The sequence below is a fragment of the Panicum virgatum genome, chromosome 6K (genome assembly GCF_016808335.1).
Source record: "Panicum virgatum strain AP13 chromosome 6K, P.virgatum_v5, whole genome shotgun sequence".
Taxonomy (NCBI): domain Eukaryota; kingdom Viridiplantae; phylum Streptophyta; class Magnoliopsida; order Poales; family Poaceae; genus Panicum; species Panicum virgatum.
In genome coordinates this window covers 15,943,725-16,014,083 of record NC_053141.1, presented here as the reverse complement: position 1 = coordinate 16,014,083, position 70,359 = coordinate 15,943,725, and the positions used below count along the sequence as shown (strand labels likewise).

General features: G+C 46.3%; 4 protein-coding genes across 9 annotated transcripts; 2 read left to right on the top strand and 2 right to left on the bottom strand.

Annotated features, from left to right (window-relative positions):
* Window positions 1-36,160: 36,160 nt before the first annotated feature.
* LOC120711885 (afadin- and alpha-actinin-binding protein-like) lies at window positions 36,161-42,808 on the top strand. 4 transcript variants are annotated; one of them, XM_039997556.1, is made up of 15 exons: window positions 36,161-36,323; window positions 36,413-36,459; window positions 36,570-36,684; window positions 37,179-37,276; window positions 39,987-40,083; window positions 40,156-40,245; window positions 40,391-40,453; window positions 40,538-40,552; window positions 40,709-40,774; window positions 40,845-40,922; window positions 41,533-41,640; window positions 41,831-41,908; window positions 42,014-42,133; window positions 42,320-42,363; window positions 42,444-42,808. In XM_039997556.1, the coding sequence occupies exons 1-15, from the start codon at window positions 36,294-36,296 to the stop codon at window positions 42,496-42,498; spliced, it is 1,104 nt and encodes a 367-aa protein (XP_039853490.1). In that variant the 5' UTR covers window positions 36,161-36,293; the 3' UTR covers window positions 42,499-42,808. The 4 variants fall into 4 exon arrangements, with proteins under 4 accessions (XP_039853490.1, XP_039853487.1, XP_039853489.1 ...); XM_039997553.1 differs by having other exon boundaries at window positions 40,538-40,615; XM_039997555.1 differs by having other exon boundaries at window positions 40,538-40,615; window positions 42,450-42,805.
* Window positions 42,809-45,422: 2,614 nt separating this feature from the next.
* Window positions 45,423-49,544, top strand: LOC120711886 (ACT domain-containing protein DS12, chloroplastic-like). Of its 3 annotated transcripts, none has more exons than XM_039997559.1 (10): window positions 45,423-45,815; window positions 47,162-47,216; window positions 47,288-47,407; window positions 47,526-47,620; window positions 47,794-47,878; window positions 47,976-48,035; window positions 48,427-48,482; window positions 48,715-48,820; window positions 48,892-48,960; window positions 49,068-49,544. In XM_039997559.1, exons 1-10 carry the CDS (start codon window positions 45,685-45,687, stop codon window positions 49,128-49,130), a joined length of 840 nt encoding a protein of 279 aa, XP_039853493.1. In that variant the 5' UTR covers window positions 45,423-45,684; the 3' UTR covers window positions 49,131-49,544. The 3 variants fall into 3 exon arrangements, with proteins under 3 accessions (XP_039853493.1, XP_039853494.1, XP_039853492.1); XM_039997560.1 differs by having other exon boundaries at window positions 45,455-45,815; window positions 47,285-47,407; window positions 48,715-48,787; XM_039997558.1 differs by having other exon boundaries at window positions 45,458-45,815; window positions 47,285-47,407.
* A 140-nt stretch (window positions 49,545-49,684) lies between these two features.
* Window positions 49,685-54,157, bottom strand: LOC120711884 (plasma membrane ATPase-like). Its single transcript, XM_039997552.1, has 9 exons — window positions 54,049-54,157; window positions 52,029-53,523; window positions 51,782-51,946; window positions 51,457-51,695; window positions 51,334-51,366; window positions 51,143-51,224; window positions 50,880-51,040; window positions 50,575-50,748; window positions 49,685-50,482 (listed from the first exon to the last, which is right to left on the bottom strand). Exons 1-9 carry the CDS (start codon window positions 54,088-54,090, stop codon window positions 50,024-50,026), a joined length of 2,850 nt encoding a protein of 949 aa, XP_039853486.1. The 5' UTR covers window positions 54,091-54,157; the 3' UTR covers window positions 49,685-50,023.
* Window positions 54,158-67,742: 13,585 nt separating this feature from the next.
* On the bottom strand, window positions 67,743-68,821 carry LOC120713301 (WUSCHEL-related homeobox 10-like). Its single transcript, XM_039999290.1, has 2 exons — window positions 68,123-68,821; window positions 67,743-67,975 (listed from the first exon to the last, which is right to left on the bottom strand). Exons 1-2 carry the CDS (start codon window positions 68,691-68,693, stop codon window positions 67,743-67,745), a joined length of 804 nt encoding a protein of 267 aa, XP_039855224.1. The 5' UTR covers window positions 68,694-68,821.
* Between the last annotated feature and the right edge of the window lie 1,538 nt (window positions 68,822-70,359).

Below are 70,359 nucleotides of genomic sequence, written 5' to 3'. Positions count from 1 at the left end.
GGACGTGGACGCAGCACATTTAGTTCTTGGTGCTGAATCTTCGCAAGGAAGGACCAGTGACCCGAGTCTATTGCAGGAGTAACCCCGGCCATACCTACCACGTAAGATCAAAACAATACAATACAATCACACACGTCTAAATATTTCTAATAGTTCCTTATATTTCCTAAATAATTTCTAAGATTTTCTAACAATTTATAATAATTTCTAATATTTTCTAACATTTTATAAATTTTCTAATATTATCTTATAATTTTTAAGACTTTCTAATACTTCTCTAACAATTTTCTAGTACTTTCTAATATTTAATCTAGCAATAATCACTACTAACATTAATTAATTAAATTGCTAATGTACTATATCAACGCTAATCACTACAAGTAACTACACCTAAATGTAACACTAATCAGTCCTAATAATAATTAAACTGATTGTTAATCTACTGTTTCAACAAAATAGTTTCTACAATTTTCTAACATTTTCTACAATTTTCTAATATTATCTTGCAATTTTTTTGATTTTCTAATACTTCTCTATCAATTTTCTAGTATTTTCTAATACTAAATCTAACACTAAATGCAGTGTATCAACGCTAATCACTATAAGTAACTACACCTAAATGTACCACTAATCACTCCTAACAATAATTGAACTAATTGCTAATCTATTGTTTCAAAAAAATAATTACAACATAATCTATTTATAAAATATAGAAAATTTTAGTTACCTACGGTCACCGGCTTGAAAATCCGGCAGGGCTTCGCCGCTTTGCCTCTCCCTCACCTCTCCTCTCCCTCCCTCCCTCTCTTTCTTTTTTTCTAGATTTTTAGTGAGGCAAATGAGGGGGTGAGTGGCAGCCAACACCTTATATAGGGTTGGGGGGACCGGTCACGCTGCAGGCGGGCGGCCAGGGCCCGCCGCCCCGCTGCCGGGCGGCCGGTCCTCCAGGGACCTCGGCGCAATTTTTTGTCGATTTTTTTGCAGATAAGCCTCTGCCGCCCGGCTGCCTGCCGGCCGGCCGGCCGCCCGGCAGCGGGGCGGCCGGGGTATATTCATGTAAATTTCGAACACGAAAATATATTTTTGTAAAAAATGAAATAAAAAAATAAAAAAAAATAAAAAAACGGCTTCAAGCCGAGCCTGCACTCGAGCTCGAGCTTGGCTCGCGTGGGCTGGACCTGCTTCAACTATGCGGCCGCCGTCCGTGGAGAAGAAGGGCCGGGTGCCCGGCGGGGGACGAAGCTAGCTAACTAGAGGCACTTAGAGGCGACTGGTGTTTAACTTTTTTTTTTCATTCCTATCTTTTTCTCTTTTTTTCTTGTTTCTTTTACTACTAGCGGGAAATGCACGTTTTAAAAAACAAACAAATAAGATATTTACGTTATATAAAAGACACACCAGATAAACTAACTGTTATTTTTTTTTCTAAAAAAGCATATGGTGATCTAAAATAATTTATTGATACATCAACAATCCACCATTATTAAATCGGCGCCGCTAGCGTCCGGACATTGGATGGAAAACTTTTTCATCGGATGCTCCGTTGCAGCATTGAGATTTCGCTAAGATAATATCGGACATCACCTCTTGCAACTTTTATTTTCCTATTTATTATTTATTTATTTTGAATAATTTACGTTGTCTTATGTTCTTGTCCTATCTTTTTTCTTTTTTTCCATTTGTTTGTCTATAACAATAATTTATTCGTATTCCAGAAGCATAGGATCTCCATATAAAATAATATTTTATTTATTTTCTAAAATAATTTGTTCATGATGTCAAATTATTTATTTGATTTGTAGACTAAATTATTTTGTGGTCTGAGCTGATTATTCATGATATTTAGTTTTCAAATGAAATGTACATTTTTTATCATTTGTTAAAATTTTTTGTTTGTATAACACAATCAGTTGTTCAACTGAGCGCGGTGCTGGACTACTGGAGGCGGTGCGGTGAAGACCCTGCTGCTGCGCTTGCCTGTCACTCGAAGCCCGTGGCTCCTGTTCGTTCGGTAGATCGAGGACAACGTTGACAATGATGCGAGCACCCTGCGTTAGGGATGGTACATGTACAAGTAGGGCTGGATAAGGAGCCAGCTCGGCTCAGCATGCACTCGTTAAGATAGCTAAGCTGGCTCGACCCAGCTCTTAATGAGCAGAAAAGCTTGCTCGGCCCTGCTCGCTCCAGCTCGCAAGCGAGGGCAGCTTGCGAGCCATTGCCGGTTCCATCGCTTGAGGGCGTGCCGATGCAGCAGGGTGTCAAGCTCGAGGTCACGGTGGCGCGCTGACGCAACAGGGGTCGGGGATGAGGTCACGGCGGTGCCCTGGCGTAGCAAGGTCGTCCTCCATGGTGGGCGGGCGGTGGGGCCTGGCTTCACCTCCTGTGGCGGGAACTCAAAACTCAAAATTCCAAAGATTAAACCACTAAGAACCAACAGCTAATCCAAACAATGCAACTGAAAACTATACAAGCAAACAACTAAGCAGAACAACAAAAGGCTCAAACTTGTTGGGGTTTTCAGATCTAGCCTATTTTTGTGGATTTTTCTTGAATGTAGGTAAAGGAACAGGTATAGTCTCTCACCGAAATACATTGCTCTGATTACCAAATGATAGAACCCGCTGGGGTTTGTTCCCGATCTTTCGATGAGAGTGAGGGATAACTCGATTTGAGGAGAATCGACGTTGTGCTACCTGACTACAACACCACAAGAGTTGCGTCTTAGCGATAGTTACACCGTCTCTGTTTGTGTTGTTCTTGCTGTGCCAAGAACAACCTTGAACCTGCAAACAAATCGAAGAAAAAGTAAGAACAAGTGGACAAGCAAATAACACAGAGACTTTGCCCAAAGGATGAATCCAATACACACAAGTTTGGGGTTCTGAATCAAGCAAATAGGTGGTCTAATCGACACACACACGCTCACCAAAAAGTAGCAGAACCTAAACTTACAACAAAACAAAACCCAAATATTTTTCGGTGGCTGATGCTAGTTTATATAGGTGGGAGAGCAGTCATGAGGGTGCTGAGATCAAAACCCTAACTTAAAATGGGCCCTAGTGGGCTGGACGAGGTACAGATGACTCAACCTATGTTTGGAAGACCGAACATCATTTTGGTGATTATTCTTAGCTCCAGAAGAATCTGATGATGAGGTTGGATTCTGAAAGTAGACTTCAAGATATTTTCAACGAGTACTCATGGGCCTCAAGCATCTTCCGGAGTGAATATTTATGCCCATCCCAATCTGGCGCTTCCTGCAGGTCTGAACGTGTGGTTCGAGGGAATGGTTCGAACTGGTTGTTGTCTGATCTTCCTCCAGGTCCGAACTTGATGCTTGAACCCTTACACTTGGCTGCTTCATTACCCATGCTCCTAAATATAAATAAACCATCATCATGATTTAGCTGCATCCAATTCTGAAAACAATATGTAGCTAGAAATGAATTTACCTGAAAATTAAGCATGTAAGCTTGATATCTAGTCATGTAAGCTTGTTGTCCTATAGGCGTGGTTGTATAAATTTACAGAATATCCACATCAATGGTACCCAAAATACAATAATTATAACCTAGCGAACTCGAACCATTCTCAAATTTTATGTCTCATTGTATTGTGACTTTATGAAGTATGTAGACTGATAATGAGATTGTGTTAACTAACGGATGTGAAAGTGACATCGATATTTTGCTTATTGTTTGTAGTGAACTGTATGCATTATTGTTGTATTTTTTCGATGAAATACATAGCTAGAATTGAATGCATTTACTTATATACAACTACACAATAAATGCTCAAGATAAGAAAAAATAGTGCAGGATGAATATTTTAGTTCTCTATTTTACTAATGCTTTGCATTCGCTTTTATGAGCGGTAAATTCAAAATGTGCTAGTCCATACGGCCGAATGATATGCTATTTATGCTATCATTAATAGGCCCTATGGGTATCCGAAACTCGATCCATGTCTAGTGGGTACAGGTACGGGTATAAAATTCTACCACTAGACTTCGTAGGTATGGGTATACCTTACGTTTAGTGTTGTTTAAACGGTAAACAGAAGTCATACGTGCCGTTTAGACTCTAAATGGTGAATTAAATAGTTGGACCGTTTAGACCTATATAAACTGTTTAAACCGTCTAAATCATCTAAACATAGTAGAGTTAAATGTTATTAAACGAGCTAAATGACCATCTAATTTATAATTTATTCAATAAGAGGATTACAGCTACCACCGTCAATGCCTAACTGATTAGCATCATAAGTATACGAAGTGTTGTGGGATTTAGATTTCTTCCAAAAAGATTATATGGTAGAATACTTACTTTTTTACATATGCAAATATGTAGACTTTTTAGCATATTTGACATTTACGTTCATAAATATGTATATTTTAGTCTTGCTATGCCAAACCATTTACGCCATTTAACTCCGTTTAAACACCATTTAAATGTTCTTAAAGGCTAAACAAAGGGTGACAAATTGTTTGTCATTTAGCATTTAGGATAACCTGATTTCAGGTATTATTTACTCTACCCGCACCTTATTCGACCTGTTGCCATTCCTAATCCTTGTAGGCTTGTTGCACTACCGCATGCCTTTTTAGATAGGCAAAGCTTACTTGAAGTTGCTAATGAGGGACGAGCAGAGCTACGTGAAAAAAAAAGTTTGATGTAATGTTTACAAGGACGCATCACTTAACGTGGTAAGGTATGGCATGGTAAACTCACGATGTAGAAGAAGAGGTGGCTATATATGATGCAAGCCAACCAACCAAACAAAAAATTTGCAAGCATAAAGCTACGCGAAGCTTTGAACGGCAACCAAACAGAGAGGTCTAGTACTACTGGAGCCAGGCCAAGGATGGCCATGTCTAACTCCTATCCATAGGTTTGAACTCAGCCAGTAATCAATCACCACCTTAGTTAATCTTAAAGTCTATCTAGGATCTATGCAGCCAACTATACAATCACAGTTGATCTTAAAATCAAGAGTTCGTTGACCTTATAATTTTACTGTTCTTAAAATGCACCATTACTTCTCGAAACTATTTCACTGTCATTATAATTGTTACCAAAGCTGAAATATGCCATTATATACGCTTGCAGCATCTTCGGGCCCATGTGCAGTTGTATGGGCAACCTTTTATTTTCGTATGGACCTAAAAGCCCCCTCCCACTCTATCTCACTTATAGATGGGCCCAATGTGTCATCACCTTCCTCTGTCCTCTCCCATTCCCTAGTCCTTCGTGAACACAACACGAGCATAACCTTTGTCGATTCGGCCGGTGTAGGCTATGCCGGCAACGATGAGCTAGCCCATGACCTTCCATGCCTCTACACTCATCTCCCCTGCGCGCGCTGGCGTTGGTGCGAAAACCCTCGTGTGACCGGATGACATGGAGGACCCACGAACAGCAATCCATGGCTGGCGGGTCGCCTCCTCCTCCATCGACGACATTCTAGCCTCCTCCATCCACAGTGGCGTCCTTGTCTCCTCCATCCACGGTAGAACTGTGCCCCTGGGTGTTGACGGTCCTTAAGTGTCATATCTGACCGCCAACTCTAGCAAAGAACAGTGCCAAAACAAACAGCAAATTAGAGATAGGAGTTTAATACTTATCATTTCCACAAGTTTTGGTGAATCATTGTTTTCAAGAGACCGTGTCTGCATACGGAGGAAAACCATGCTCAAATGAAGTCAAAAGTACATTTTAGAGCATGCTACAGAAGCATGAGAATTAGAGGGCCCACACCCAGAAGCAAATCAGCTCAAGCCCAAAAGAAAACACACTTCCGACAAAAACCAGAAGCAGACACAAGGATCCAAGGGCCAAATGACAAGCTTAACCCACATAACTTTCGGGGAACACCCATAAGCCAACACAAAGAGCCCACAGGGAGTCCACAGGCCAAAGATGGGGCTAGACGGCCGCAGAAAGGGGTCGGCCGAACCCCTGGGTCGCCTGACCCCCTTACTCGGCCCGATCAGGCCCATCTTTCTCCTGCAAACTCCCACCGCATTCCCTATGTCGGCTCCGGATGGTACCACCCCGAAAGCTGATGCGAAGATCCACCCTTAAAGGGCTATGTAAAGAGGAGGAGAGCCCCCAATTCAACACACCACCATCATGTAGAACTTTTGCACCATTGCAAAGGCGAGGTGCTGCCTCGACTAGTGCTTAGAGTAGCAAGAGGGTGAGGAGTAGTTCGGGAAAGCGCCGGGCCTGTCGGCTATCTTCTCCGGTCTTGTACCTCTACGGATGTTGGCTTCCTCTAGTATGGGTAAGTTAGTATTTATGATTCCTATCTTGCATAGTACTTTTGTGTGAGTGAGATTAGTTCTCTTACTCGTGGGTTCGTCGCTCCGTATTTATACGGAGTGCTATAGTTTGCTACGAGATATCAGACATTGTTAGACTGCAGTAGTAATCAGTAGCATAGATGTGGTGTCTAGGCTAAAGGTTACCTTCGTTTGCCTTATATCCCACGGTCTGTGAGGTAGGCCGCAGGTAGTGGCAGCCCTTTTGGTCCTTAGTAGCCCTTCACGTTCGGATATAGCATAGAGCCATTGGCCGGAGTCTCCTGACCATTTCAGGGGTAAGCCGGTGCCCGAGTCTTACCCGAGAGATCGACCTTTAACTCATCTTTAGTGCTACCGCAGGAATCCTCTCCAGCCTTGTGTAACATCCTGAAAATTCACCCAAATAAATTATTCGCTTAAAATGTTTTTCAAAATCTTTTCGTCGCTGAGCTCAAATCTTTTCCGGCGATTCGCTGTCCTGACACCAAAACCCAATTTCCAACATCACAAGTCAAATCTCCGTCCCGACATCGAAATCAATCATTGTCTAATCTTTCTGTTCTCCTCGTTTGGCATGCGCTCGGCTTCTCATCGACGCCACGCCCGGCTCGCGACCGGCGCCGTGAATCCCGCTGGCGCCCTCCCTCTTTTTCTTTCTTTCCTCCTCACCTTTTCTCTTTTTCTTTTTCCTTTCTCCTCCCTTCTCTTTTCATCCTCCTGGCTCCCTGTTCACCCACGCAAAGCACGCGGGCACACGCACACCGGATGCTCACCGCGCCGCCCGTCGTCCGGCACAGCACCACCGCCGGCCACTTGCGCTGCCCAACCCCTGTGCAGCCGTACCCCCTTGCCACCTCGACGCTTGCGCTCACTGCGAACGGAGCTCGCATGGTCACTGCGCGGCACCTCGCCATTGGCCGCCGCACCTCCCTGGGTGCTGCCTCCCCCGCTACGCGCCACCGACCACCCAAACCCGCCCCCACGCCATTGAAGGCGAGCTGCAAAGCCTGCCGGCCGGCCACCACCGCGCCCCGCCCTCCCCTTGCCTTGCGGGCCTATAAATAGCCCCTCTGTGCGGCCCTCCATCACCACGACCACCTTCCCCACCGCACGCCCCCTCCCGAGACTTGCTGCGCTGCTGCCAGAGCCGCCTTCGCCGGCCTTCGTGGCCAGGCCGCCTCGGTCCATCCTAGCCCGAGGTGAGGACGGGAATCGATTCCCCTCGACTCCCTCTCCGTTTTCCCCTCCTCTTCGGCCGCCGCGGTGCCCAGGAGCACCGGCGCCCAAGGCGCCAACGCTGCCCCCACTCCCCCTCTCCGTCCCCTGTTTCTGTCGAGGGGAGGAAGAAGAAGGGCAATTTTTCCCATAGCCCCCTCCCTTTTTTTCCTTTTCCTTAAAGAACCCCCCCCCCTCTCTAGCCCTTTTTGCCAAAGAAGCCCCCTCCTTGGTTATTTTTCGAAACCAACCCTTCCACTATATGAAAATAATTATGAATAGATCCCTGCCCTTTTCTAGAGTGACCCCAATATTTCCAACAATTATAATCAAGCCCTTGCCATCTCCAACATAATTACAAAGAAGCCCCTATATCCGTATTTAGGCCCTAAACACCTCGTTAGCCTAAATTTCATGCGCCAAAAATCCTTCAATTATCCCGAAACTCGACCATGCCATTTCTAAAATACTTTCATCCGTGCCATTAGAAAATCTCCCAAAAATATTCTTCCTATCTTCATATCTAAATTTCTCCTGATTCGAGCTCAACGGTAAAACCTTTATGTCTTTTTATTTATTGTGTGTTTGTTTGTGTGCGCCTTAGATACCAGTGTGGATGAGGGAGAACCCGTCGAGGAGTTTGCCAAGCAGTACCGCGAGCCGGAGCCAGAAGACTCGTACCACGGGCAGGAGCACCCAGAAGGCTTTGAAGATGGTAAGTTCAATCTCATCGTTTGATTGCATATTTAACCCGGTTTTATAAACACAACCTATTGGCCTGTTTTACAAAACTGCATATGCTTTGACTGCTGAAAACATGGTTGGATAGCCACTCCTTGATTTGTTATAACCATTCATTGACCACCTAAATTAATGTCTAAATATGATTTATTCTATTTGGATATTAATCGCTGCTAGAATGCTTATGACCTTGTGCTTAAATTACAACACATCAAATATGGTGCAACTTGTTTTATAAAAGAAAAATGTGTGAGTGTGTGGGAAGGGAAAATGTGGAATTTTTGAGAAATTAAAGAAAAGAATGTTAAGATGGGATGTATGGATGGCATTTCTGTGTGAATTGTCATATTGGAGGCTCGTACCTTTGTGGTTGAGCAAGAAAGTTGGGAGATATCCATCTTGTCACAATTAAGGACTGAGTTGATGTGTCATCTTATCTAACTCAACTACCGTGCAAACCACTTGACCATTGTGTGTGGCAACGGCTTAGCATAAACCCCATTATTTAGTCTGATAGCCAGCAGGAGAGCTGAGAGCAACGGGTGATCAAGGAGAAGGGATAAGGTTGTGGTGACTTATGCCCCGGTTAAACCTCAGTGCTAGGTCAATGGCCCCTTGGTGGAGTCCGTGTTGGCTAGTCAGGTCTACCTAAGGTGGGTAATGGCTTTGTTGGGATCTGCACTGACACTAAGGTGATCATGCTGTGGTACCCCACTTGTGGGTAAAGTTGTACACCTCTGTAGAGTGTAAAACCTATTCGAGTAGCCATGCTCACGGTATTGAGCGAGTTACGGTTTGGTCACATAACTAGCTTCTGGGATGGATGGTTTCATGGTGTGAGTTATTTTTGGGAAGGTGTCCGGTAGTTGTGCCGTGAGCTACTGCGGATGAGGAGTCCAGTAGCATTAAAACTTGGTACCCTTGTGTAGGATCAACCCCACTCATTATTCGGTTAGTAAAGAATTGTTTTGAGAAAACCCTTTTCAAAAATAAACTCTTGCATGTGTAAAACCTAGCTTTACTGCAAATAAACCTCAGCCTTATCCTTGATCTATCATGTGCATATCTGTGTTATCCCCCCTCTCCGTGGATGGGGTTGGACTTGTTGAGTTCTTTTGTACTCACCCGATATATATTTGTGGTTTTGCTTTAGAGGAATATCCGGACTTCGTTGTTGAAGACGTTGAGTAGAAGTTGCGTCCGCACCCAACTTTGCCTATGGTGTTGACCCTTTGCAAGATGCTTCTGCTAGCGCGTTACTCTGAGCCCGAGCTGAAAACCGTCTAGGTCGTGCTTTGGTGTATCACCGTAGTTGTTTTACTTCTTATCATCGTTTGTATCGAGTGTCCGCCTCCTCGGAGGTTTGTACGGTGACTGAACTACCTGTTGAATAAATGTGTTGTCAGCCTCCTGGGGCTGATATTTGTACCACATTTAATCTCTGCTTATGTGGGACGCTTCAGGTGGTATCAGAGCCGTTGGTTGGCCGTAGGACGTGACCCTTAGGACCGAGGACCTTCTCTAAGCCTTTTTTTCCACTAGATCTTTTCCTGCTTAGCCCATCTTCCCACACAACGCTTACCTTTGGCCTTTGTCTAGTTCCAGATGGCTGACGACGGATGGAGTGGCTTAATCTGCCCCGCAGAGCCTGGCCTCCCTAAGTTATTGCTACTCAGCCTGGAACGCGTCGGAGTTGTGGATCCACCGGAGTACACCTAGCGGGAGTACGACTCCAGGGGCACCCTTCGGTGCGACATGATGATCTTCGTAGGAAAAAGCACCCGCTATCCTGACATGGAACCCTAGTTCATCTCCACCACTGGCTTTTGCTTCCTAGACACCTACCGAAAGGCCGCCCGAAAAGCCCTGCGATGTCTGCGTGTGGTTTACAAACATCATCTTCACCGGACTCCTATAGGATTCTTCCCACCTACTAAAGGAAGAGGACGCTCATGGATTGCCCGGATGAGAGGACTTGGGAAGGAAGAAGAAGAACTAGAAGATACGATCTCCCACCTATCCATCTACCTCACCAGCTTGGACCAACTCTACCGCGAACAGGCGGCACAACTGAAACACCAAATCCGCAGGGCAGAAAAGGCAATCCAAGAAATGGAGTTACAACGACAAAAAGCCATACAAGCTGAGAACTCCCTAGCCGCTCTCCAAACCCAAAGGCAAAACTATGAGACGCTCAGGACATAAGCTGGGTTGTTAGAAGAAGAACCCGAAGAAACCCATTGGGATAAGGGTACTCAGACCGAAGATGAGGTGTTGGAGCAGTGTCTTCCACCAAAGAGGCGCCCTATCTAGATCGAGGAAGAGTCCCCATGATAGGAGAGTAGCACACCTAAGCTAGAGCCTCTATCCTAATAATCGTGTACCCATGGAAAATGTACCCCACCCTGTTGTAATAATAAGGATCGTCTATCCCCTTTGTACCCAAGTTTTTGTGCAAAGCTTGTTCACCCTATCTTTGTTTTCAGATGGCTGAGGAAGGATGGACCCAGTGCATTTGCCAAGCTGCACCTGGCTTCCCCAGCCTTTTGATCAATGCCCTGGAGAGTCTTGGCATTACGGAACGCCCAAGGTACTACAACAGGGAGTACGAGCACCATGGTACCCTCCGCTGCAGGGTGATCCTGGTCATCGGCAAAAGTGACCGCTACCCCGACAACCAGCCATGGCGAGTGATCGCCACGGGGTTTAGGTACCAAGACACCTATCCCTTGGTCGTCAGAAAGGCACTCTGTTATCTGTGCCGAATTTTTGAAGGACACCTCGCCCCGACACCAATGAGGTTCTTTCCTCCGGCCGTCAGAACCCCAGTTTGGGAGGCTCGCATGAGAAGTCTGAATCGACACCACCACGAAGAGGACCCCTGTACCAAGTGGCTACTTACCTACCCTCCTTGGATCAGCTCTTTGATGAACAAGCCAGCATCCTAAGGGAGCAGACCCACCGGGCCGAGCAAGTAGAGCTCGCGGTGAGGATGCATCAGATCCGGGTGGCTCATGCCGAGGCAAGAGCTGCAGCCGCGGTCAGTAGTGAAGCAGTTGCCCAGGAGAGCCTCAGGCAGGCCCAGGACCGGCGTATGTAAGAATGGACCAGAAGTGGAATGCCAGTCCCGGCGATTGGGGAAACCCATATCCTACTTCGGATGCCCATCACAGGATGGGGACCAATTTTGGAACCCCCACAAGCCCCACCCGAGAACCCTGAAGGGCTTACTGCCACCATTGAAGGAAAGGCTGCTGAGCGACCCTTGGAAAACGGAAACCTAGAGGATGGCGAGCAAGGACTGCTCATTCCCCTGGAGGCACACTCCGTCCCAGAAGAAGGCTCGCCCCACGAGTAGCATGCCCCGAAGCCACCCTAGAAAAAAGCCCTCCCAGCCCCTTTGGCTTAAGTTGTACCCTTATTTGTGACCTTTGTACCCGGTCGTATAGTACGCGTTTTGGCCTTGCTCCAGTGTTGTACCCCCTTGCAGTAATGAAGTTGCTTGTGCTTGTTGCTTGCTAGTCTGTGTGCTTGTTGTTAGTCTGTATGCTTATCGTCAGGAGGTGGATTCTGCCTTTTCAAAATACGAACTAAATAACTTAAACATCACTTAACCCCCAATCCAAGTCTCACAAAGACTCTATCCAATCTACAGATGTCTTCCCGACGCGATTCAAGAGCCTCCCACAGTCGGACCCCTGCAGCCCTTAGCGCAGGAGGACCGCAAAATGTGCACGGACAAGAACAGGAAGTGAGCCAGAACAATGGAGGAAACCAAGGAGAAACGCCACTGCCACCGCCTCCACCTTTCGGGGACCTAGCACAAGCGATAAACAATCAGACCCTCATATTGGAAGCCCTGGCCAATGCCCTCGTCAATAAACGGCCACGAGAGCAGACCATGAATGACAAGCTGACAGCTTTCTTGAGGTCCAAGCCACCCACCTTTGCCGGATCCAGCAACCCCTTGGAGGCAGATAACTGGCTGCGTGTGATCCAGAGGAAGCTCGAGCCGTTCGAATGCCAAGATCAAGACAAGGTTCTTCTGGCAGCCCACCAACTCACCGGAACTGCCCTAGCGTGGTGGGAGAATTTCTGTGCCGCTGCCGAAGATGCCTCCACCATCACTTGGAATGAATTTGTGAAGGAGTTTTGCCGCTATCATATCCTCATGGCCACCATAAAGTGCAAGGCGGATGAGTTCCACGTACTGCAGCAGGGGAACAAGTCAGTGGAAGAGTACACCTACCAGTTCATGGAGCTTGCCCGCTATGCACCAGAGGAAGTGGATAAGGATGAAAAGAAGTAGGACATGTTCAAGAAGGGATTGAGCCCAGAACTCCAGACCTTGCTTACCCCTCAGATATACCCAGACTTCAATACACTGATGAACATGGCCATTTTCACAGAAAGGGCCAAAGCTGAAGAAAGAAAGGAAAACAAGCGCAAGTTCCTGGAAAGCAAGGCCCGCCAGCAGGACCGCTTCCAGAAACCAAGAAGCTCCAGCTATACTGCACCAAGATCTCAGGCCCCAAATGCAGTATAAGACCCAGTCCCAAGTGACAGGCCCCCAGGCCCCTAACACACAGTTCAGGAGCCAGAACACCATGAAGGCCCCGTAGAGCAATGCCAGCCAAGTCACCACCACCACCAACAATGCTAGGGCCTGTTTCAACTGCCGTGAGACAGGGCATTACATTGCCAACTGCCTATATGCCAAAGACAAGCCTGCTGCATCGGCCTTCTCCAACACGGTGAATGGGCCTAGGCCACCTGTATCCGGAGCCAACCATGTCCCCGTCGGCAGCAACAACAAGGGCAACAACAACAACAACCAGTAGCCTTACGGACGAGCCCGCGTCAACCACGTCAATGCGCAGGAGGCTCAGGGTACACAAGGAGTGGTACTTAGTGAGTTCCTAGTCAGCTCAACTCTGGCAATAGTATTATTTAATTCTGGAGCATCACACTCATTCATATCGTCAAGCTTTGTGAATAAGCATAAAATACCCATGATACTACTAAAAACGCCCCTATTAACCCGAACGCCTGGAGGTGACATCAAGTGTCAACTGGGTTGTTCCCGGGTAAGGATCAGTTTAAGTGGGGTAGAATTTCTAGCAGATCTAGTAGAACTTAAGTCTAAAGGAATAGATGTGATCCTAAGAATGGACTGGTTAAGCCTACACAATGGTCTCATAGGTTGTGCTAACAAGGTAGTACACCTAACCAACTCAGATGGGATGCAAGTGACCTGCCATACTCGGGGAAGTGGACCAGACCCAATGGTTTTCAGTATGGATGTGAAATCCTTAGAAGGAGTTCCAGTTGTGAATGAATACCCTGATGTTTTCCCCGACGAACTCCCTGGAATGCCACCAGACCGGGACATAGAGTTCTCCATTGACCTTGTCCCAGGGACCTCTCCCATAGCCAAGAGACCCTATAGGATGGCAGCTTCAGAACTAACAGAGCTGAAGAAACAACTAGAAGAGTTACAACAAAGTGGTTTTATCAGACTTAGTTCATCCCCATGGGGAGCCCCAATCCTATTTTTCAAGAATAAGGATGGGAGTATGAGGATGTGTGTAGATTATCGTGCACTAAATGAGGTTACCATCAAAAATAAGTACACTCTCCCTAGAATTGATGATCTCTTCGATCAGCTAAAAGGAGCCAAGTACTTCTGCAAGATTGATCTGAGATCAGGATATCACCAGCTCAAGATTAAGGAAAGTGACATCCCAAAGACAGTTTTTGTCACCCGTTATGGGCAGTTTGAGTTTACTGTGATGTCTTTTGGACTCACTAATGCACTTGCTTATTTTATGAATCTCATGAACAATGTGTTTATGGATGAGTTAGATAAGTTTGTCGTAGTCTTTATCGACGACATACTTATTTACTCCAAGAGTGTCCAGGAACACGAGCAACACCTGCAGGTAGTATTGGAAAAGTTGAGAGCGCACAAACTCTATGCTAAATTCAGCAAATGTGAATTTTGGCTAGAGAAAGTGGCTTTCCTTGGTTATATTTTGACCGCAGAAGGAGTAGCAGTCGACCCTGAGAAAGTTGAAGCAGTTTTTAATTGGCAGCAATCAACTAATGTTAGTGAAATCAGAAGCTTTCTTGGATTAGCTGGGTATTATCGAAGATTTATTGAAGGATTCTACAAGATAGCTAGACCCATGACAGAGCTACTTAGGAAGGATAATAAATTCACTTGGACAGAGTCATGTGAAAGAAGTTTCCAAGAATTGAAGAGAAGATTGACAACCGCCCCAGTACTAACCCTACCGGATATTCACCGAGACTTTGTCATCTATTGTGATGCATCCCGACAATGATTAGGGTGTGTACTTATACAGGATGGGAAAGTAGTTGCATATGCTTCCCGTCAGCTTAAGCCTCATGAGCAGATTTATCCAACCCACGATTTGGAGTTTGCAGCCGTAGTGCATGCCCTTAAGATCTGGAGACATTACTTGATCGGAAACAAGTGTGAGATATACACGGATCATAAGAGGCTGAAGTATATCTTCACCCAACCAGATCTAAACCTCAGACAGAGAAGATGGTTAGAACTGGTTAAGGATTATAATGTGGAAATTCATTACCACCCTGGTAAAGCTAATGTGGTAGCAGATGCATTAATCTGGAAACCTTATGGACCTAAGGATGCCCATCTGCAAGAGGAAATGGCACGATTGAATGTGCACATTATCCCTCGAGGCTCCAGCCACAAGCTGAGTGTCCAACCTACCCTGGAGGACAGAATCAGAAAGGCCCAAGGTTCGGACAAGGATTTAATAAAAATCCGCAAACATACCGGAGAGAACAAAGCACCGGATTTTCATGGGGACGACAATGGAACCTTGTGGTATAAAGATAGGATTTGCGTGCCCAAAGATGGGGACTTCCGGCAAATGATCATGGACGAGGCTCATAACTCGGCATATTCCATCCACCCAGGGTCCACCAAAATATATTTGGATTTAAAACAAAAGTATTGGTGGAATGGAATGAAGTCAGACATTGCCCAGTTCGTTGTCCATTGCGACACATGTCAAAAGATCAAGGCTGAGTATCAGAAGCCAGCAGGATTACTACAACCCCTACCTATCCCAGTTTGAAAATGGGATGAGATAGGAATGTATTTTATGGTAGGATTGCCCAAGACCTAGAAAGGTTATGATTCCATTTGGGTAATAATGGACTGGCTCACCAAAGTCGCTCACTTCCTACCCGTACGGACCAACTATGGAGGAGAAAAGCTAGCCCAGCTCTATGTGGATAATATAGTAAAACTGCATGTTGTGCCTAGTAGAATCATTTCAGATCGAGGGACCCAGTTCACCTCCAAGTTTTGAAAAAGTCTGCATAAGGTCATGGTGGCCAAATTAGATTTTAGTTCGGCCTATCACCCGCAGACTGATGGATAGACTGAGAGGGTAAGACAAATTATGGAGGATATGTTAAGGGCATGTGTCCTTACCTATGGTAATGAAATGACCCGGGTTTTCGAACGAAGAACCCGAATCCCTGTATCATCGTGATAGTCTCTGGATCAGTAGCTATCACATACAGAACTCATCTCAGACAGTAAATCAGTTCATACTCACTTAAAGAGGTTCAAACATGGGTTTAATTATTACAGAATCTAAAGGATTTGTAGTATGAATTTATTACAAGCCCATTGGGCTAAACTGGAACAAACAGAAAATGATAGCGGTAGCTGGTCTTCAGGCCTTCCTTCATCTCGAACTTCGCTTCCACAGGCAGCACTTGAGCATAGCACGGGCTTCTAAGTCCTCAATCGTACCATCCGTTGTTGTTGGTGTCGAACTTCTGATCGTATCTTGCATCTTGCCAAACTATCCCCAAGGACGGGATAGGTTCACGTCACCATCTGTATGCAAGTTTTAAGTGGATGCAAAGGTATAAAAAGTAGCCAAGGATAGGCTGAGGTTTCCTATGCAAGCACAAATAAATATATACAAGTCAACTGTCACTCTCCGACACGGGCCATACCGGCACCGGTCAACTACAAACCCCAGGTCGGTGCAGGAACTCCCTCTCCCTGCACCTCAGCTGACTCCACAGGGAGAAGTGGACTAGAGGGAGGTAGAAAGCTGGATTTACTACCCTAGATGATGTAACAGAAGAGTAGGAATGTACATGACCGAGTACGCGGCTATACGTATAGTTTTCACCCTGCAGGGGTTGTACACCTGTACCCACTCGCCCCAAATCCAGTCGGCAAGCTACTCCAACTGTCTCCGAGGCACCAGCCTACCGAAGCACTCCGAAGAGCGAGACTAACCGCTACGGCACCAACCTGTCCCTCCAGGTTGGGATGCACCCCCTCACAAGAGGTCGCCCTAGAGTTGTGTGGCTCTCCCCTTGCCCTCCGGAGTTTGTGTAAGGCCCATGGTCCTCCCGCATCGGGCCTCCTACGCACAACCCTATCCCTAACAGGTCTGGTGACACGCATAGCTAGCTCGGACCGGGTCCACCCTCATAGTGGATAAGTGGTGTGCACGCTCACAAAGTCCCACAAATCATAGTTACCGCATATGTCCATAAGAGCCGGGGCAAGCACTCCTTACGCAGTCCTCCGTAGTGGTCTGCCAAAGGCATCCATAACAGGTCTCGCCTCTCCTTGGGCACCCATAATAGGTATCGCCCCTCCTTCTCTTCCCGCACCCGCCACAGGTGCTCCCTAGAATGTGCCCAATACACATTCCCGGCTAGTAGCTTGCCCCCGCTAAAAGCCCTATCTCTGGTTCCTCACAAAGTGGGTCTCATGCATGCAAGACAATCATATCATGGCATTCCCAAACCCATAAACTCTCATAATAGCCAAAGTATTCAAGAATTCATTAGGGAGTCATAGGGTACAAGGAATAGGGTATATAAGTAGGTCGTGCAAGCTTATGTCACATACACACAAGTAGAGCAATAGCAATTCTAGCAAGCAATGCCTAATAGGAATTCAAATCATAGATGGGCGTGAACCAGGGTGCTCCTCGTAGAACTCCTGAGACTCCTAGTAGTCCTGGTCGTCGGTCTTCTCTTCAGCAGCAGGACCTATTTGTAATTACAAGTTACTATAGGGGCCAAAGTGCCAAAATACACACAACTACTCAAATAAGATCCAACTCACAACAAAACCTACTCTAACACATAGATCATGATTTTAGAAGAATTATGAAAATGGTTTCATAATTTTCGGAGCTCCGATTGATTTATTATTAATTTCTGAAGCTTAAAACAATTTCTGGAATTAATTAATGATTTTCGTAAAAGAAAAACAAACAGTCAGCCATGTAGCAGCCTCTGGGCGCGCCACGTGTCATGCTGACGTCAGCATGACACGCTGACGTCAGCACGGGGTCTGCCAAATGTTGACGTCATCATGACCTTTGATGACGTCAGCGTTGACCTGGTCCACGTTGACCAAGTGTGGCTGTCAAGCGGGGCCCACGTGTCAGGTTTAACCAGAAAAAGAAAAGGGAAAACTCGGTTCTGGGCTCAAAGAGAGGAACGGGCCGGCTCGGAAGCCCATCAACGGCTCAGCTTCGTGGCTCAAGAAAAAGGCCGGCTGAGTTTGCGGCTTAACGGGCTGGCTTACGGACCGGCTTGCTGGTGGCCCATGAGCTTGGTTCGGCTCGGCTCGGCAACTTGGGCTTCTTGGCGTTGGCATTCGCATCTTTTTTATTTTTACATTTTTCAAAAAAAATTACAGAAATATATTTTCGATTTTAAAATTTACAGTTTTATACCCCTGCCGCCCAGCAGGGGGGCGGCAGGGACTTATATGTAAATAAAAATAATTTTTATTTACGCGGAGGCCCTTGGCGGGAGCCTGCCGCCCCCTACCGGGCGGCAGGCCCCCTGCCGCCCCTCCACTGGGCGGTAGGGGGCCTACCGCCCGGCAGGAGGGCGGCAGGCTCCCCTGCACTGTATAAAAGGCTTCTCTCCCGCCTCCCCCCTCATTTGCTTCCCACGACATCCAGAGAGGGGGAGGGAGAGAGGAGGGGTGAGGGAGGGAGTTGTAACGGCGAAGCCCTGCCGGATATTGGATCCGAACCGCAGGTAATAAATATTTCTCAACTTTCTCAATCTAAATTTTTTGTATGTTTAATTCTATAATTAGTGTATGCAGCAGTAATGATATTTTGGCGATTCAAGTAATGTTTTTAATATAAATTAGCTAGAATTAAGATTAGTTTTTAGAAAAACCAAGTAGGTTTACCAACCAATTTTGTGGCATTGATTAGTTGTTTAATACGAGAAAAAAATTCGAAAAATAGTCAGAAATTGTAGAAAATGCTAGAAAAGTATATGAAACATTCAGATAAATTGTAGAAAATGCAGAAAAATTTAGAAAATGTTAGAAAAATATATTTATAAAAATGTATTTACAAAAATTGTAGGAAATTCTAGAAAATGCTAGAAAAGTTTATGAAAATTTCAGATAAATTGTAGAAAATACAGAAAAATTATAGAAAATGTTAGAAATATATATACATAAATTAATTCTAGAGAATGCAGAAAACTTATATTTTTTTGTATTAGGTATGGCCGAAGATACGCCAGCTCTACTTGACAGAGTCATAGACTCGTCACACCGGTCCTTCCTTTCAGTGGTTCAGCGCGTGAAACTTTACGTGCTGCGTCCACGTCCACCAGCGGAGTTTATTCCTGTTGACCCACGATGGGTGCCCTGGTGATATGTCGTCGGATTATGTTTCTAAGAATACGTTTCGTACATAATGTACTTAACTTTGATCGTTCTATTTTTCAGGTTGAGTGAGGCTGGTCTTCTTACTATAGGTCGTCTTGCTGAGAGTGGTTCAGTAAAGCTGGACAGGTCCCTACTGACGGCTCTGGTTGATAGATGGAGACCTGAGACACACACCTTCCACCTACCTTGTGGGGAGATGACACCGACCCTACAGGACGTTGCGATGCTACTGGGTCTTCCTATCAGTGGGGATGTCGTAGGGCCTCGCGTTGTCCCGCCTACGTGGTTGGACGATTGAGAAGAGCGTTTTGCAAATATTGACATCACGATTGATGTAGAGGAGCACCCAAAAGCGACAGGGCCTACCAAGTCATGGATCCTGCAGTTCCAGGTACATACCTTGTTTTGTTACGATTAATGTTAGAGTTTTGCTTTTGACTAGTGCAGCTATGGTTTTATTTTATAATTGATCTCGTACTCATAAATGTTCATCTTTTCTATGTAGCCCGACAATTTGGCACATGATGCTGATGAGGATACCGTCACTCGATCCCTTGAGGCATACCTGTTGTGGTTGTTTGGATACATAATGTTCAACAACTCACACGGGGCCTTTTGTATTTACATATAGGATCACAACAGTTATATGATGTGGGACCTTTTTCATATTACCCTACGGCGACCGCAGAAGGAACGCAAGGTAAATACCTAATCCGTAACCTGAATTTATCATGTTCTTCTTATTTCTATGGATATTTTAAATAATTTGAACGGTTTACAGGATCACACCACCAGCTTCCTGATATGGGTCATTCTTCGAATCCACCACCAACAGGTACGTATGATGAATATGTACCCAAATATATGACTTATAAGACGATGATTAAGATATCTTAATTGCTACTGTATAGGGCTCACACAGGATACCTTTGAGGCGAACTTCGAAGATTGGACTCGGTTATTTTCTACACCTAACCAGCAGGCTGATCCTACCTTCCAGACACCTGTGGCCACCGGACGTCAGGGGGCCTGCCGCCCGGCAGGGGGGTGGTAGGCCCCCGCCAAGGGCCTCTGCGCAAATAAAAAATATTTTTATTTACATATAAGTCCCTGCCGCCCCCTGCCGGGCGGTAGTGGTATAAAACTGTAAATTTTGAAATCGAAAATATATTTCTGTAATTTTTTTTTTGAAAAATGTAAAAATAAAAAATTCGCTTGGCATTCTGGGCCGGCGGGTGAAGGTGGCCCATTTCTTCATTTCCTTCTTTTCCTTCTACTCCTTTCCTTCTTCTCTCTCGCTGAAGCATCAGGCCTGCCGGTCGGCGTCTCTTCCTTCTTCTCTGCCTTCCCCCTTTGGTTCTCCTCTTTGACGGACGGCGAGGGTTCGGCGGCGTGGCTTGTTCTCGTGTGTGCGTGCGTGTCCTCTTCATGCTACGGCGGAGGACGGCGAGGCAGAGACATCCTGGAGGTCCGGCGGCAATAGCGAAGGCCTCCAGGCGGCGACAGGGTCCGATGGCGACGGGGCGACGGCGGATTCCAGCTCTGGCGAAGAAGACGTCTGGGCTAGGTCGAGGACAAGCGGCTCTGCTTGGCGCGGCCATGGCCGGGCAAGGAGAAGACGACAGCGGCTTGGATGGAGTGCGCGCATGGAGGATCCGAGCGACGGAGAGCGGCAGTGCGACGAAGTCGGAGCAGCAACGAGGCAAGGCAAGGGCGCATGGCGAGGCAGAAGCAAGGCGGAGCAGAGCAAGCAGATCGACGACGGCGGTGACGACGTGGCTCTAGTCCAAGGCGTGGCGCACGGCCAGCTTGGCTCGGCGGTGAGGTCCGGGACTGCTTTGCGTGTGGGCGCTCGGCATGGCTAAGGCCGAGGCCAAAGTGAGGCGCCAGGGAACAAGGTCAGGGCAGAACAGAGAAGGCGGCGGCGTGACCTCCTAGCGGCAGCGCCGGTGCGGCCTTGTACGTGCGTGCGGCTGGGATGCCCGTGCGTACAAGCGCGACACGGGGTGCGCATGGCAAGGGCAAAACAAGGCGTGTTCGTGTGCGGGACAAAACCCACAGTGGCATGGTGTGCGGCCTAGCCGGTGCGTTTGCATGTGGTGGCCATGGCCAGTGCGTGATGTGCGCGTGAACGAGGCCGTGGCGTGATCTGGGTGCGTGCGTGGTCTGTGAGCAGGGGCGTCTCCTGGGCGTGGGGTGTGCGCACTCGCGGCACAGCGCGTCGCGGTCATGGCGAGGCAGTCGTGCGTGGGCGAGGCAGAACAGAAGCTCGGTGCGCGGCTGGGTGCGGACTAGATGTGGCAAGGCAAGGCCGGAGACGCGGGGCTGGTCTAGCTTGCTCGGGAACGCGTGTTCGCGGGGTCAGGTGCACACACACGAGTCCAGGCACGACCGGACCACGACGGCAGTGGGACAAGGGAGCAGAGCTCGAGCGCGCGCGGCATTTGAGCGGTTCCAGAGCCGCGGCGTGGTCTAGGAGCACGCACGCGGGGCACCGGCGTTCCGGGCCCGCGGTGGAGGATTGGCAACGGCGGCTGTGTGGCTATGACGCGGTGCGGCGATGCTTCCCTGCAGCAAGGCACTCAAGGGAGGGGATCCTAGGGCTGCTACGGCTTACGGCGGCACAAGACACACAGGCAGCAAGCAAGGAAGGAACGTGCGGCGGCGGAAAGGAGTAGTGGTGCTCACCCGCTGGGCTTGGGGAAGACGGGTGCGGCGCCGTGATGATTCGAAGCAGGGGACATCGGTGCCATGCAATGCAGGGCCACTGCGGTGGGGGAGTCGTACTGGCGCAGGCTTGGCGAAGTTCCGGCGGTGGCGGTCCTCCTCCTCTTCCCCTCCTTCTTCTTCTCCTCTGCTCTGGCTCTCTTCTTCCCGATTGGTGGCGGAGGCGAAGGGAAGAAAAATTCCCCAAGCTAGGGTTCCTGTGGCGGCCAAGGCAGGCTTTATAGCCGCGGCTAGGGTTGGGATCTCACGGCGGGCCTGGACGCCGAGGAGCGGCACGGATGGGACGAGCTCGGCGTGGGCGACGTGGAGCGCATCCAGGCGGTCCGCGATGGGGGCTTGGCGCGCAAGCAAAAGAGGGAACAGGGCAGCGCGGTTGGTTGTGCTCCTGTATCGCGGAGCGGAGACAGGCGCTCGTGGGGGCAGCGCTGTCGGCTGACGTGAGCGGAGCGGAGCGGTGCCGGCGCGAGGGTGGGCGAACGGCGTGAGCGAGCCAGCTTCCGTGGGAAGGAGAAGAACAGGCGAAGGGGATTGTGCGGCTGACGGCTGGGGCCGGGCTGGCAGCGGCTCAGGGTGGAAGGGGTGAGGCAGCGATGGCTTGGGCTGAGTGCGGAGTTGGGCCGCGAGGCTGCGGTGTGGGCCGGCGGGGGAAACGAGGTGACGGGCCGAGGTGCTGCGCGGTTTGGGCTGGGAGACGTGCTAGCGGGCCGAAGGCGGGGCGGATCGGGCCGCGCGGGGTGGAGTGGCGTGCTGGGCCGTGAAGCGAAGCAGGCCGGGTTAGGTGGGCTAGGTGGGTTAGGGGAGAGGTTAGCGGGCCGGGTTTGGTTTGGGAGGTTAGCAGGCCGGGCTGAGATAGGTTTAGGAAGGGGTTTTTTGGGCTGGTTAGATGGGTTAGGGCTTGTTAGTAGTTAGATGTTTAGTTAGTTTGTGAATTTAGTTTGAATGGCTATTTCAAACTAAATTCCACTCAATTTGATACAAAGACAACGAATACAAATCGAATTCAAATAAACAAGGTAGATCCAATAAAAATCAAATAACTCCAAATATTTCACTCTAGCATTAGTGTCCTTATATTAAATATCTTTTATTTCCTAGGAATTTAGAAAGAATTAGAAGGCAACCTTAGATTATTCAAGCTAATATCACATTCACACACAAAAAATTTGAAAACTCGTATTTTTAGAATATATAACATTCCATAAAAATTACGGGATTTTACAGGTAACGATTGGGAACAGAGTTTGCCCTATGCCGAGTTCTCATACAATAACAGTTATCAGACAAGCCCTCATAAAGGAAGCAGAAGAAAGAGTAGCAGAAATTCGCGAAAAGTTGAAAGCAGCCCAGTCCAGACAGAAGAGCTACGCAGACAAAAAGAGACGAGAAATAAGTTTCCACCCAGGAGACTTCGTCTATCTTAAGGTTTCACCTATTCGAGGGACCTGGAGGTTTCAAGTACACGGAAAGTTAGCCCCTCGGTATATTGGACTGTACCAAGTGCTAAAGAAAGTCGGGAAAGTAGCCTACCGACTCCAACTACCAGAAGAAATGACAGACATACAACTGGTGTTCCATGTCTCACAATTAAGAAGGTGTTTGAGGGTACCCGAGACAGAACACGTGCCAGTGGAGGCAATAGATTTGCAGCCAGACCTGCGATACCAGAAAGTACCGGTCAAAATTTTGGACACCATCACAAAAAGAACAAGGAACTCAGAAGTACGGATTTGCAGAGTCTAATAGAGCAGACACGGAATAGAAGAAGCTACGTGGGAACTCAAAGATGCTCTGAAGAAGGAGTTTCCCCATCTCTTTAGGAACCAGCCGAATCTCGAGACGAGATTCACTTTAAGTGGGGTAGGTTTATAACATCCCGAAAATTCACCCAAATAAATTACTCGCTAAAAATGTTATTCAAAATCTTTTCGTCGCTGAGCTCAAATCTTTACCGGCGATTCGCTGTCCTGACACCAAAACTCAATTTAGAACATCAAAAGTCAAATCTCCGTCCCGACATCGAAATCAATCATCGTCTAATCTTTCTATTCTCCTCGTTTGGCGTGCGCTCGGCTTCTCGTCGACGCCATGTCCGGCTCACGACCGTCGCCGCGAATCCCGCCAGCGCCTCCCCCCTTTTTTCTTTCTTTCCTCCTCTCCTTTTCTTTTTTTCTTTTTCCCTTCTCCTCCCTTCTCTTTTCTTCCTCCCGGCTCCCTGTTCACCCACGCGCAGCACGCGGGCACGCGCACCCCGGATGCTCGCTGCGCCGCCCGTCGTCTGGCACAGCACCACCGCTGGCCACTTGCGCCGCCCACCCCCTGTGCTGCCGTACCCGCTTGCCACCTCGACGCTTGCCCTCACCGCGAACGGAGCTCGCACGGCCGCTACGCGGCACCTCGCCGTTGGCCGCCGCACCTCCCTGGGCGCCGCCTCCCCCGCTACGCGCCACCGACCACCCTTGCATGCTGTTGCATCGACGCTCGTGCCACTCCACGATTCCCAAACCCGCCCCCACGCCATTGAAGGCGAGCTGAAAAGCCTGCCGGCCGGCCACCACCGCGCCCCGCCCACCCCTTGCCTCGCGGGCCTATAAATAGCCCCTCTGCGCGGCACTCCATCACCACGACCACCTTCCCCACCGCACGCCCCCTCCCCGGCCTTGCTGCGCCACTACCAGAGCCGCCTCTGCCTGCCACCGCCAGCCTTCATGGCCAGGCCGCCTCGCTCCATCCCAGCACGAGGTGAGGACAGGAATCGATTCCCCTCGACTCCCTCTCCGTTTTCCCCTCGTCTTCGGCCGCCGCGGTGCCCAAGAGCACCGGCGCCCAGGGCGCCGACGCTGCCCCCACTCCCCCCTCCGTCCCCTGTTTCTGTCGAGGGGAGGAAGAAGAAGGGCAGTTTTACCCATAGCCCCCTCCCTTTCTTCTTTTTCCTTAAAGAACCCCCCCTCTAGCCCTTTTTGCCAAAGAAGCCCCCTCCTTGGTTATTTTTCGAAACCAACCCTTCCACTATATGAAAATAATTATGAATAGATCCCTGCCCTTTTCTAGAGTGACCCCAATATTTCCAACAATTATAATCAAGCCCTTGCCATCTCCAACATAATTACAAAGAAGCCCCTATATCCGTATTTAGGCCCTAAACACCTCGTTAGCCTAACATTTCGTGCACCAAAAATCCTTCAATTAACCCAAAACTCGATCACTCCATTTCTAAAATACTTTCAGCCGTGCCATTAGAAAATCTCTCAAAAATATTCTTCATATCTTCATATCTAAATTTCTCCTGATTCAAGCTCAATGGTTTAACCTTTATGTCTTTTTATTTATTGTGTGTTTGTTTGTGTGTGCCGTAGATACCGGTGTGGATGAGGGAGAACCCGTCGAGCAGTTTGCCGAGCAGTACCGCAAGCCGGAGCCAGAAGACCCGTACCGCCGGCAGGAGCACCTAGAAGGCTTTGAAGACGGCAAGTTCAATCTTATCCTTTGATTGCATATTTTACACAGTTTTATAAACACAACCTATTGACCTATTTTACAAAACTGCATATGCTTTGACAGCTGAAAACATGGTTGGATAGCCACCCCTTGATTTGTTATAACCATTCCTTGACCACCTAAATTAATGTCTAAATATGATTTATTCTATTTGGATGTTAATCGCTGCTAGAATGCTTAGGACCTTGTGCTTAAATTACAACACATCCAACATGGTGCAACTTGTTTTATAAAAGAAAAATATGTGAGTGTGTGGGAAGGGAAAATGTGAAATTTTTGAGAAATTAAAAAAAAGAATGTTAAGGTGGGATGGATGGATGGCATTTCTGTGTGAATTGTCATATTGGAGGCTCGTACCTTTGTGGTTGAGCAAGAAGATTGGGAGATATCCATCTTGTCACAATTAAGGACCGAGTTGATGTGTCATCTTGCCTAACTCAACTACCGTGCAAACCACTCGACCGTTGTGTGTGGCAACGGCTTAGCGTAAACCCCACTAGTTAGTCTGATAGCCAGCGGGAGAGATGAGAGCAACGGGTGATCAAGGAGAAGGGATACGATCGTGGTGGCTTATGCCCCGGTTAAACCTCAGTGCTAGGTCAATGGCCCCTTGGTGGAGTCCGTGTTGTCTATTCAGGTCTAGCTAAGGTGGGTAATGGCTTTGTTGGGATCTACATAGACACTAAGGTGATCGTGATGTGATTCCCCACTTGTGAGTAAAGTTGTACACCTCTGCAGAGTGTAAAACCTATTCGAATAGCTGTGCTCATGGTATTGAGCGACTTACGGTTTGATCACATAACTAGCTTCTGGGATGGATGGTTTCATGGTGTGAGTTGTTTTTGGGAAGGTGTCCAGCAGTTGTGCCGTGAACTACTGCGGATGAGGAGTCCGGTAGCATTAAAACTTGGATCCCTTGTGTAGGATCAACCCCACTCATTATTTGGTTAGTAAAGAATTGCTTTGAGAAAACCCTTTTTAGAAATAAACCCTTGCATGTGTAAAACCTAACTTTACTGCAAATAAACCCCAGCCTTATCCTTGATCTATCATGTGCATATCTGTGTTATTCCCCCCCCCCTCCGTGGATGGGGTTCGACTTGTTGAGTACTTTTGTACTCACTTGATATATATTTGTGGTTTTGCTTCAGAGGAAGATTCGGACTTCGTTGTTGAAGACGTTGGGTAGAGGTTGCGTCCGCACCCAACTTCGCCTGTGGTGTTGACCCTCTGCAAGATTCTTCTGCTAGCGCATTACTCTGAGCCCGAGCTGGAAACCATCTGGGTCGTGCTTTGGTGTATCATCGTAGATATTTTACTGCTTATCATCGTTTGTATCGAGTGTCCGCCTCCTTGGAGGTTTGTACGGTGACTGAACTACCTGTTGAATAAATGTGTTATCAGCCTCCTGGGACTAATATTTGTACCACATTTAGTCTCTACTTATGTGGGGATGCTTCACCTTGCCACTTAAATCTTAGTGTGTCCTTGGACCGACTAAGTTAGGAGTTAGTGCACACACGTTCCCTGTGGAAATGGTACCCTTGAATACTCACGGGTGAAAACTACGACGGTATCCATGCGCTTGCGGATTAATTCGCATCGTTAAAATACCCAACAAGTTTTCTGGCGCCATTGCCGGGGAACGGTTGCTGTTCTGACTTCGAACCTCGTTGGTCCTCGTATATTTTCAAAAACAAAAAACAAATTGTTTTCTTTTTCTTTAGCTCTACCTTCGACCCGGCTACCCATTCTACCCTTGTATCTATTTTGCTTTTCTTATCTCTACCTCTACCCCCGCTATCCTTGGAAGGTTATCCTCGTACCCACCTTCCGTCCCTATGGAATGAGTCTTTAGAGCCATCCTCTCTGGACTTAGTTCCTCATCCGGCTACGAGATTCACACTCATGCCTTACCGGTCGAATTGAGTGAAATAAATTCACATTCATATCCTCGATTATCGATCGATGCCAATCAAATCAAGTGAATCAAAGTTCATTTCTTAATCCTTGATTTTAGTTACATTCACCCTTCATTTCAAATGAACTTCTATTGGAAGCTTAGGATGGATTGCTTTTCCACCACATTCATCTTTGATGAAATGCAAAGCTTCCTATGTAAGGAGCCTAAGGAAGGGATGAGTTGAAACTCATTTCCCTCGTGACTGAACTCGTAATCGTTCATTTGGCCCACAGAGTTACAAATCCTCCTTCGCTATGCGGCCATGAACATTCTCGAATTTTTCTTTTCGGAGATCAGGCCACTCTCTTCATGAGCATGAATTTCATCACAAAGATCATACTCCTCCTTGACATCTCCGAGGTCTTTTGTGCCAAGTCACTACGAGTCTTACGATCATCTCAGGGTTAACGCCCTTTACGATGGTTGTATTTGGTTTTGTTTATCATAATATCTTTGCAGGGCTCGTAGTTGTATTCAGGGGCGGAGCTGCATGTAGCTGTCGGGGTCGCCGGACCCCGATAGAATTTGACAAAATCAATGGAAAATTACTGTTTAGCACTGTTCATCCATGTGGACGACTCCAGCGTTTAATGCATCCGACCCTGGCGGCTTTCTCGTTTGGCTTCGCCCTAGTTGTATTTGTGCACTAATCTTGCAGCTTGAATGACGATAAATCAATAAATGTTGCTGACGCTGGGAACTACATCACCATGATAGCTGTAGGATGAACCCCACATGGTCAAGCTTGCGACCATAAACAAAGCACTACCGGGAGATAGCCCAAAATCTCTTGAAAAAAAATCTCTCTCCTAAACAATAAAAGCAAGAACATGTTTTTTTAAGCATAGTATGCACCTTCAGGTATTCTTGGTCCTAACCATTTCAGGTGATGATTAAGAAGAACAGGGGACATATGATGCCCAAGAACATGAGGATTGCATCAGCTGAACACTTTAATAATCTTTGGAGCTGGAACACACTCAAAAGGAGACCCTTTGGAGCTGGAACACACTCAAAAGGAGACCCTGACATTGCACACTTGACCTTCACACAAAAGTCCAAGTGTGGGGGAAATCGCTGAGCGTCACACTACAAGTTCCGACCATCCAAACGAGTGTCCTTGTTTCAAGAAAGTGTCAGCCCTTGCTTGCTTAAAAAAAGAGAGGTGAGAAAAAAAGGAGAAAAGGAGAGAGATATAAAAAGAAGACAAAAATAAAAGAAAAAAAAGAGAAAAGAAAAAATGACAATAAAGAGAGAGAAAAGGAAGAAGGAAGGAGTGGGAGAGAGCCGGCAACCTTCACATAAAACTCCATCCAATCCTGGCTCCACACACTCAAGCAGCTCACGCACGCATACAATCACAAAAATGCTCTGCTTCCTTTCCAGGCCTTTGCTGCTCCGCTCAACATGCCATCGCCGCAGCAATTCTGAGACATTCATCATATATGCTGATGGTGCTTATGCTCGGGCATGCGAAGGTAAGATTCACCAATCCCTTACTCATATTTATCTCCTTAGAGCTTGATCATGCTAAATTCTTGCTTCCTTTGTCTACGTTCGTATGCTCTGGTTTGGATGTTTTGGTACAATACATCCATAGGCTTTTCAAATTAAGCATGGTGCTTAGGTTAAAAAGTCTTCTTTAATCAAATTTGACATGGTGTTGAATTTTTGTTAATGAACTTTGGACTAATACTATTGCAAATTTTGGATGCATATCTTTTGTGGACTGACCCCTGCAGGAAACTTTTCAAATTTGTTGGGTAAAGTCATCAAGTTCATGGTGGAGATAAGGCAAGGCCCCTTCAAATAATAAAAATTTGCAGCACATGCAAGGGAGGCATAAATCATATTGCAATGTGCACCATGTCTAATGCCCCTTTGTTTTGTTCATGCAATTTTTATCCTAGCCTTGCTTGAGTCCAGATAAAAAGGTAAAATTGGTGAATAAAGAGAAATCTCTCTCTCTCTCTTAAAAAAAGAGAAACATGATGAAATAAATTGATGGCAAGCATTTTGGGATTCATGCTCGTTAGATCTTTGAACTCATTTTTTTTTCTTTCTTGAAGCATGAATGTGAACAACAAATCTAAAAAAAGACCATTTCAAATTCTTTAAACATTGCTTTTGCAGTAAGGAAAATAAACAACCAAGGAGCAGTGTACAATAACTCCATCATCCAAAGAACACTCCTTGATCCCATGGGAAGACAGATGCATGAGAAACCAAGCTGAACAAAAGCAAAGCTTTGCTTCATATATATAAAGCTTAACTCTTGCATTTTTGTTCCATGCTAGGTGAGTTCTTAAGGTGAGTATCCCACACGAGTCTTGCATCCTCGCTCATGTCTCCATCCTCCTAAGTTACCCTTCATGCCCGCTTTGCCATCCCAAGATTACAAAAGAAAAGATAAATAAAAAATAAATAAAATAAAATAAAATTTGGTGCTTCAAGCACTTCTCGCTTTTCATTTGAATAAAGTTTAGACTCCCCGGTGTTCAAAACCGGTAGAGTCCTTTTTTTGTTTCCACCTTTGTTTTTCTTTTGAAAAAAACATGTACGAGAATAAGTGTGGGGGAGATCTCTCAAAATCACCAATTGCAAACTCTTTCGTGATCTCTCCTCCAACATGTTGCACATCATCAACGGTCCAACACGCTGAAGACCAGGATAGATGGAATCCAGAGAAGGATGGCCGAACCTCTGGTTCGACGAAACCACCTCTGATTTCCCTCAGTTCCCTCTTCTTCCTCTTCAAGCGATGGTTTGCACAACACTACCCTCAAACTCTCTCATTCCTGAGTTTAAACAATGTGATTTTTGATCATTGAAATTAAACTCAACAAACTATGCCAATTCGCCTTGTGCATTCCATGCGCTTTCATGAATAAACTTGCTGTAAGGATCACCGGGGTGTCCGACCCTAGAGGGGGAGGGGGTGAATAGGGTCGCTAATCGCTTTTCTATCCTAGGGCTCAATCTAATTGCATAAGATAAACCTAACACGTCCTATACATGCTAGTTATGACTAAGGTTTATCTATGCTACCCTCTACTTACCCCAAAAGACTTGCAACCTATAGCCAAACCTAATCAAACTAACTAGGAAAGTAAAGGTAAGCAAGAAAGAGTAAATGCGGAAACGTAATGCGGTAAGTAAAGCGGTAAGGGAGAGGATATGCAAACTCCCGTGAAGACACCAAGACACACGATTTAACGTGGTTCGGTTAGGACACCAAAGTCCCTCCCTACGTCCACGACCACTTGCTCACAAAGAACAAGTGTGATACCGAGTCTCTTCGCTTGATCACCGTCTTGCCACGCCTCCAAGGCTCCCGACAAGCAAAGGCTAAGTGACACCAAGTCACAAAGACGAGGTCACCGCCACCGTCTATCTCGAAGCGTCACCACGGCACCGTCTTCACTATCTTGGAGCTTTAACACCAAGTAGGGGCCTCCTTCCCCGCACAAAGTGTCGTTGCCACTCCACACCAAGTCGGAGGGTCACACGACGAGTACACAAGTTGCTTGCCGCAGCAAGACTTTCTCTCAAGCTAGTTCTCTCAAGAACTAAGCCTAAACAAGCACTAAGCACTCTCACAAGTGTGCTTAAGCCTATATGATGTACAATGAAGCTCTATGGTGGTTGGAGATGATCTTTAGCTCTAGTATACTTCTTTGAACTCCAGCCCACTCAAATGACCCGGCCTTGGGGGTATATATAGGCAGCACAAGCAAATATAGCCGTTGGAGAAAAGCTGCCAGAATTGTGCTTAACACCGGTTAATCCGATGCTCCCCAAATTGCCATCGTCGGTTTAACCGGTGATACTAAACTGCTCACTGAAAACTAGCCGTTACGTGTACGGGCAATCAACCGACGCAATCGACCGATGTATGTAATATTAGCGTCGGTTTAACCGGTGAGTGCAACTGTCCTCTGATCCTTGAAAAACAAACTCTCTGGACAACTGCACCGATGCCATTAACCGGTGCATCATCGGTTCATCCGATGTATGCATTTTTCTTGGTCTGCTTCTGCCATTGCACCGACGTATTCAAACTTGCTATCGTCGGTTCATCCGGTGCCAAACCCTAGCCCGCAGGCCATCTCTGTCATTGCACCGATGAGTACATTTTGCCTTACGTCGGTTTAACCGGTGATACTAAAACTCCCAGACGTGCTCAAGTCAATGCACCGACGTGTGTAATTTGCTTGGCGTCGGTTCAACCGGTGACTTGATTTCTTTTAGGTTCAAGTGTTGCGTGTGTCATCAATCGCCAAAACATTATATTGAAATATGGCATGAGAGGCCATTTTCGCTACACTTGCATACTCTTTATTTCTCGTATTCTTTCTAGTTCTTGTGGACATATATCTTCAGAGAGACCCCTGCTATCTAACTAATTGACTAATGTGATATGATTGGATGAACGGAACCATGCTCTTCCTTGCAAAGTACTTGAGATTTCTTTTAAAAAAATTCATCAATAGCTTGTCTCCTCAAATAAATGAAAATTTCTACCAAAGCTAAAGTCAAATGTTCATGCTCAAACCTTCATATGCAGTTTGACTTTGCTTTGAGTTTTGTCAAATTCTTTGACCCTTGTTAGAGACTTGTTATACTCTCATGATCAAGATCATGTACACGTCCACTCACATAGCAAACACTGTCATCCACCCACAAAATAAAACACCATGACATACCATGGCTCTTTCTCTCTAAAGTGACCATCAAGGATGTGAGCTATGAAAAAAAAGAAGAATAAATAAAAGATGCATACCCAAAGAAGATATGCTGCATGCTCAAAAGGGATGTCAAAAAAATAAAAAAAAATAAAAATGCATACCCAAAGAAGGTATGCCACATGCCCACAAGGCATGTCAAAAAAAAAGAGAGAGAAAAATAGTCCACATCCAAAAGAAGAGAGAAGGATCATGCAAAGGAGTTTATCCAAAAAAATTCCAACACACTTGCACATCTTGATCGGATTGTATGACTCGTTTATGATTGGATCTTGTTTTTGACCTAACAATATAAGGAAAGCAAACATGCCTCTTTACTCCTACCCTAAGCTCCACATAAGCCTGATTAGATGATAGGAAAAAAGAAGCCAGCAACTTTGCCTTCGTGAGGATCTGAAACAAAACGAGTGATTCGAGAGAACTATTTGAGGAGCAAGACTATTCTTTTATTTTAAAATATAAAACCCAAGTTTCCAAGCAGGAAGAGTTAGGAACCTGAATTTTGCATCGTTTCATTCTTCAATTATCCAAGAAAGCATGGTAGCCACTCAAAAGTTCACAGAACTTGGAAGAAGCTTGGAATAACTTGTATGTAGGTTACATTCAAAGGATGGGCTTCCACCTTAGTCCTCGCACCTTTACTCAAGGACGAGCAAAGGACTAAGTGTGGGGGTGTTGCTGACAGTCCTTAAGTGTCATATCTGACCGCCAACTCTAGCAAAGAACAGTGCCAAAACAAACAACAAACTAGAGATAGGAGTTTCATAGTAATCATTTCCACAAGTTTTGGTGAATCATTGTTTTCAGGAGACCATGTCTGCATATGGAGGGAAACCATGCTCAAATGAAGCCAAAAGTACATTTCAGAGCATGCTACACGAGCATGAGAATTAGAGGGCCGACACCTAGAAGCAAATCAGCTCAAGCCCAAGAGAAAACATACTTCCGACAAAAACCAGAAGCAGACACAAGGATCCAAGGACCAAATGACAAGCTTAACCCACATAACTTTCGGCGAACACTCACAAGACAACACAGGGAGCCCACAGGCCAAAGATGGGGCCAGACTGCCTCAGAAAGGGGTTGGCAGAACCCCTGGGTCGCCCGACCCCTTACTGGGCCCAACCAGGCCCATCTTTCTCCTGCAAACACCCATCGCATTCCCAACGTCGGCTCCGGATGGTACCACCCCGAAAGCTGATGCGAAGATCCACCCTTAGAGGGCTATATAAGGAGGAGGAGAGCCCCCAATTCAACACACCACCATCATGTAGAACTTGTGCTCCATTGCAAAGGCGAGGCGCTGCCTAGGCTAGTGCTTAGAGTAGCAGGAGGATGACGAGTAGTTCAGGGAAGCGCCGGGCCCGTCGGCTGTCTTCTCCGGTCTTGTACCTCTACAGATGCTGGCTTCCTTTTATATGAGTAAGTTAGTATTTATGATTCCTGTCTTGCATAGTACTTTGTGTGAGTGAGATCAGTTCTCTAACTCGTGGGTTCGTCGCTCCGTATTTATACGGAGTGCTATAGTTTGCTACAGGATATCAGACATTGTTAGACTATAGTAGTAATCAGTAGCGTAGATGTGGTGTCTGGGCTAAGGGTTACCTTCGTTTGCCATATATCACATGGTCTGTGAGGTAGGCCGCAGGTGGTGATAGCCATGTTGGTCATTAGCAGCCCTCCACATTCAGATATAGCGTAGAGCCGTTGGCCGGAGTCTCCTGACCATTTCAGGGCTAAGCCGGTGCCCGAAGCGAGTCTTACCCGAGAGATCGACATTTAACTCATCTTTAGTGCTACCGCAAGAATCCTCTCTAGCCTTGCCACTTAAATATTAGTGTGTCCTTAGACCGACTGTGTTAGGAGATAGTTCACACATGTTCCCTATGGAAATGATACCCTTGAATATTCACGGATGAAAGCTACGATGGTATCCGTGTACTTGCGGATTAATTCACATCGTTAAAATACCCAACACTGGGCCAATAGTTGTGTCGGGAGAAGATAGAGGAGGAAGGAGCCTCGACACGGCCGCTCGCTTGCACGCTCGGCCGGTACGCGGCTCGCTTAACGCAATCGCCCGCCCGCATGCTCTGGTGGCAGCGCAGTGGCACGGCCAGGTCGCCCCACCCGCAAGCTCGCTTAGCGCCGGAGATGGAGAAGACAGGGGGAGGAAGAGATGTTGTGTGGAAGAAGGCTTAGGACTGGCTCCTTATGTCAGTGAGGGTGAGAGAGAAGAGGAAAGGAAGTGAGGGTGAGAGAGAAGAGGAAAGGAGTAATCTTGTCCATACGGATATACGATACCCATCGTACGACTGACACTAGGCCCCAATCATCTCCAAGTTTGTATAATGGAGTATCTCAAACATGATGTGTAGAGTTATAACGGCAGTGGCATAGTTTCTTAAATAGTAATGGTGTGCTTAAAAATGAAAGAATTATAATGGCACAACTCTAATTAACCCTAAAATCAAAAGGCGTTGGGTATCAACGGTTCTACTCCCCCGTTCAAATTCTTGCTCAATTTAGTTATGTCTTGTGTTGAACTAGCCTAATTAGATCAAATTTTGAAAAATATGTTAACATCTGACAAAATAAATCCAATAACAAAATATATTTAATGATGTGTTTAATAGAACTAATTAGATGTTGTAAATGTTGGTGTCTCTCGTATAATTTCGATCAAAATTAGAGAATTTTAGTTTAATTCAAAACGAAAATGAAGGCTTCGGATTAGTAGTTACTCCCTCCGTTCCAAATTATAATTGGTTTGACATTTTTATTCTAAGTTTGACCACTCATCTTATTCAAAAAAATTGTGCATATATAATAAAATTTAAGTCATTTTTGAAGAACTTTTATTAATAATAAAGCAAGCCACAAGAAAAAAAATAATATTTTGCATAAATTTTTAAATGAGATGAGTGGTCAAATTTGGGATTAAAAAGTCAGACTAATTATAATTTGGAAGGAGGAGCATAATTTTATCGTGCCCATCATGATCGCCATCCCTCCTCCCGCGTGGCCCCGCCCTTTCTCCTGTACCCTCTCCCACGCTGCTCACCTGCCTGCGTGTGACCGCATCGCCACTGCGCTCCCCCTGCTCACGGGTCGCCAGCCGCCATATATCCTCCGTTCGACGCCTCCACGCTCCCCGTGCTAGTAGGCCGCGAGCTCCGCCGCCCGCCACGTCTCCCCCGCTCGCCGCCACGCCCCCTCTGCTTGCGAGCCGAGAGCTCCGTCGGCGCCGCGTCTCCCTGCTCGTCGGTTCCGAGCTCCGGCCGCGAACCGCGAGCTCCTTTGCTCTCCAGCGTAGAGCTTGTGCACGCCAACCGCGAGCTCCTTTACTCGCCGGCGTACACCTCGTGCTCGCCGGCGTACACCTCGTGCGCGCCGACCGCGAGCTCCGCCAGTTGCGGGTAGACCTGGGCATGGGCTGCCCGACCCGACGGACCCGACCCAACCCGCCCGAAAATAGCCCGACCCGACCCGAGCCGAAGAGTTTGATGGGCGGGCTCGGGTCAAAAATTTTGACCCGGTATGACTGACGGGCCGGGCACGGGCTAAAAATTTTGACCCGAAACCCGAAAAACCCAAAAGAACCCGACATTTTACATAGGCCCGGCCCGACCCGACCCGACCCGACCCGACTGGCTGTCGGGTCGGGTGCGGGCTCAATTTTACGCCCGACCACCGGGTCGGGTCGGGCACGGGCCGCTAGAAAAAACACCGGGCTTTTTTTGCCCGTCCCGAACCCGACCTGGCCCGGAGGATGCCCAAGTATAGTTGCGGGCGACAGGGATGGAAGCAAGGGGGAATGACTAGTCTGCTGGATAGAATATAGATATGAAGAGTGAAAGTTGCTAAATGGTAATATGAAGAGTTGAATTTGGCTATTTCTTTTGGAAAATTGCATTAATTAGATCTGTATAATCGGAAAATCAATTGTCAATAAGCCAAAGAGCCAATCGCGCCCCTATCGCCTCCCATGCCCGCCACATGTCACGTGCTCCTACCCCACCCTATCAATTGACCGGTGCTCCCATCAGCCCAGCCCAGATCTCCCATTCTCGCCGTCACTGACACCACGGCCCCACCTTCCCTATCAATTGACCGATGCCCCCGTCAGCCCAGCCCAGATCTCTCATTCTCGCTATCACTGACACCACGGCCCCACCTTACCGTTGCCGGCCTGCCCTTTCAAGCCCGGCAGACCGCCCCCCACTGTCCTCCCCTCCATCTTCCCCTCCCTGCCATTTCAAATCACTCTCTCCACCCCCGAGCTCGTCGTCGCCAATCCACCCATCAACTCCCAGATCTCCCCCCGTCTCGCTCGCCTCGCGCTCGCCGCGGATGTCCTCGTCGGCGCGCTTCGACCTCCGGGTAAAACCCTAGCCACCCCCCGGACCCCAGATCCGCCGCCCTCCCCTTCGCCGCCGAGGCGACTGACATCCTCCTCCTCCTCAATGCAGGCCTCGTCGCAGCAGCTGCAGGCTCCGGCGTCGCACGCCGGCATGAGGTGAGCGCCGTCGCGGCCTCCCTCCTCCTCCTCCTCTCTATTACTCTCCCGGGTTCAAGGTGGCTGGCTTGGTTCTGAATTCTGATGGTGGCGCGCCCTGTTTCGTGCAGCGACGGGGGCGCGTTCGCGAATGCGGGGAACCTGGAGCACTGCGCCCGGTACCTCAACCAGACGCTCGTCACCTTCGGATTCCCGGCCTCGCTCGACCTCTTCGCCACCGATCCGGTCAGCTCCGCCTCCCTCTCTCAGCCCCCGCCCGCTGATGCTTCACGCCTACGCGGTCGTTTGTTTTTTCGGACAAATTCTCGAGGCTAATGCATGATTGCTCTGATATTTCGTTTCTGTCAATTTTGCTAGATCACCGCTTACTGTTCTTCTATTTTTAATTTTTGCCAGCATTTTCATGCTTATTTTTTGGGTTTGGGCCATGCTTTTCCAACTATTTGTTCTTTCTCCAGTGGACATGTTATTGTAGAATGTTTGTTTTATGCAATAGGAGGGGATGGTGAGTTATTGTCGACTCTTATGTTGTTCCACTATTTTTTGGGTCAGTTCTGATATATATTTTCCCAAAAATAATGTGGCTCTGGGAGTGGAGGTAGAGAGGCAGATTGGAGCTACTTCTTTTGCTATTTGGATATCGATGTTGAAGAAGGGTGTTAATGTTTCATGTGCCTGTTCTCTGAACATACCACACTTCTTTGGGTTCTGTTGTGCAGGTCTCGATTGCAAGAACGTGCAACTGCATCTATGCATTGCTGCAGCAGCGCCAGAGGGACATTGAGTTCAGGGAGTCTACAAATGATCTGCGGCAGCGGTGAGTCTTGCGCTAATCATTTCTTCCATTGATTTTTCATGTTGTAATTAGGATGTTCTTAGTGAGGTTAGTTATGAATTGTTCACCAGATCTGGAGGGTAGCACTGATTAGTGAGAGACACAGTACTTCATCTGCATCACAAGACATAGTACTGGTTGGTAGTGATAGATGCTGATGGTGCCTCTCACATGGCATTATTGTTCTCATTCATGGTTGTTTTCTTGACCTTGGACATGATGATGATGGTTGGTTGAATCACTTAATTGCACTCCCTCCCTTTTTAAATCTATGATGTTTAGGTCAAGCTAATAGCTTAATATAATGACATTTAGTTCAAGCTAATAGCTTAATATACGGTGTTTAGGACAAGCTAATATCTCGTCCTAAATGTCATGTATTTAAAAACAGTGGGACTGGGAGTATCATTTAACAGTAACAGTATTGGTTTTAGGCCCATGCTATAAACCTGAAATCTGCCTGGTCCAGGAGAACTGCTTGACATCAATTCTTACCAAGTTTTTTTTCTTGGAGTATGGACTAAGAGGAAAGTCCTGAGAAATTGAAGTGTTTTTATCCACTCTGTAAGAAATAACACATTTCCTCAAAATTTTCAAGTGCAGTTTTCTTCACCATTTTTTTTAGTCAGTGTTAGTTTCTTTTGTTTACCTACTGAACCAACCAACTTATATCAGACATAGTAAAATGAGGCTTAACTTTATTGCATAAATTTGACTTAAGCTAGCATTTGGTTAGTACCTGCTGTTTGTGTTTGTAGCCGTGTTGAATCTTGATTTTGCTTGCCTTTAAAGCTCCATTACCCTGATACGTCCAGGAGACCACATATCCCGTATCCGATACGTATCGGATACGGATACGCCAGGGATACGCCGGGGATACGTATCCATCGCGTATCGGCGTACTGGGCCGTAATGGGGCTTGAAACTCAGGTTTGGATACGTATCTGTTGCCGTATCGGAGAGCAGAGAGAGGAGCGCGCGAGCTTGAGATCCGCCGCGGGAGGGGGAGGGAGGAGGGAGGATGGAGGTGCGGGGCACCGGAGCCGAGCCGAGCTCGCCGCCCGCCGAGACCGTCGAGGCCGCCGAGCTCGTCGCCCGCTGAGGCCGCCCGCCGGGGAGAGAGAGCCAGAGAGGGGCTCCGGCCGCCGCCGCCCCGAATCGAGGGAGGAGGAGGGAGTAGGGCCGTCCCGCGCCTCCGCTACACCAAGAACCGCGCCTCCGCCCGCGCCGTGGCCGCCATGGCCACCGAGGGAGGGAGCAGGGGGGAGGGAGGGGGATCCATCACGACGAGGGAGGAGGGCCGCCGCGCCCCCGCCGTCGACCAGATCCGGTGGCCGCCCGCCGCGCCTGCCGCCGTTTAGCCCGGTGCCGGCGAGGGAGGCCGGAGGAGCGCCACCGCCGGCCTGGGGAGAGTGAATGGAGGAGAGAGAGAGAGAGAGAGTGGAGTGCGACGGGGTGGGGGAGTGGGTGGATAAAAAATGAAGTGTATGATATGTGGGACCCGCAGTTAGTAGTTGATATGCTGGTGCCATATTTCTTATGAAATACCTAGGTACTAACATGAATTGGCTCCATTCTGGAGAAGCCATTATTATAATTGGTGGAGGAAATACTTTGTGGCGCTGCATTATTATTATTATTATTTTATTTTTTAAATAGTAAACGTATCCGCGTATCGGGTTTTTTAGAAAATTGCTGTATCCGCGTATCCGTACCCGTGCAACTTAGCTGTAAAGTTTGGTTTTCACAGTGCAATTCTGCCTTTGAATCAAAACTAGAACAGGCAATTATGTACTTTTGTCCTTGACATCACTCACCATAGATTTACTTTTCTCTGACAGTACCACTTTCTGCCATGAGCCAACCCTGTCACTACCTATAGCATACCCTTTCTCCTTGTTCATCTCCCTTCTTTTTTTTTTCTTCTTTTGACAATGATTCCTACTATACCCTCAAATCTCTGTTGTTTCTCCTCCACAATCCTGTTGATATTGTAATTTTATTGCTGACATCTCCTATTTGTATAACGTGCTGAAAGTTTTAAATGTCTACCTTGTAATTAGGTGCACCTAACAACTAAATGATTTGTTCTATTTGTCATCATTAGTTGTACTTGCATGGTACTATTTGCACAGAGCCCATTCCTTCACAACAGTGTGCTGTCGGACATTGTTTTCTGCCATGTTATTAGATTGACATAGACATGATTCTGTTATCCGCTCTTTTCTATGTTCATGCATGTGAAGTTAATAGACACCTTTTGTTTCATTAGGACAAGGCTTTGACTGAAAATTACTCTGCCAAGGCCATTTCTGTAATACAAAATCATAAGCATGAGTAAGTACTTTCCAACACGAATCTAATGATATCAATTTTGTATTACAAAATTCATATACCAATAAAAACTGTTGGCCAATGGCTCATCCTAGCAAAATGAAATACACATGCTAATTTCAAATGGAGGGAGTATATCAGTTAGGTGAGGAGGCTAATGCAGTTGATTGCAACATTTGCACAATTTCCACCACAGTGCAACATGAGTCTGTTGTCTGCTTTGTTCCATTATACATTCACACCATTCAGTTAGGTGGCAACATAAATGCAATTGACAAATATTTGCCTAATGCTGTGTCACTTTATTACTATGAGACTATGGATAATGGTTCTGTAACTAATGGTACACAATTTTCAGTATGCAGTCTGATACTTCACGGCTGGAAGCCAAGATTGAAAGAATGGATGCTCAATTAGCAGCCAAAGATCGGGAGCTAGCCACACTTACTCGAACGGTTCGTTCTTTCATCAATTTCTCTTTGGAGTCTTCACCATTCTTGGGATTCTAAATTCTTTTCAATTACCAGGAGGCGAAAAACACTGCAGCTTTGAAATCTCAGATTGATAAGCTGCAGCAAGAACGTGATGAATTTCAGAAAATGGTTATAGGAAATCAGGTTAGATTCTGACTTATTTTCTTACTTTCCTTTGAAAATCACCCTAGCATGTTTGTTTTCTTTGTTTACGGTGAAGAGAATTGCAACAATGTTTGGTGATGAGATGACATGAACTTGTACTTACTTGCTGTTATTCTTTTGCAAGCAAGTACGCACTCAGCAAATCCATGAAATGAAGAAGAAAGAGAAGGAATACATAAAATTGCAGGCAAGTATTTGTATCTTTAAAAGGTGATGTTGTAACAGTGACAACATAGTAATTGCACTGAAAGCATCTTTGTCTGATTTGCAGGAGAAGCTAAACCAGGTATTAATGGAGAAGAAAAAGGAGTCATCCCGTTCTGGAATCGAAATAATGAACTTATTGCAGGTTGCTTAGGAATCTTCTTGATTGTTATAATATGTATTCATATTTTTATTTTGTATTTGAGTCTTATGTTTATTTGGACACCAACTTCAACAGAAAGAAGGACGGCAACGTGGAACTTGGAGTGGAAAAAAGAATGACAATGATTATTACAAAATGATTGTAAGAAGTAATGCATTTTTGAAACTTAAACCGGATTGAATATATTCTAATTACTTGATTGCATATCCAGGTTGATGCATATGAAGTGAAAAAGCAAGAACTGATGCAGGAGAATTCTGATTTACGGGCACTCTTGCGTTCAATGCAGGTAAAAGCAATGCCATATTTCAATTTAGTTTCCTGCTTTTGTATGTAATGTGTTTGTAACATGGTTCCATGTCATATTGTTGCTTTTATATTGCGCATAATATTCTTCAATATTCTAGAATTTTTCCTTACACATTTATGCTTAATTCATAAAAAAAACACTCAACCAGAAAGAGACATTCCTGAAATTTTGTCTTAAAGAAGCTGGTACCAGGATTAGAACCCGGGCCGTCAACAGGGTTTTCATTGACCCCTGGAGTTCAAGGCTCTAACCGTTACGCTGTGATAATCTTTGGTGTCATGCTTAATTCATTGGATTCCTGGAAAAATAAGTAACATTTTTATAGTTTCTTGTGCACAAATTCTCATTATTTGATGGGCCAAAAAACCGTGGTAATATTAGGAGTCATCAGTGCCACATTTTTTTCGTCCCTCAATTATCGTGTGCAAAATCTATCTGAAAGAATCTGGGGGATGTGAACTGGACAGTTTGGAAAGATGGAGGATGAGAATTAAACTGTAAGGATAGTTGAAGGACTACAGATAGGCTAGATTCCTAATTATAAAATATTGAACAGTGTGTTGACCCAAGTGACAATGTTTTACCTCAGATGGACATGCGTGAGTTCCTCAATGCTCCGAATGGATCATCACAGCCTACTGTTGCTGCTAATGGAAGAAAAGAGGCAGGGTCTCAGTCCCCACTAGGTGGCAAGACGGTATGAATGATATGAATGATTTTCATTATGTGTTTAAATGTTGGTCTCCCTCCTTTTTTGTTTCCTTTTGAACTCACGTGGTTCTCTGCCATGTATCAAATCACACTTTCTCTTTCCTTATGTCAGATATCTTTTGCTTAGTAGGAGTCACATACTCACTCTTTGATTCCTTTTTGTTTTCACATGTCAGGATGTCTTTGACCTGCCCTTTCACATGGCAAGAGACCAGATAGAAGAGAGTTTGCGCACAAAAATGGCTTCAATCAAGGTAGGAACAACTGGATTAAGATTATATCTCCATCTTACAATTTTTGTTTCAGGATGCATACTTGTTTTCATTACATCGTGGTGTCCATTTCCTATTTGCTACCAGGCACGAATGACCCAACTTCAAGATGCTCAAAAAGGTGCTGAAGTGACCTCTGAGGCTACCGAGCGTGAGCTTGAGCTCGAAGCTCAGCTGGTTGAAGCAAGGAGCATCATTCAAGAGCAGGTTTGCGCTTTTTTATATATCTTTACTCACCACTTCTGAATTACAATAGATCTCTCACATGGTAATTGCCAACACTAAACTCCTTGGAATCCTGTTTATAGTTGACATGCATAATGCTGTTGTGTATGCTGTAACTGCGTACAGTTTTGTCATGAATAACCTTACATTTAAGAACCAAATGTGCAGGCCTCCATCATGTCCAAGCACTTCACCAAGTCTGATAAGCCAAGGTGATTTGATACGTCTTGTTTCCCCTGGTTCTCTTCTGTTCCCTCCAACTAGACCCTCCAATTTATGGATTCCCTCGCAGCGGCAGGAGGCATAGTGGTCTGGATGGCGAGCGAGAGGCGTCTGCTGAGGTGTGAAAATGTGCCCGTGGCAAGGATAATGTCACGCAAGAACCTCTTTTTTAGCAAGCACTCAGGTAGTATGTTGCAGGATAACGCCTTCCTGGCATGGTAGCCTGAGTCTAGGCACCGTCGATGTAGTATGATACGCAGGAGCATCACCTCCAGTGCATGGCTAACCTGGTTCACCTTGACTAGTTACGTGTAGCGAAAATGTAATTGTAATCCAGCGGTTTGAATTATGGCAGTGTAGCTACCTTGCATCCCTGGAAGAAATGGACCTTTTGGACGGTACGTCTTACAGGAATGTTGTCTGCATGCCATATTAGTAACTTAGTACATGCAATGAGTAGTGGCTAGTCTTCAGAATGCGGATGAAGGCTGTCACTTGTCGCTGCTATGGCACAAATCTGGTTTGCGGCTTTGGTGCTATGGCACAATTCTAATGGTAACATTAGATTGAATGGGACTGAATCTTTGCTCGAGTGCAAGTTCATGCTCGTGAAATCGAGTTTGTTACTGGAACGTTATTGATCATGAAAAGATTCTGTGTCGAGCCCGGGCCACCCGCGTGGTGTTCGTATCAATGTCGATGCATCTGCGTCCACTGTGCAGTTCCAGACGCGCAGGTGCCGGAGCACCATGGAACGTCACAACCGTGGCACGCCACAAGTGTGTGGCTACGAACGCTCAACGCTTGCTTGGGACCTGGGGAACGTAGTGCCTTCTTTCCATGGGCGTGGAGCTGGGAGAATCGGGCACGGGTTTGGCGCTTGGTTGCTTGCACGCCTCACGTTCTTCAGAGTTCAGATCCAGATCCACGCGGAAGCTGACCCGGCCTCGTGCGACCGCGCACCAGGAAAACGTTGGATTTTATGATTTCGAAAAAAAAAGAGAGAAAATGTTGTGATTTTTCGTCGCGAGGGCTAACGTCGTTAAATCATTTTCGCAGTAGATCCACGAGGCCAGAAGAAAAGAGATAGAGGCAGTGACGGATGGAAAATAGAGATTTATCTGTGCAATTCAGTGGCCAGAAAAAACACACACACGCACAATTCTCCACGTTGCTATTTCTTAAGATGTTACATGTGCTTCGTCGTCTCATCACTCCATCCCTATTGTGCAATACTTTCTCCGTTCACAAAAAAAATATAATTATAGAATCCGTGCCGATCAAACTAGTTCAAATTTAACCAAATTTACTTTTTGTATCATGGATGTTATTACTTTTAACTAAGCTAATGGTAGTTATTTTGTATCATGGATGTTATTACTTTTTAATATAACTTTAGTCAAAGTTCAAGTTGTTTAACTTATTGAAAAGCAAGAATTACATTTTTTAGAGTGGGGGAGTACCTTTTTAGGTTTTAGTTTGATGTTGATTTTTGTCGCAAATACTTGTAGTTTATTGTAGTAAAGATGTTAAATTATTGCACTGGACTTTTGATAATCGGGTCGGTTTTGCTGTATTCCTTTGTACTCCCTCCATCCATCTCTGCTCATCGCATTAGGCTGTCCGCACCAGCTACGGTACCCCAACCTCTATCGCATACTGCAGTACCGACTTAGCGGAAAAAGGGGTGCCCCGGGTATTGAAAAACTGTCTGCTAAAGTAGTGGACGCTTCCCCATCCGGCGAATCGAGCGGACTCCCAGAAGCTTGCTAAAGCGCAGCCATGGTGCGGGGCCTGCCTCGGCCCTTGCTGCCCCACGCTCGTTGCCACCGCTGACGGAGGAGGAGGGGGCAAAGGGCTGGCCACCGCAACTCCACTATGCCCTGCGCGGATCCGACCGCCATGGGAGGGCTGGAGAGGAGGGAGGAGGAGGGGGCGGCTGTCCGCCGTAGCCATGGGAGGGAGCGAGAGGAGGGAAAAGGATGGGGCGGAGAGCTGGCGCCGCCGTCATGGGAGGGCGTGGGAGGAGGGGCGGCCGTGGGAGGGAGAGAGAGAGTATGGGAAGGGAGAGGGGGCGTGGGGGGTAAAAAAAATGATAAAAGAAAATTGACGCATGAGTCCGACGACTAGTAGTTGGTATAGAGGATGAGATATATAGTATGACGGCTACAAGAGAAATCGATATAGAAAAGAGAATCTCGATAACTAGAACAATTCTTTTTAGAAGATGAAAATAGAGTATGACGAATGCGGATAGACTAGGTCTTAGGCACCGAGACCAAGGATCGCAGCCCCAGTAATCCATCTAACTGTCAACTTTTTTTATCATGAGATTGGGAGTTTAAGGGCAAAAATATTTAATAAATCGAGGTAAAAATAAACCAAAAATTGGATGAAACTATTCGTATTTCTAGCTTCATCGGTGACGACGGAACCTCCAAACGGCAGCTAATCTATCTTCCGTTCCGTGGATCCGACTGCATCAGCAAGAACCAAACCACTCCCAACAACTTATGTGCATTTGTCCTCATCCCCACACCACCGCATTTCCATCCCAGCATACATTTTCTCGTGTTGCAAAACTCCGGATTTCTGTCAGAAAGGGACATCACACATCACACAAAGAGGTGTCGAGATTTTTTTTCTCCACAATGGCCGTGTTTGGTTAGGGGTGAAAAAGTTTTGATGGAAACTTATTATAACTTTGACCACTAATTAGATGTATTAAATTAAGTCTAATTACAAAAGCACCTCCACAATTACAGGTACTGTAGTAATATTGTACCTAATGAGGTCTTTAACCGCATGATTTGGCGATTATTAGAGTATGGTCACGGTAGCATTATTGTATCTAATCATATATTAATTAGGCTCATTAGATTCGGCTCGCAAAGTTGCATCCATCTCTAAAAAATTTTATAAATAGACTACATTTAGTACTCTATGCATATAAAATTCTCTTTTCGTAAAATTTTCACTGTTACAACCAAACACGATCAATAAAGAGAAGTAGAGATGGAGTGAGATATACAGATATAAATATCCCGAGGTGGAAGCTTGAGGGGAGGCGGAGGGAAGAGCAGAGAGGAGCACGAGGCCACCTCCCCTTCCCGCCCCCCATCCTATGGATAGAGCGGCCGCGACAGCCGCAGACATCCTCGTCATGATCCCATCGCCTTCGCCTTCGCCTTCGCCTTCGCCTTCACCTTTGTAGCACCGCCTCCTCATCCGCCCGCTCCCTGTTTCTTGGCCACTCGGGTTCCTGTACTGGATCGGATTGGACCCCCGTCCGCCCGTTTCTTGGAGGAGAGATGGCCGAAATGGCCGTGACCGTTGCCGCAGCCGCCGGTACCCTCCGGCCGTGCACTGGCGTGTCGGCGCGCGGTGCCGCGGTTCTTGGCCGGTGGCGGCCTCTTGCCCTGGCGACACCTGCTAAGCTGAGGTGAGGGGATCGGTCATTGGCCAAGATTCAGTTTTTTCCTCCCCCTTTTGGGTGCACTAGGACTAGATTCCGAGCCTTTGCTTAGTACTCCCTCCATTCTCTTTTGATAGTCCTATTTCAAAAATTAAATTATTCTCTTTTGATAGCCCTATTTGAGTTGATATCTTGGGAATAGTATGGATGCCCCTTCGATTACTGTGCAAAGTAACTAAAAAAGATTGGTGCATGTGTATGATAACATCAAAAACGAGGAGTCATAATTAAGGTGATGATAAGCAAGGTACTTCTTCTTGGTCATTGTACCAAGATGGAATAGGACTATCAAAAGAGAATGGAGGGAGTACTCCGTATTTTCTTTTTCTGTTATGGTAGGATGTTTCAAAGGTTCGAGCTGTGTTGCAGAGAATATACTTCTGCTGTGATGGGATTGTAGCTTCTTTTTCCTGAATTTGTTAGGACATGATGATAATTCACATCATTATGGCACACCTTGTTTCTTGGATTCTTTGATTCTGTTTGGGTTGCAGAGTATCGGACTTGTTGGTTTGCTTAATGAAAAGGGGTCGGAAATTGTAAAGCAGTTTTTTTTTTCTTTCGGTCGTATCTTGATGATACAGTAGTTAATTGATGGTGCTGATTGGTGAATTAATGCGTGTGCTCAGGAGGCTCATATCAGTTATACGCTGTATGAGCCTGTTCAATGGGTATCGACAGGTGCCTAGTTTGTTCACAATTTTCAATGAGGCTCGCTTCCACAAATCTGCCTAAGTGCTGTAATCTTGTTCTAAGCTTGTTTTAGTCTTTTATTAATGCCTAGTTGGCTAGTTGCATACAGGGAAAACATTAGCTTACTCTGTGAACAAAGCACTCTAGCCATACATCATTGAATTTCACCCATATGGGTATTTTTGCATTAAGGATTTGGCAATATATTATCTTGTCCATGTCTAGTGCCTTGTAAGGCAAGAGTCACTTTCTAAATATCATGGATTCTGACAATTTTCACGATTCATATTTATTGATTAAAAGATTATATGGTCTGTTGAATCCATTTTCAGCAACAAGTAGGTTGGTAGAAAGTCTGGGGCTTCCTGGAATTGAAGGGAAGTACTGATTATCAGTCTTTATCATAATGTAAAACCAAAGTAAGGAGACACTCATAATATGTCGAAAAGACTGCATGAGTTTTCCTTTGGAGGTTCATAGTCTAGTTGCCGTGGAGTGCAGTGATGTTAATACTAACCTACAGTCTTTTGTTATTTCATCTTTTGTTTTCTATATATAACCTCCATTATATCTTTCTCTTCAATTTAGAGTGTTTGCAACTGATCTTTTCCTCTCTTCAGATTGTCCTCTTCAGCTGTGAGGGTTCCTAGGGCTACTTCCCCTGCGGCTGTTGAGGTACATAGCATAGCTAACCAAAAAGCATTGGATGAACTTGCTTGTTCAACCGCATATACTTTGGTTAGCAGGATGGGAGCAACACTGATACAGACCCTATCCCGAAAGTTATAATAGATCAAGACTCAGATCCGGATGCAACCATTGTAGAAGTAACCTTGGGTGACCGTCTTGGCGATCTTGTTGATACAGTATGTTGTTCACATTAAATTCTCATTATATTTGCACCACTAGATGGTCTTATTAACATCTCCAATATCTTAGATTGTGAGAATTGTCCTGATAAACTACGATCTGTTTGACGTGCAGATGAGTGCCCTGAAGAACTTAGGGCTAAATGTTGTTAAAGCTAGTGTCTGCCTCGATTCTACCGGCAAGCATAACAAGTTTTCTATAACTAAATCGTAAGTGGATCTTCTTTTCCTATGCTGTTTCATCAAATATGTAAAAATTGACATGAGGAATCTCCCATATAAGTTCAGTGTCCTACTTACAACATAATATGATGTCTTTCTTTGTTGTACTTTTCTGCATCTATCAGTTCTTGCCTAGAATGAGTGACAGGAATGCTCTACAGGTCCACTGGCCGCAAAATTGATGACCCAGAGTTGTTAGAAGCAGTACGATTGACGATCATTAACAACATGATACAATATCATCCGGTAACCGCCTTCAACTTTTGCTCTATCTTTTCATTATTACTTTAATAAATTTACAGCGTCGCTAATGTGAAAATAGTGTTGTTAATTTGCTACCCAGGAGTCCAGCAGTCAATTGGCTATGGGAGCAACATTTGGGCCAGAAGCCCCTGCAGAGCAGGTATTGCCTAAACTAATCTGTGTCAGTGGCTCACGTTCTATTAATGCTTCACATATTGAACCAACTCATTTATCCCTATCTATCGTGAGAAAGGAAGAGCACACGATGCTGTACAAGACACTCATTTCTACAGTGTCCTCTTTGGTTTTTCTTTTTGTCCGTTGGGTGGGTGGTGGGGAGTCTGCTTCATTGCTAATCTTAACTGAATCAAAAAGGTCTTATCTGGACTCCATATCTGGATCTGTTCTCCATAGAACATGCTTGACTCGACTTCACATGATATAATGGCCATGCAATTGCGATCAATTATAGCGTCAGAATTATGTCTCTATTCTGAGATTCGTAAACAACCTTCCCTAGTTATAAATGTTGTTCACTTGTTAATTGGCAGGTCGATGTGGACATAGCAACCCACTTAGATATCTACGATGATGGCCCTGAAAGAAGGTATGGCATCTTTCTTACCTGGTGCAACATGAGAACATACTTGCCATATTGTGCCTGAACACTTTGAATGAATAACACATTTTCCTACATGTATTTCAATTTCTGTTACAGATGTGCTGTGCTTTCCTCGCTTGACCAATTGCTATCATTTGATCAACGGAAATGCTGGAATATTTAATAACTCACCCTATAATATCAAAGTGATTTGATCTCCTATGTTGTTCCATTTCAGCTTACTTGTGGTGGAAGCCGCAGATCGTCCAGGGTTACTTGTTGATCTTGTTAAGGCCATCTCCGATACCAACGTTACTGTCCAATCTGGAGAGTTTGATACTGAGGTGACACTAGTTGTATGAAGTCTCTGCTTATGCAAGGAACCATTCATCTCCTGAGATATTCTATCTTTCAGGGGCTACTGGCTAAAGCAAAATTCCATGTCAGTTATAGGGGCAGAGCTTTGAGCAAGACTTTGCAACAGGTAAAGATTACAATACCTATTCTTTTGGCTAGAGAATCTGACTCTCGACAAACTCATGCTAGTACAGAATTTTAGTACCACGATTCTGATTTATCTCATCTCTGCAGGTTCTTTCTAATAGCTTGCGCTATTTCTTGAGGCGTCCGACAACAGAAGATGCCAGCTTCTAGCCAGATGACCATGAATGCCCCGCCTCAGTCATTTACTGAATTTGTGTGATGGGATTCACATGAATCGGATAGTATGTAGAAATACGCCCAATAATTTTTTGAAGATGGATCAGACGAGGTATACTTGATGTTATGGTGCCACACCTTATGGTATGTTTCCTTGGAATGAAGGGGAATCTGCTGTATGAAGTTCAGAAGATTGTGATCTTAAAGCATGTAACACATGATTATTTTCAACTTGGGATGCACATCTGGTGATAAATAAGATGGAACATTGTGGGGGCCATCATCCAGGTCACATATTGTGATAAATAAGATGGAACATTTTGGGGGCTATCATCCAATGCCGGGATAGAATGCTGTATTCCTTGTGTACATTTAATTGTCAGATTAATGAAGCTACATATTAGACAATTTCTTTGAGAGTCCTGACCAGGGACTAGTCCAAAGGTTTGGCAACCGTCTTGGGGCCATCATCTCGTTTTTATTTTTGCATTCACATGGACTACTCTTCAACGCGTTCAACAGCTTAGAACGGTGATGACATCACAGTGTGGAAGGAAATGGCCTCACCACAACCACTGCATCTGCATCTCTGCTGTTATTTCCCAGTTTATTCAGAAATATGCTACACTCTGGCAAACAAACTCTGCCGTTATTGTAGCTTTTACACCTCCCAAGTGTTGACAAACTGCATTAAATCAAAACCAACGTACTTAAGGCACGCCTTGCGCCATTAATCATCAGCAAGCAAAGGCAGCCTAGGACCAACACCAGACGTCTTCAATTGACACCGTGAATTCAGTTTACAGGCGGCGCCGCCGTTCGACGTCGCTGAAAATGCGCGACGGGGCGGCGGCCATGGTCGGATCCGCCACCGCATCGCCTCCGCCTCACACGGTGTAGTGCTGCTGGATGCCCTCGACGTCGAGCCCCTTGAGCCCGACGACCGACTCGACCTGCCCCTTGAGCGTGCCGAGCTCCCTGAGCCTGGCCACCTCGGCGCGGCGCCTGGCCTGCTCGGCGATCTCCGAGAGCTCGCGGTAGCCGCCGGCGGCGGCGAGGAGCTCCACCGGCGGCGCCTGCAGGCCGTGCAGCGTCCGCTGCGCCGTCGCCCACTGCGCCTCCCGCTCCTCCCGGCCGTAGTCCTTCTTGCGGGTGAAGGCGATCTTGTGCTCGAACAGCGTGTCCCACGCCCGCCCGCTCAGCGCGTACCGGATCCCCAACTTGAACGCGTCCAGCGGCACGAACGTGGCGGCGCTGTAGGCCCAGATCGCCCCCGCCCACCCCCACCCGATGCCCCGGATGTGCGCGAACCGGATCGTCAGGTACACCGCCACCAGCGTCGCCACCTGCCATGGATGCATGGATGGATCATCCGAGGTCGAGAGCCATGGATCGGCCGGCAGCAGGGGGAAGAAGAAGATCGAGATGGCATGCTTACGATCTGGGCGACGACGAAGGCGGCGCAGAGGAGGAGGCCGGGCATCTCGGCGAAGCACCAGCCGCGGGAGCGCGTCACGAAGATGAGCGCTTGGCTGATGATGCTCACCTGCAGGTACAGCGCGGACATCATCTCGTCCCGGCTGCCGTGCAGCGGCCGCACGCCGAACGTGTTCTGTCGCCGGAGCAAACAAGGTTTACATTATTACTAATTCCTCAGCGTCTCGTCTTGTACGGAGAAGAAATTTGCGAGAAATGATGATGATGGCCACTGCTAGACAGAGATCTGGAGAGCTCGCTGCTCACCGTGAAGAAGTCGGTGCTGCGCATGGCCCAGAAGAAGACGACCGTCATGAGGGCGAGGTAGGAGCCGTACACGACGCCGGTGATGAAGATCTCCTTGAGCTTCCAGCTGTCGGGGTGCGGGGACGGCTTCACCCGGTCCTTGGAGATGGTCATGATCGTTCCTGCGTCCATCCATTTGTAATTTTGTTTTCATCCAACAAACAAGTTTCAGTTGGGCGTGCCAATGGCGAGATTTAGCAGTACACATCAAGGTTGTAGCTCACCATCGTTGAGGATGGCGATGACGAGGATCATAAACGGCGAGAAATCAAACTTCCAGATCAGCGCGATGAGCATGAACCCGAGCTGCAGGTTGCCATCAAGATAGAGAAATCAAACAAACATTCAGACAAGTTCGTGCAAGAACAGAGCTTGCATTGACAGATTCATCCTTTCGGCCTTGCTTGTAACTTACTACGATGCGGATCGTTATGGACACAGCATAAATCTGAAAAAGATGTGACAAGAGAAGAAACGTCAGTCAGTCTGATAAACTGTATCTGAGTGCAGCAAAACTTATTATGCGCTGCTTGCTTACAGTGTAGTTCTTCATCCGCTGGAAGATGGCGCGGCTGGTGAGCACGGCGCTGATGATGACGCTGAGCCCGGGCTCGGTGAGCACGATGTCGGAAGCGCTCCTGGCCGCGTCGGTGGCGTCCGCGACGGCGATCCCGATGTCCGCCTTCTTCAGCGCGGGCGCGTCGTTGACGCCGTCGCCGGTCATCCCGCAGATGTGCTTCCGCTCCTGCAGTTTCTTGACGATCTCGTACTTGTGCTCTGCAGAATTCATTCAGGATCAGTAACAAACAGGGATCAGAATCAGGTGCAAACTCTGACCAATTAATCGTGCTGCTCATTCTCACCCGGGAAGACGCCGGCGAAGCCGTCGGCCTTCTCGATCAGATCGTCCACGGGGATGGAGGCGATGGCTTCGTCTTTGCACTGCCCCAGCAGCGCCGACGAGGGGTACATGTTGGTGCCCATCCCCAGCCTCCTTCCCGTCTCCTTGGCAATGGCGAGCTGATCACCTGCACCACGAACCATTCAGCGTCAGTTGGTGTCAATCAACACTAACTTCACCTCTAAATCGATCATAATCTGTACGTCTACCAGTGATCATCTTGACATTGACGCCGAGGTCGAGCGCCCTCTTGATGGTCTCAGCGCTGTCATGCCGCGGCGGGTCGAACAGCGGCAGCAGCGCCACGAACTGCCACGGGCCGCCGGGGCTGTCCTTGCGCTTCTCCGGCACCTCCTGCCTGGCGACGGCGAGGGACCTCAGGCCGCGCTCGGCGTACTTGTCGATGACGGCGTGCACCTTGTTGACGACGTCGTCTCTGCAGCCGCAGAGGGCCATGATCTGCTCGGGAGCGCCCTTGCTGACGCGGTGACAGGTGCCGTTGGCGACGCTGATGTAGGTGAGGGCGGTGCGCTTGTCGACGGGGTTGAAGGGGAGGAAGTGCACCTCCTGGATGCCGTCCCGGGCCTCCCTGGGGTCGCCAAGCATGCCGACCATGGCTGCGTCGATGGCGTCCTGGTTCTCTACCCGCGACGCCCTGGCGGCGAGCAGGATGACCTCGTCGGCGTCGACGCCCTTAGCGAAGATCTCGATGAGGCCCCTGTCGACGCTGAGCTTGTTGACGGTGAGCGTGCCCGTCTTGTCGCTGCACAGCACGGTCATCCCGGCCATCTCCTCGATGGCGGTCATGCGCTTGGTGATGGCGCCCTGCGTGGCCAGCCGGTGCGAGCCGATGGCCATGGTGACGGAGAGCACCGTGGGCATGGCGATGGGGATGCCGCCAATGAGGAGCACCAGGAGGTTGTCGATGCCGTCGCGGTACCGGCGGTGCTGGATGGCGTACATGACCACGACCTCGACGGCGACGCCGGCGGCGATGGCGGCGATGCAGAAGTTGCCGATGGCCCGGAGCACCTTCTGGAAGTGGCCGACCTGGTTGGTGCTGTCCACCAGGTGCGCCGCCTTGCCGAAGAAGGTGTGCACGCCGGTGGCGATGACGACGGCCTCGACCTCGCCCTGCTTGCACGTGGACCCCGAGTAGACGCTGTCGCCTGGGCCCTTGGTCACCGGCAGCGACTCGCCGGTGAGCGCCGACTGGTCGATCTTGAGCGGGTCGCCCTCCAGCAGGCGCGCGTCGGCGGGGACGATGTCGCCGAGCTTGACGCTGATCACGTCGCCGGGGACGAGCACCGCGGCCTCCTGCTCGCTCCAGCGGCCGTCGCGGAGCACCCTGGCCCTGGGCGCCAGGTTCTTCATGAGCGCCTGCGCCGCGCTCCCGGCGCTCGACTCCTCCACGTAGGAGATGGTGGAGTTGAGGAGCAGCAGCACCACGATGCCGACGAAGTCCTGCCAGTCCGGCGGCTCGCCGCCGCCGTTGGCCAGCGCGATGGCCATGATCGCCGCCGCCTCCATCACCCACGACAGGGGGTTCCACATGAACCCCAGGAACTTGAGGATCTTGCTCTCCTTCTTCTCCTCGAGCTTGTTGGGGCCGAAGACGGTGATGCGCTTCTGGGCCTCCTCCGAGGAGAGGCCCTGCTTGGTGCATTTCAGGGTCTGGAAGACCTCCTCCACGGGGATGTTCTCCTGCCATGCCACGCATCATCATCAGTTCATCATCACAAACAAAACAATACTAAGGACCTGGAAGGCTGGAACAACAGCGACATGTATGTGTATAATCAATGATTAGATGCAGTGATAGCAGTGATTAATGAGTCAGGCCGGAAAATGCGCGGTGGTTGCAGATCACAAGAACAGCAGGGGGGAAAAGAGGAGAAAAAAAAGGTGGAGTCTTTGCAGTGCAGATGGAAGAGGCATGTAGCCCGTGAACCAAGCAACGAGAAAAGGGAGGCATCTTTAACGCCAGCTTCTTCACATTTTTTTCTTCACATGATGAGCAAAAGAAGATGAGTAGTAAATCTGTTCTAGTATGAGCTACGCTGGCTGAGCTGGGTGACCATTGGAGGCCAGATGTATGTTCTTTTCCCTTTCAAAGAAGAAGTGTTTGTTCTTCGCGATCTATCGCTATATCTAGTCGTACCAGATCGAGGAAGGAGATAACGACGGCAGTAGGAAAGAAAGAACAACGGCCAACAAAAATACTCGTACCAGATCGACGGCCTCATTCTTGATCTCCTCGAGCCCCGCCATCTGAGCTGCCGGCGCAACCGCCGGAGGGAGGGACGACGACGACGATGAACGCGCGCGCCGCCGGCCGGTGATGAGGGTTCGGAAACGCAACGACGGGCGCTGCCTCTTATATAGGGGCCGGCCGCTTCAGCCTGCCTGCGTATTGTGTCAAAATCAGAGGGCAATAGGGTAAAGCGTGTTACCCAGCCTGCAATTGGGCACAAAATCAAACCATATCCATACCAATCCATTCTCATAAGAGAAAATAATATTGCTCACACCACTTCAAACCACCACAATCACAAACCAATCCGACCCAAACATTTCAGCTCATAATGTAATAAACTATTAGCCAAACTATGGTTGCAATCCAATAAAAACCCGTTTCTCCAAAAAAAGTTTATAGTGTAGATTTTGTCACACCGTTTTGCACAGAGTAGCTGCTAGTTATACCAAGTCATCTCCAATAAATTTCAGTCAATTTCGATAAAATTTTATAGTGTGAACGTGGGGTTTTATTTCTAGGGTCCGGCTCTTGACGTGGGACCCACGTGTAATTCTAGCCATGCTGTTTTGCACAGAGTAGCTCCTAGTCATACTGAGTCATCTCTAATAAATTTCAGTCAATTTCGATAAAATTTTACAGTGTGAACACGAGGTTTTATTTCTAGAGTCCGGCTCTTGACGTGGGACCCACGTGGAATTCTAGCCATGCTGCTTTGCACAGAGTAGCTCCTAGTCATACTGAGCCATCTCCAACAAATTTCAGTCAATTTCGATAAAATTTTATAATGTGAACACGATGTTTTATTTCTAAGATCCGGCTCTTACAGATCGACATTTATATATAATCATACTGTTTTGCATAAAGAATTCATTTCAGCCCACCCCAAACCACTCCAATCCATATTTACATAGACCCACCCCACCCCACCACATTAGCTAATACAATCCATTTGAATCCACCCAAACATAATCCATATCAAAACTCAATCCATTAAACCCATCTCAATCCAAACCATTAGCAGGATTACGTGTTACCTCCTAGAGGCACGGCCTGCATGTTTATAGGCGTATGGAATAAACGCAGAGATTACGGAATTGTAACAACTTGGGAGTCGGTTAGGAGATCTAGTTTGAACTAATTACAACATCTCTAATTCTATCTACAACAGGCTTCTAGATCTCCCACCGAAGCTTGCACAAGTTTGCTTCTAGGACTCTATCTATATCTTTAACATATTGATCGTCTCGTCTGCTACGACACGTACGTGCCCGTGCTTGTGCTACGGATTGTCGACCGCCGTGGTCCGATCGACATCGATCACGCCCGTTGTACACGAAAGAGAGAGGTCCCATACTCCAGTAGTGGTCTTGTTTGGATAGTGCTAGATTCTAGAATGCACTTTTCCCGAGAAAATAATCTCGCATGCATGTATGGAGTACTAAATAAAGTCTATTTGTAATTTTTTTAAGGATATAGGTGTACCTTTTCGCGACGAATCTAATGATGTTAATTAATTGATGATTAGCTACAGTGATGCTACAGTAACCATTCTCTCATTACGCAGTTAAAGGCCTCATTAGATTTTTCAGGATCCCTACCGCAGAGATTGTGGAGTTAGTTTTGCAAACTGTCTTCATTTAATACCAGTAATTAATAGTCAAAGTTTCCTAGCACAAATTGTGCTAGGGAACCAAACAGGGCTAGTGTATCGGAGCAAGCACTATAACATGCTGTAAAAATGCTAAATGGACCGCAAAAGTTCATATATCTAGCATAACCAGCTGTATTATTAACCTTGCTCTAATTTACAACCCTAGCTACAAATTGTTTGTTGAATCTAGTTTTCCATATTCAACTTTGAAACTGTTTATCTTACTTCAATTCAATGTACATAAGGATAAAATTTAGAGAGATTTTTTTTGCCAAACACGGTACAAATACAAACACTCGCATTTTACAAAAATTAGTAGAATATAGTAAGAGACTTTTTTAATTTAATCCCATTTAGAGAAAATTGTTTTTTTAGTACTCATATATGCATGAGAAATTGGTGTACTTGCCCCTCCTTTGTAGTGCAATTGTAAATTTACTCTCTTTTTTTCAACCTTATGATTACTCTTTCTTTTTCAAGTTTATGATTTTGCCTTTGATGAGATTTTACCGTAGCCAACATGGATTTTACCCTATTTTGATCATTGACTAAAGGCAAGATCGCATTGACATATGAATATGAACAGTAACTTATACGTGTACTCCGGTGTACTGGCAGTTTCCCATATTTCAAACCACGGAGGTGCCAATGGGACGTAGGTGATGTAAGTTAGATGATTACAAGCTGGTTGCCGTGCTTAGAACAAGTCGTGGGGTGGTGTTAAATTTTTGGAAAAAGTCCAATTTTCACCATCGAACTATCACAAAAATCTAATTTTCAATATTCAACTATAAAACCGGACAACATAGGCCATCGAACTGTCAAAACCGGATAAATTTGACCCTTGGGGAGGTTTTGAAGGTGGTTTTGCATTTTCTAAAAAATTAAATAAATCTTATTAGGTCTAAAAAATCAAAACTAATTCACTTTAAACCAGAAAAATATGAAACTAGTACCAAAATTTTTCTAAAAATGTAACCTATCTATTATTGCTCCATTTGAATCTTAGTTATTAAAAATAATAGGTATAACTGCAAGCAACCAAATATTATGAACATAAAAAAATTAGATCTGAATAGCCCACAAGTCATGTAATAATAGATAGGTTACATTTTTAGAAAACTTTTGATACTCATTTCATAATTTTTTGACTTAAAATGAATTACTTATAAATTTTTTAGTGTAAAATTTAATATTTTTAATTCCCACAAAATGAAAAAACCACTTTCAAAACCATCCCAGGGGCCAAATTTGCCCGGTTTTGACAGTTGGATGACCTATGTTGTTCGGTTTTGTAGTTGAAGATTGAAAATCGGATTTTTGCGATAGTTGGAGGGTGTAAACCGGACTTTTTTCTAAAATTTTTTAACAGCACTGTATATTAATTATAAATCAAGCAATAGTACATAAATTGTTTGATAGACCAATGTATCTGACATCCGTGAGAACTTCCACATCAAGGCCAAAAAAATTCTGATGGGTTGAGCTCTGTTATACATGCATCAGTATAGATCATTTGCTTCTAAATAACACTACACATGAATGGAAGAACAATATTGTTCCACGTTCCATGTCACTACTACGAAATGATCGCAAGCACCTCATCACCGCCGGTTTATTTCAAACCGGCAGTGATAGTACGTATTACGATCCGATGGTGATGTCCACCTTCACCGCTGGGGCGTATTACGACCCATTGGTGATGCCCCTATTGGTGATGTGTGTTTTAAGGGTATCACCAACGGGTGGTAACACAACCCAAAGGTGACAGCCCCTGAGCCGCACCACTCATATTTCTCCCTCCCCTTTCTGCACTCTCTCATCCTTATCTTCTCTGCTATGTGCCTCCCTCCCCCTCGATCTCCTCCACCACACACCTCTTCTCGGCCTCTCCCCCTCGATATCCCCCGCTGCCGCGCCTCCTTTCCACTCCCCCGCCGTCGCGCCTCCCCTCCCGCTGCGAGGGATCCGTGGCGGCGGCGCGCGGGGCTCCCATGTGGTGCCGTGAGGGCTCCATGGCAGCAGCATGTGGGGTTTAAATGCGGTGGCGGGGCGTGGCCTGCTGCTCGTTTTTTTTGTGTTGTGAAAGCGGCAACACAGCCGGGTGAAGAGCCGGCGGTGATGGCTCATTCCATCACCGTCGACCCTAATCCAACGCCCAGCCGAACTGGTGGTGATGTCGTTTTTCAACTAGGGGTGAAGAGAGTGCGTTGAGGTAGTGCGCAGTGAAACGCCTCTTATGGAAGTGGAACACGAGTTCTCGTACTTTTGGATATTTATTTTTTAAGTGCTACTTAACGTGTTTGTTGACAAGAAGACATACTATGTACGTGGTACCTTTTTCAGTCTCAAGATCTGTCGGTTTGGTCTGTTGGTGTGTTCTAAGACAGGACAATGTTTGAAAGACAATCACCAATTAAGACACTTATTAAGCACAAAGTAGCTCTCTTTCACTACTGTATGTCATAATAGTATACTTGCTGAAGTACACATCTTTGCGTGCATGTATCGACATTCTCTTTGCATGGAAAGAAATCAAGGTATTATTCCCTGTGTATACATTAAAGGCAAAGGAGCTGGATAGGATGCAAGGCTGATGGAGCCAAGAATAAAGGGCATGGTCATGGAGGATATCCCTTGCCTCTCTCATGCCTGGCTCCAATTAGCTAGCACTGTACTAAGACTCCACTGCACGGAGATGATGCTCTTCGCGCACACGTGAAAGAGCAAACACTTCACTCACGTTGCAATCAACATCTACTATGCGATTATTCTAAGACTTGATCCATCATGGTCGCAGCTGTTGCATGCTTCTTTGCTGATTTTGATCGATTCCTTGCTTGCCATGGACTCCAGGAGGAAGATACTATATAACTCCATCGACATGACAGTCATGCCTTCTCTCTGGCCTTTTTGTCCACACCTTTAGTTTTTGGTTTAGTATATTTTCTTTGGACAGCATGTGTACAAGATTCATAGCTTGCTGTAGTAGTAATCAGGCATGCATTTAGAGCCAAGATGCCGTATGTAATAGGACATCAAAGGTAAATGACGTGAGGCAGGCAATGTCACTTTCAGAAACGCGAGTCCTTTTTTAGAAGCAGGGACGAATCCTGCTGCAGGACGATGCAAATTATGAGCTCGGCTCCATTTAAAACCCGGCCAACGATATCTGAAACCTAGTTGAAAAAAGTGCTGAAAATTTGGTTCTGGAATCTGTCAACAGTTTCTGAACAAACCTGGTTTCAATAGTTTTTGAAATTTCAGTTCGACAATTTCTAAAACCTACCTACAAATTTGAAAATGTTACTGTAAATATTTCTGTAATGGATCACATAGTAGAACAAAACAGAACAATTATTTCATTTTCCTTGAGAATCATTTCTAAAAATTCTACATTTAAATGATGAGTCAGTCAAAAGGTACACATTTATCAACACCTTTTATCGGGAGAAACTACAAGTTTAACTGAGCAACACGCCGCTAGGGGTTCTCGCAAACTCAGTGAAAAGTACCTGCTGTTAAACCCCCACTTCTTCTGCCTCGACTTTCCACCAGCGCTGACGTCATTGCATCGACACTATGCTCCGATGACTGTCGGCTCAACCAGTGTGGCGGAACCGCCCGACTTAAACTGGCTTAAGTGTGCCAAATCATTGCCACAGTAATAATTTTTTGTAAACACACTTAAAACAGCTTAAATCCGGTAGTCCGTCGAGTGTCCTCGGGACGATCCGAATCATCCACGTACAATCTTGAATCTCAACCGTACATCAGGATCGCTTCCACGAAGGGAGAGTATCAACAACCCATACATTTTTACATAAATACTGAAAGGTACGAATTATTACAAACTGGTACTTTTGAAGCAACTTTAAGTGCAGGTTATACCATTCTAAGAGTTTAAAACAAACAAGCCAGTAAGGTAATTAAACATAACATCTAAAGCTCATACTAAGTATTTGGAGACCTTCAAATACTTAGTTCTTCAGTTAATCTTCTTCAGTAGGCGGTTGTTGCACTTCTAAAAAACCACAAAATAAAAATCCTGTGTACGAAGGTACTCAGCAAGACTGACCCAACTAAAAAAAATCAAAATTGCAAGGAGTATGAAGGCTTTTTAGTGGACTGGCTGACTTGACAATTTTGCATAAAGCTTACTAATATTGAGTCCTTGTTTTGTGATTTTAACTGCAATTTAATAGTTACTTGACATCTAGATGATAAAACATTTTTCATAACAAGAAGCACTAAGAAACCAGTAATACAATTTCCAAGAAAAAACACTACAAATACCTTTCTTAACTACGATGCTCAAGCGATGATCAAGTGCATTCATAACCGAGAATTGCGGCTATCCGGACCGATTTACATCCTGCAGGAGATACCTAATCACCAGTTAAGTACAGTTTCGAGGATGTAAGAAACAACCTTTCAATTAGTCGTACCCAAAAACCGGAAGCAAAGTTACCTGAACCCAGAGGCGCACCCCCACATGGGACCCCATGTCTGGCCTGATCTCCAATGTGAGTTTCAGGCCACGCCCCTTCCTTTTTCCCACACGCCAATCACGGGTACAAATTATTTCCAATCTAAGAGCCAACTAATCTACCAGGCTTTCTGGTTCCCAAAGGCAGTAAGCAACCAGGTAGCATCACTTGATCAAAGGTTAAGACAACGAACGGTCCTTAACAAAATAGTTCCAATGGACAGAACTACATCACTAGCTTCTGCCCACAACATAAAGTCAAGCCATTTCCTTGGTCAAAGTGAGAACCAGATTAACCTTAGGTAATTAAGTAACAAGGTTAATACAAAGTAACAACTAAGCACTACTAAGCATAGGACATTACTAAATAAGTTTGAGAAGGTGGCAAAGATGCCCTATTAAACAAGGATGGATTATGCATAAAAGAACTGGGTTGCAATCAACTCCTAGAACTAATGCACAATTAGGAAATAAACTAGTTTTTATGATTGCATAATAATTGTAAAAGCATAGATATAAATGCACCAGAGCTTGCCTTGGGTTCCTGCTAAGTTAGTATCTTCAAGAATCCCTTCAACATAGGAATAAGCTCAAGAATTTCCTCGGTCTCCTGGGGATCTTCAGATAATTCCACAAACTCCACTTCAGGTGCTTCAAACTCTACGGTATGATGCAAGTTAATGTTAGTACGCAAAAGTTTTGATAGAAAAGGACTATACAACTTATCTCATGATAAAGTTGTAAGTCGACACTATTCTACCCACAAAAAACTTAACCCACCATTTTCTTAATTACTAACCTATCCTAAGCATTTTCTTTTATTAAACAAAAAGGGTTTCATAATTAATTTCTAACTCAAAACCTAATTCCTATGAATTATCAAGCATTTGTGATTGAAATAGCATTATTCATAATTTTATACATTTTATAATTATTAAGTACTTATTTAGATACCTTAAATAAAAGGTACAGAAATAAATACTCATTATTATTATTATTTTTCCTAGGGTTTAAAAGTTTTAATGCATAAAAGAAAAAAAACATCCTAAAGAAATTGATTTGGACATTTCTACAAATTTATAAGTAAATACAGAAGAAAACAGAATTGAAATCTAATTTCTAGTAAAACCTAAACAATTTTACAAGAAAACCCCTCTAGTTCTCCTCCTTCTCCACCTTAACCTTTCTTTCTTTCACTCAGCCCCCTCTCTTTTCTTTCCTTCGTCCCCCAGCTCCTTTCCCCTTCCTCCGCTTCACCAGGCGCGCAAGCCCAGGGCAGCAGCCCCAAGCGCCGGCGATGAGCCTGCTGCGTGAGACCAGCGCTGGGTCGCGGCCCTCCCATCAGACACCCTGCACGCCCTCTTCTTTCTTCGCTTCCCAAGAGATAGGGACTGGCGGCGGTAGCCCCAACCCCGGCAAGGGGTGGCCATGACGCGGCGCAAGGATCACCACGGGACCCCAACCAATAGACGGGTGAGGACCACCACGGCGCTAAGAACCCAACCAACCACTTTTCCCCAACTAAAAACAACCAGAGCTGGGCTCCCCACTGTGACACCCCATGGCGGCGGCGCGAGTTCCGGCCGTCCTGAGCACGGAACGAACCTACCAACTGCTCATACTCGTTCCACATACACTTCATGTTCTTCTTGACCCATTGAATCGAACTAAAAATGACCGGACCATGGAGCTCACCGGTGCTTCTCACAGCACAGCACGACAACTCGAGGAAGAAGATGATTTCGGACCCTAAGCTGCGGTGAAGGATTTGGCTCGAGAAGGGTTTGGATGGATTAGTAGTGATCCTGGGAGGTGGTATGTGCGAGGAATTGATCAGAGATTGGGCGAGGATGATGAATTTGACAAGAACAGAGAGCTCGGTGTGAGGGAACAGAATGGCGGGAAGGTGAGCAATTGGATATGTCCGGGCAGTATATTTTCAAAATTTCACTGCCCAACACTGGCCACCTCATGATGATTCATCCCACGCTGGCTCGAGCTCGAATCGACGTGTGGATGGGTTAAAAATTTACCGCCTTCCATCAGCGGCAAGCAGCTGCGTGGCACAACTCTGCTCTGCCCTTTTCTCTGTTACTAAGTCTGAATCTGTTGTTATTCAGTGAAAACTCCAGATTTTTAGCCTCTATTTCTCTAAATTCCACTATCAAACTTTGAAACCGTCCAAAATAAAAGTTGTATTACTAACATTTGTATAAAACTTTCCTTTCAGGAACCTCCTCAAATTCGGCCTCTAAGATAGACAAAATTTGCTCTGAACATGGCTGGTTCAAACAAGTTTCAGAAATTCAGCAAGTTCATTTCATTTAACAATTTTTGTATTCCTGTTTAAACACCTTTATGCACTTTTACATAAAACAATAGTACCATTGTGAATACTGAACATCCAAGTTTTCATTTTGGTACTTGTTACGCAAAGTTGCTATATCAAATATCATTTTATTCACTCCCAAACTCAGCCATTTATCACTGTCTTTCAGCAATTCAGACAGCCAATTTCAGCTAGCACTTGAATTCAGAAACAACCCAACATTGCAACTTGGAGCTTTGAGTAAAAACATTATTCGCCATATTTGCTACTGAACTACTTGACTAAAATAATCCTTGGTACTTCAACTTTATTCTCAGTCCACCACATCTCAAAGTTTGCATATGAATTTATTCAGAAAGTGGATCCAAACTTGGTTAATCACTGCAGTTTTCAGACCACAAACATTACACTCCAATTTCTCCTCTTTTGCCTATTCTTTTGAGGCACTTACAACTTGAATTCGATTCCAACATTGCTTCCACTAAGTTTTAAATACTTCAAACTTTCCATCATATATTTTTATGCAACAAGTCCATTTTGACCATTGAACTTTAGTCTCGGTTTGGTTTTGACCATCGAACTCCAAAATCAGGTATCTTCGACCATTCAACTATCAAAACCGTTCACATTTGGCCATCCGACGGTTTTGCAGGGCGGTTTTGCTGACATAGATGCCATGTGGAGGTGGGACCCACTTGTCAGTTACCCCCTCTCTCTTCTCTATATCTCCTTTCAATCTCTTGTCTCCTCTCTCCTCCCTCCTCGCTGCTCGCCACCTCCCTGCTCGTCGCCGCTGCTCGCCCCCTCCCTCCTCCCTGCTCGGTGCCACGGAAGCGCGTGGTGCGGAGGAGCCCCACGCTGCGCCGGCAGAGCAGATCGAATAGCGCAGGGGAGCCTCCTGCCAGGCCCAGCGCCGGGGCTCCGGTGAGAAGGTAGCATAGATCCGCTCTGCCCTCCAACGGACCGGGCGCGGATGAAGCGAGGCAGGGGAGGCTGACGCCGCTGCTCCTGGGCGTTTGTAGCTGGCCTCCGGGTGGGCCGCCGCTGCCGGCCTCCACTCTTTCTTCTCTCCTCTCTCTCTCCGCTCGCTCCGCACATCGTATGCCGTGTCGTGCCATGCCGCGTGGATCCCATGAGCGCTGCCGCGTCACCGGCGTCTCCCTGTTGCGTCCGTGGTGAGGAAGGCGAGGAGGCCCAGCGCGATGCCGCCGCCGCTGCCGAGGAGGACAGGAAGATTGGGCCGAGCATGGTCGTGGCTCCAGAGGATGGACAGGAAGATTGGGGCGAGCGTGGCCGCGGTCACCGCGGTCGGCTTGCTCTACCGCTCCTTGCTCGCGTTCGGGATCGTCAGCCACGGGGGGAGAAAAAGGGGCAAGGATGACGGCCACGACTGCGAGAGCCAGGAGGAGGAAGCCTGCGTCATGGAAGAAGCTGGCACGGTCGACGGCGACCCCGTGGCCAGCGACGTGCAGGGCGACAATGCTGAGACGGCGGCGGACACGAACAACACCCTGCCGAGCACGTCATTGAGCCCAACGGTGGCGGCCCCTCCGCCGCCCCCAGCAGCGAAGGACGCGAGCGCAGAGAGCATGTCGGGCGCGCTGTTCCCGAGCGAGAGCAGTGTGGCCCCGGCAATGGCTGGCAGCAAGCCAAGTAGGCATGCGCCCATCGCGGGGAGGCGCCCGCCACCAAGGATGCGGGTGCCGCCCGCGAGCAGGGGACTCGAAGAGAGAGAGAGGAGGAGGGAGAGAAGAAATAGAGAGAAGAGAGAGAAGAGAGGAAAATGGGCTGATAAGTGGGCCTCGCTGCCACATGGCGTCCACGTCAACGAAACCAGCCACCAAAACAGCCTGATGGTAAAAAATGAACGGTTTTCATAGTTGAGTGGTCAAAGATATCCGGTTTTGGAGTTCAATGGCCAAAATCAAACCGAGGCAAGAGTTGGATGGCCAAAAGTGGACTTTTTCCTATTTTTATTGACTTTTCCTAATTTTGAAACCTTAAATGTTGACTTGGTCAATTTTGATCCCAAAAATGATATTTAGCTCATAATGACTCGTTCATCTCCAAATGTCTTGCTTAACAACTTAATGACCATCTTAGAAACTTATTCACCTTAGGTGTTACAACGCTGAAAGCTTCGCCCTTGACCGCTTGACATGCTCTCTGAGTTATAGTACGGTTAATGCACCGACGCTTGTGTTGATCCCGTCGGTTGTCGGTTTAACCGGTGCTTCTTGGTTTTCTTCAGTTGGATTTCACAAGCACTTTCCATTGCACCGATGCCTATGCATCGGTTTTTTTGAGTCCACCGATGGCTAGGCGTCAGTTACACTGGTGCTACTGTTTTATGCCGAACTCATCCAATCCATCGTTTCTTTGAGTTCTTTCGTCGTGTTTTGCTTTGCTAGAGAATTTTACTTCATCCTTAGGACCTAGAAAGATTCACTTGACAAACTCGTTAGTTTTATTGATTATGTTGTCACACAATCACCAAAATGGCTCAATAGGGCAATATTCTTATAAATACAAGCCTTGTTTTAGTGGATGGTACAAACCATTTTAAGGGGATTTTTAGTGGACAATATGAACTTTTCTTTTGAGAGGAGAATAATACGAACTAAGAACTGGCAAAGCAAACGAATCTAGCTGGCCCAGAGACTAGACCGGAATTCTGGGCCTCGTGCCCTCGTCAACACTGCCCCTACTATACCCAAATGTGTAGCAGGCCAACCCCTGCCAGCCCAATAGGACATGCATTTGGTGAGGTATTAATTCATGCCGAATTATACTTTGAGAGCAGTAATACTGTTCAGGGGTCAAGTAGATTCCTATTCGCGTCGTGTCTTCACTTTTATATCTTTATTTAATCTTCGTCTAAACTATATATATCTATCCTATATAAACCGAATAATCGACCCATTAAGACCATCAATCGCTATTAGCCACCTCACCTCCTATTGAACACCGTTCGATTTTAATCTTCTTTTTTTGAGATCACACGATACAAACTCCGACACTCACAACGCACGCATACTCACACTCCTATGAACACACGTACGCAAATTCTGCCCCTATAAGTATCTTTGAAGATTGAGCCAGCAAATCCTCGAGATTGACGAAGTCACCACAGACGCCTCGCTGTCGACGGGGACGTCACCTACCACTGAATGCACAACGCCGTTAAATTCCAGAATATTTGCTCCCATGGGGAGTCGAACCCAAGACCTCAGGTGCTACCGAGGCTCTTGTAACCATTAGGCTACATGCCCTTTCGCATTCGATTTTAATCTTTGTGACGTGCGTATGTTCCGAGGAGTCCAATGAAACTACTCCCTCCATACCCATTCTAGGATTCAAAATCTGTCCACAAATATAAGGCATCCTGAGTTGAGAGTGAATCCAAACATTTCAATTGTGCATCGTTTTCGGGTCTTTCCTAACAGAAAGACATGCTACCCGCAAAAAAGAAAAAAGAAAAATATGTATGCAGCCATGTAGGAGGAGGTGCATGGGGGAGGTGGATGGAAAAAGACATGCTACTTTAATTATCACATATATATTTAGTTACCCAAATAGAGTTTCAATGCTTAATAATTAGGGGTAGGAGAGTCTTTTCTACACAGCCATAATTTGTCCTAAAAACTTCAAAACGCCTTTATATTTGGGGACGGAGGGTGTACATCTCTATAAATTCAGAACACCAAAATCAGCTGTTATGATTTGATATACCAAATCAATGGCCTGGTTCTTCTAGTTAATATGGGGACTTAAGTTTCTGTAATCAGTCTATATATATAAAAAATTAAAAATAATTGAAAACATTTCTTATCCTGTTTTGATCCGCTTTACCTTTTATGTTGGGGATTGAGATCCTGTGCAGTAGCTGTAGAGGTGATTTCAATCACTGATGCGTGGGCCCAGCCCCCATGCGTCAGTGACCGAGTCCCCCGGTTCTGGAACCGTGCTCGGACGGCATCAGAGTTTCGGCTGATCGGTGACACGAGAAAGCGCAAAGACGCGGCCGGCGGCGAGCAATCAAGTTCTGGGATAGCTACGAGCTCCGAGTGAGCTAGATAGCCAAGCACTGAAATCAACATGAAACTAACGTGTCCACAAACTAGCATCAAGCAAATCAACAAAATTACCGAACTACTATGCAAGATTATGGCCTATAATTAAACGAGCTAATGCTATCGTCTCATGTATGCACATCATTTTTTTTATTTTGTTAGTATACGCAAAATCAATTCTGGATGACGATGCATGTGGGGAGTAGTTAAGAATTGAAACTAGTAAATTTGACCGAAATTTCTGAGGAAGCAACTGGATTTCTACTAGTGAAATAATTTGATTCAATATGCCATGCATAGCATTCTACAAAACAATATTTTTTGGCGTACTCATCGATCCCTCTAACTGTTCTACCAACAGGTGAATATCATAGCTCGCATTTGGGTGGTGACATTCTCCCAAATACAACATCTGAACTTGTTTGGAATGGGGGAATCTAATAGCTACACAATATAATATTCTACCTATGCATAGTTTCGCTTAATGTTTAAATTTAACTCATAATTCCCTCCTTTATCAGGAATTAGGCACAACCTCATGCCGTCCAAAATAATTAAAGAAATCAAACTCATAATCATCCAGGGATGAAAAAAATTATAAATATTTTATGGAGTAATAACACTTCATAATGTAGCTACCTCGAGGTACATATACTCCAAATTTTCAATAGCATAAATAAGCACACATGCCTTGAAAATATACGGGTACACAGCGCAATAAGCATGATGTGAATAATGAGAAAATGTGTCATTCAGGTTATCGATTCAGCTACAACATCTCAAGGGGCCTCTCAAGGGGCGATGCATTCAGATAATAATATACATCGATGTGGAGAGAGATAGAGAGAGAGCAACACATGCATTAGTACACACACGCTGGCATATACGCTCCGGACTTGCATTGAACAATCTTCTCATCAAGTGCTTGTGCTTCTTCCTATAGTAGCACACAACTTGAATCATCATCATTACAGCAGGCCGGCAGACGATTAAGTTGATCTCGAAACCTGCAAAAATGAAAAACAAATTTTAATCAGATAGTGTTACAAATGTCATAACTGACAGCAGAATTCTCGTCTGAACTTTGAGCAATAACCTTCACTAAAATTATTTCTTATACAAATTTAACAGGCGAAAAGATATAGAAAACAAATAATAGAATCACCTACCAGGTAGTAGCATTCCCCCATCTGCAAGCTCTTCATGAGGACTCCGTGTTCGTTCACCGGCAGGATCTCGCCGGAGGAGTGAACCAGCATCACGTCACGCCCAAACGTGCCGGCCAAGTCCAGCGGTGCGCCGGCGCCGGCCACCTCGTACACGGCGCCGTTGATGAACACCTGGATAGACGTCGTCCCTGCAGATTTTCATCCATTATTGATCGAACCATAAGTAGCATATTCAATTCTCATAATTATGCATAATCCATCTATGAGTATGTTTACAATAGTGCTGAGAGATAGCACAAATGCAGTAATGCTCAATACTGTTCTTGTTCTCTGACCAGTTGGTTGGTAGCTCAGCTGGGAGGCGTCATCGCTCGCCGTGTAGCCGCAACGGTGGTCGCCGCCACGAGACATCAGCCCCATTTGCCGCGAGATGGCGAAGAGGTCGTCGGCGCCGCTGTCCACCTCGTCGGCGAAGAAGTGCGGCGCCGCGGCGGACATGGACGACGGCAGGGGCGCGGCCGTGGGCATCATCATGCCAGCGCGCACCTGGCCGTGCCCGTTCATGGCGAAGGGAGAAGCGTTGTCGCTGGCGCCGTTGTAGTGGCCGGCGCCGACGGCGGCGGTCGGGAGCTGCTGGGCGGCCTGCTGGAGCTGGCGGGCGCGGCGGCGGGAGCGGGAGCGGCGGTTCTGGAACCAGTAGAAGACGTTGGCGTCGCGGACGGCGCCGAAGCGCTCGAGGAGGCGGCGGATGCGCGCCGTCTCGTCCTTGGCCGGGTTCACCATGCCGCTGTTGAAGATGGACTCGAGGATCAGGATCTGCTCCGGCTTGGGCGCCCACCGCGCCCTCGCCGTCGTCGGCTCGCCGCCCTCGCCGCTGCGGTGAGCTTGGCCGTGGTGGGAGTCCATGGAGGGGGAGAGGAAGAGAGAGGAGCTGGGAAATGGTCAAAGCTAGCGAGCTTGGAATGAGACTGTGTTGTGGAAAGGGACAAAGGAATAGACGAGGGAAGCCAAAGGGAAGACCGGAACAGGGCGAACCTAAATGGTGTGGTGTGGGGGCATAATTGAGAGGGGTCGATCTCTCCCTACTTATAGGTCTCTCTCTCTCTCTCTCTCTCTCTCTCTCTCTCTCTCTCTTCTCTGACTGTGTGTAGAGAGAGAGAGTTCTTATCTTTCATTGGCTAATATGATAATCAGGTCATTATAACGTTTAACGAAGCAAACAACACACAGGTGGTGATTAAGCTTTTTTAGATTGTCATGTTGCGGGAAGGGTGGTTAGTACATAATCTATAGTTTGGGGGCCGCTTGTTTGTTTGAACTTGGATTGTATATAACTATATATAGGGCTCATCTTCACCAACCAATTCAGTTGATATAAATGGCACCTTACCTTGAAAACACAAAAAATTTGTAATAGTGGTACTAGTAGATACATAAAATTACTAGCTACTTCTTAGTACTCTCTTAATTTTCTCTCCGTTCGGGACACCAACGGAGAAGTTCCAGTACATATATGGTGAGATGATTTACTTCAGTTGTACATGATATAAATAAAATGGATCTTAAACCTGTGAAGACCAAAGTTAAATCATTTGTGCATTTTCATGTGGAAGTGTTACTAAATAGGAATTTTGTTGACCGTGTGGAGCTATGACACAACAGAATTATGACTTCTTTTCTGACACCGTTAAATTAGGGGCTCATCCGGGAGAAATAAAAGGACGGTTCAAGAAAGATTTTTGGTTCCCTTCCATCGATTGGCTACAAGACAACCCATGGTAACTATATATACTTCAATGTGTCAGCGTAACATTTGTTATGTTTATTTTGGGCCGTTTTCTCTGCTAATGTAAACACATCATAGTAATTGCAATGAAACTAAGAAAAAAATATATAGTGTGATACATTAGTTGCAAGTAGTGAAATTACAAACACCTACTCACACTTTAAGGCTGGCCTTCTAAGATAATCATGACCCCAGCACTAGACAAAGTAAAAACAGGAAGGATTAATTGCAATCATCAGCACTAGTTATAGCTTTGCCCATCGGGAAACACTAGAGCGTGTGGTCATGCCTTAGCCTCATCGTTCCTAACCCAATTATCTTGCAGAACTTTGCATTGTATATTTGTATCATCCATATAATAATAATGATTAGGTTAGTATTTTTTCGTTGGAAATAACCATTTTTTGTATGTTAGAACACACATATATAGTTAGTGCGCCAGCAATATAATGTACAATGACCATTCATATAACTCCGGCTGTGATCCATCTGACAGGTCAAAGCTAAGATTCGACTTAAACTGAAGAACTATCCGAACTTACAGTCCAAATTAAATTTCAACTGATAATCCAAGTTCATCACCGACGATGTATACATACCTTTTTTTTGTAAATAAAGTATCCAAGTGCTGCACAAATCAAGTAGTCCACAAATCAACCGGACACGAATCGACAAAGTCATATTCCTACTAATGATCCACTGAGTCCATGCATGGATCTATATGCTGGTGGACCTCGTACAGAGGAACTAAGAAGCAAAGAAAGCTCATTTGACGTGCTACCCTTT

What these genes read in the sequence shown, in the direction of transcription:
- LOC120711885 (XM_039997553.1), top strand. Translation starts at nt 36,294, where the DNA reads ATGTCCTCGTCGGCGCGCTTCGACCTCCGG. An exon ending in CACTCTTGCGTTCAATGCAG is followed by an intron (nt 40,923 to 41,532) that starts GTAAAAGCAATG and finishes GTTTTACCTCAG; the next exon opens with ATGGACATGCGTGAGTTCCT. An exon ending in CAAAAATGGCTTCAATCAAG is followed by an intron (nt 41,909 to 42,013) that starts GTAGGAACAACT and finishes ATTTGCTACCAG; the next exon opens with GCACGAATGACCCAACTTCA.
- LOC120711886 (XM_039997558.1), top strand. Translation starts at nt 45,685, where the DNA reads ATGGCCGAAATGGCCGTGACCGTTGCCGCAGCCGCCGGTACCCTCCGG. An exon ending in GCGACACCTGCTAAGCTGAG is followed by an intron (nt 45,816 to 47,161) that starts GTGAGGGGATCG and finishes TCCTCTCTTCAG; the next exon opens with ATTGTCCTCTTCAGCTGTGA. An exon ending in CTTCCCCTGCGGCTGTTGAG is followed by an intron (nt 47,217 to 47,284) that starts GTACATAGCATA and finishes TACTTTGGTTAG; the next exon opens with CAGGATGGGAGCAACACTGA.
- LOC120711884 (XM_039997552.1), bottom strand. Translation starts at nt 54,090, where the DNA reads ATGGCGGGGCTCGAGGAGATCAAGAATGAGGCCGTCGATCTG. An exon ending in CAATGTCAAGATGATCACTG is followed by an intron (nt 51,947 to 52,028) that starts GTAGACGTACAG and finishes TTCGTGGTGCAG; the next exon opens with GTGATCAGCTCGCCATTGCC. An exon ending in AGCGGATGAAGAACTACACT is followed by an intron (nt 51,367 to 51,456) that starts GTAAGCAAGCAG and finishes CATCTTTTTCAG; the next exon opens with ATTTATGCTGTGTCCATAAC.
- LOC120713301 (XM_039999290.1), bottom strand. Translation starts at nt 68,693, where the DNA reads ATGGACTCCCACCACGGCCAAGCTCACCGCAGCGGCGAGGGCGGCGAG. An exon ending in GCTGAGCTACCAACCAACTG is followed by an intron (nt 67,976 to 68,122) that starts GTCAGAGAACAA and finishes GAAAATCTGCAG; the next exon opens with GGACGACGTCTATCCAGGTG.